At 41.6% G+C, this 72,089-nt stretch overlaps 3 protein-coding genes across 3 annotated transcripts; all 3 read right to left on the reverse strand.

The window, feature by feature from the left end:
- Positions 1 to 6,615: 6,615 nt before the first annotated feature.
- Positions 6,616 to 8,126, reverse strand: rgs16 (regulator of G protein signaling 16). Its single transcript, XM_012834149.2, has 5 exons — positions 8,022 to 8,126; positions 7,689 to 7,778; positions 7,509 to 7,570; positions 7,082 to 7,248; positions 6,616 to 6,939 (listed from the first exon to the last, which is right to left on the reverse strand). The coding sequence occupies exons 1-5, from the start codon at positions 8,063 to 8,065 to the stop codon at positions 6,733 to 6,735; spliced, it is 570 nt and encodes a 189-aa protein (XP_012689603.1). The 5' UTR covers positions 8,066 to 8,126; the 3' UTR covers positions 6,616 to 6,732.
- An 8,676-nt stretch (positions 8,127 to 16,802) lies between these two features.
- Positions 16,803 to 27,656, reverse strand: rgs8 (regulator of G protein signaling 8). Its single transcript, XM_012834155.3, has 5 exons — positions 26,614 to 27,656; positions 22,372 to 22,482; positions 22,183 to 22,244; positions 18,872 to 19,038; positions 16,803 to 18,771 (listed from the first exon to the last, which is right to left on the reverse strand). Exons 2-5 carry the CDS (start codon positions 22,470 to 22,472, stop codon positions 18,577 to 18,579), a joined length of 525 nt encoding a protein of 174 aa, XP_012689609.1. The 5' UTR covers positions 22,473 to 22,482; positions 26,614 to 27,656; the 3' UTR covers positions 16,803 to 18,576.
- An 8,457-nt stretch (positions 27,657 to 36,113) lies between these two features.
- Positions 36,114 to 42,270, reverse strand: LOC105906051 (thiamine transporter 2-like). Its single transcript, XM_012834148.3, has 5 exons — positions 41,918 to 42,270; positions 40,899 to 41,646; positions 36,874 to 37,066; positions 36,439 to 36,580; positions 36,114 to 36,275 (listed from the first exon to the last, which is right to left on the reverse strand). The coding sequence occupies exons 1-5, from the start codon at positions 42,065 to 42,067 to the stop codon at positions 36,114 to 36,116; spliced, it is 1,395 nt and encodes a 464-aa protein (XP_012689602.1). The 5' UTR covers positions 42,068 to 42,270.
- Between the last annotated feature and the right edge of the window lie 29,819 nt (positions 42,271 to 72,089).

A 72,089-nucleotide genomic window follows, 5' to 3' on the forward strand; every position in this document is an offset into this window, starting at 1 on the left:
AGCCAAGGGCGTCAACTCATTTTGAGAGTGGGGGGGACATATTTTGGCAGGGGGTTTGGGGGTTTTCCCCCCGAAAATTTTGAAAGATGTAGATCAATTTCCCGCATTTTAGTATATTTACCATGTTTTTAGATAAAAAAATGATCTCTCTCTTTCATTGTTTTTCCTTGGAGTCGGCATGTTTTGCAATCACTGACTACTATTATGTTCTGGTAGACTGGGTTAACCCAGCCCGATCTGCAATCTTAAATAAGATTGAGCTTGGTCTGGTGATAGCCAGGATAATGTTTTGGTGTAATACACAGAGGACTGACACTGACAACTTTGGCACTTTATTCTCCATTTAATGAGAGCAAAATATTTAAAAGGAGGATTTAAAAAGTCGTTAGAAAAACTAGCATGTTAGCTAACGTTAACTCCAGATTAGCTCACGGTTGTTAAAAAATAAACCTTTTTTTTAGCTACTTGAAAAAAACATCCTGGTCATCCCTTTCTGCCTGAAACAGACGCCTAGGTCTGAACACGGCCAAAAGCACAACATATTTCAGTCCCAGAATAAAAAATCAACAAATGCTGTTCCACTTGTTAGGGGTAAATAAAGTATGGTATTGCCTAGTGCTAGTTGTAGGTAAATAGCTTGCGTATGTAGCTATAATCATAATGTTTGCAGAAGGATCTTTGTGACTTAATGCTATTATAGCCAGAGAATGTCTCATAAGGGTGCTTTGGCCACTAAAGGGAGAACTTGGGCAACTCTGACTTACTTTCCTCTTCCTCGAAAAAAACCTCCTTCCATCTAGTCTGTGGAACAGCTAGCGCAACACTTCAATCAAAGAGTATGGGAGTTGAATCTGGTGCGTGATGTGTAGGAAACCAGGAAAACGCGGAAAGGATTTCCATTGCTATGGGTATTCCCGCTACTGATAAAGTGGAACGGATTTGATTGTGAAGCAATGGAAAGAATGCTGGTCTAGTAGACCAGTCATGCACTAATATTTTGATGGCAAATGTGGGGGGGTCCAAACGAATTTTTTTTAAAAGTGAGGGGGACGTGACCCCCCCAAAGTTATATTGTGGCGATGCCCATGTACTTAGCTGCTCATAGTGATGCATAGTTGATTTGTTTTTTCTCTATATAAGCTAATTTTCATGTTTGCATTTAATGTTTGTATTGCGACCCACCCAGCCTAAATGAGATACCTGTTTCTGCACTTAAACAACTTGCCACACTACTGCACACTCACTAAAAAAATAAATACGCCAACTTCCTAACTGGTCCCAGATGAAGTTAGTTACCGTTATTCACTAACATCACAAAAATCCAGTTCCCATGAGCTGCGAGGGATTTTAGTTTTGAAAGGCACAGGGTAAAATGATAGTTTCAGCCTGGGCACTGTTCTTGTGAAATCTAGTTATTGTGAGATTATACATCTTGAAGTTCTGGTGTTTTCAGACATTGCAGTTGAAAATGGGTTCAGTTCATAAATGTTTGAGTGCCCACTGGTACATACGCTTGTTAAAAATAGAGCTGGCAAGGATTAGAGAAATGTTTGGGCCAGTGAAGGACACTGACTTGACTACTAGAAGTATCAACTATCACTATCAACTATCTTGACGGAGGTATTCTACACTTCATATCAGGAACCCAACTAGAATGTCTGGGGACCTGGCGGTCCTCCTGCAGATCGATACATACACCCATCATTCTTTCTGTATGGCATGACATACTGTTTCAGACCGTAGCAATCCAGTAACATTTGAAACATGTGACTCCTTTTTGTGGGCTCGAGCACGTGTCATGTGTGTCTAGACTCTAGATACAGATATATTGCCCCATTATCGTGATGCAATGCAAAAGAGAACAGACGTGCCGTTTAGCCATTTTTCTTTAGTTTGATGGTCCTCTTTCACCAGCATTGCCTCGAGGAGGAGTGATGTAGGCTGGGCTGGGTTGTTTGCCAGAAGCCCTGAAACCCAGATCCTCATCCAGAGACAATGGCTGGGAATCTATTATCATCAAATGTATTCACGCGGCATGATTTTTCTCTTGCAAGACTGGTAAATGTATGAGCATATGAAGATGTATTGTGATGATGGAGCAACGCAAAGACTCGTCTTTGGCGTCTTGCCGTTTATTAACCGCACACAGCATTCAGGACAGGACAGCATTCAGAATGGGCGGGATGACGGGGATCTTACACAGACACAACGCACAGGACAAGGGTAGAGAAAGACACTCATACGCAAGGAAAACAACACCAGGGCATTTCACATAACACACAGACTAAGAGGCAACAGAATTATGCACTAACACAGGCACTTTCTAAATACGAATATTAATCACAGGAGTAACATTGACATGGAACATGGAATCATGGGAACTACGGTGGCCCCCTGTTTCCACTAGGGCCCGACAGAGTTGATCATCAACCTGGCCGCTCAAATACAGTCCTTTAGAATGGCCCGTGCGTCCAACCCTCGTGCATCGGGTGTTTTATTTTTTATTTTGTAAATATGTTGAGTGAAGCACTTTAAAGTTAATTATTTATTGAGTGAACTAGAAGTTCAGGGTGGCCACATCTCGCATTATGTTTTGTTGTTCAGTACCAGAATGCTTTGCAGTTTTGAGAATGTTGCTTGTTTTAAAATTAAGTTATGATTCCATTATTTGTTGGCTAAGAAGATACAGACGGAACATCAGCCTTGGCGAAGAGGAACTGGGGACTAGTGCAGCGGTGGTCCCCTCCCTACACTGCTCCTCTGTCGGCTGTCTGCCAGGTTGGGTGGCTGTGGCTTTCGTGGTTGCCAGGTTGGGTGCTGGAGCTGGACTATCCTGTCACAGCGGGAGAAGCGGTTGGTCGACCGGGGTGGGCGTTATCTGGATGATGGAGATTGTTTCTGCTGGCACCCTGCTGGAGGCAGCACCAGTCCCCTTATCAGTTCAGCCCTTTCTTCCAGCCATGCCCACCTCTGGACAGCCTCCACTCTCCTCCACTCATGTGTTCACAGACGCACCGTCCTGCACCACTCCATCTCCATCACTATCTCCTGTCTGTTGCATACTCTAGGGCAGGGGTTTTCAACCAGGGGTCCGTGGCCCCCTGGTGGTCCGCGACGGCATTGCAGGGGGTCCGCGACATTATTTTTATAAATATACCTGGGCCCGTCGACATATTTATGTCTGAATAGCCAAGTCGCATTGCCCAAAATACTGATGTAGACCCATATTCAGCGAAGAAATTACACTGACAAGTATTATAGGCAGAATATGTGTGCGGGGGGAGGGGGCGTGGCGGCGGTTACAAACATGAAAAAGAAGGGTACGGGACTATAAAAATCAGTGGGCCGCGGATTACTTTCTGGTCAGAATGGTGGTTCCTGGGACAAAACCAGTTGAAAACCCCTGCTCAAGGGCTTCAAGCAGCGTGCATGGGTAAGCTAGCTGTGCTAGCTGAGCTCTCTGATGAATTGGTCGTGGGGCGGGAACACAGCCAGGTCTAACCCCATTCTGGCTCTTGGAATATTGCCTTTTGGCGGCGCCCCTCCCTGCTGCAGCTGGGTGATCATGTCCTCGATGTCTCTTGCCGTGGTCATCCTCTTCCCTTCCTCCTCATGGCGCTCCATCTGACTTCTGACACTAATGTAATGATGGAGCATCTCAAAGGCTTCTCTTTGCCATCTTGCCATTTATTAATCTCACACAGGAGTCAGGACTGATACAGAATGGGCGGGATGGCAGGGATCTTGTAGACAGACACTATGCGCAGGCAAGGGTAGACAAACACACTAATACACAAGCAAAAAAAAACTACACCAGGGCATTTCACATAACACACTGACTAGATAGCAACAGAATTCCCCACTAACACATTCTAAATTTGAATATTAATCACAAAAGTAACATTGATATGGAACAGACAGAATCACAGGAACTATATCAAATCGTGGCACACTCATGGAGGCACAACAACACTGTTATAATGGGCTGTAATAAGAGTGCTAGTGAGCTTGGCCTTAAGATCATTCCATAGGCGCACAGACAGGGTTCAGCATTTGGTTACACTTTACATGAACCACCCCTATTAGATTATACATCTCTTATTATGTAATGTTTCTAATGATATAGCAATATCATGCTCTCTTTTATCGTCAGTCGCTTCAAATAGTGTTAACCAGCGTTCTTCCTTTCGTCTTGTTACCTCTGGTCACTAAGACACTAAGACTATCAGTAAGTCTTGTTAAGTTTATCTATCTGAGAAACTGCTCAACTGCCTTACTCTGGTTAGTTTAGTGATGTGTCACAAATTGCAGTCGTCTGGGTGATACTGATGACAGCACGTTAGCTTTGGACAAAAGCGTCTGCTAAATGACTAAATGTTAATGTAGCACAACAATCGGCACTAAAGAAAATGTAATTGGCAAATGTAGTGCTATGTGTTGGTCAGATTTTATGCCAGTGCAATTTTCAGTTATATAGTTTAAGGGAGATATAAAGGGCTTGTGTGATGATGGTAAAATAATTCACCACTAGGTGGCAGTGCCTACAGAGGTTTTTCTTTGACGTTGGCCCACTGTTTCATGTGATTGCCTAAACCTCTTTGATAATGAGCATAAGTATATTCTAGTAAGGACCTGTTTGCATATTGCGGATGCACAGTAATATCCTTTCTCACTCAGATACAATCTTAAGTTAGTTAACAACCCCAAGTTAACAACCCCAAAGCCGTTTGTAACACAGTTCAACATGCACACACATGTAATACTGTTCATCTTTATGAACCTGATCTCATTATACAATATACACAGTGATACCTATAGGTGTACCTATAGACGTGAAGAGAATACAATCAGCCCATATTATATAGATTATATGTCTCCTGAAGATAATTGCACCATGCACTGTTGTTAAAATGGTTTTCCCGCAGCATTTACAGTGCACATAATATGGCTGTACATGACTTGCCCAGATTGTGCACAGATTCAGAAAAATCTTTGCCAACAGACTCTGGTGAGAGGAACTTTTACAACCACTCACAGGTGGCATCACAGGATACTGTTCCTATGTTGACCATGTAAATGGTTGGGTTGCCCTAATCTTAAAAAGAAAACATCCGAAATGGCCAGTTTTCAAGAGTACAGGATGTTTGCCTTTATACTACCGGTCTGTTATTTAATTTCATTGAATTGAATTATTAGCATGTAAGATCTCAAACACAGAAAAGTGCTCATGATTCTATGGTTGCATGTCGGTCTCTTCATGATAGAAACAGTGATTATAAAACCTGCTACATAACCACCAGAGGGATCAGGCTGATGAGTTGAGTGGTTTCATGTAAATCCTTAGTCCTGAGCGACGGAAAATACAAATGGTGATCTTAATATTTCAATCAGTTATTGGCTAATGCAGCTGCTTCAGTCTAAGCTTAGGGTACTGTAGAGTGCGATAAGAAACAGACTTTTCTTCTTACTGTAAATGTGGTGTGTTGTATTCTGCCACCTTTTAGGTATTCAACATGAACACATAACGGATACATGTAGGTAAGGCTTTAGTACTGTAAAACACAGAGGAGTTTAGGTATATGTATCTCGATGTAATTCTTATTATCATTTATGCATACCCCACCACTGTTTTGTGATGGCACTATACATATATTCTAAATGTTGGACATGCACCCTCAAATATAATCCTTGCTGTAAAGCTCAGTTCATCAGCTAACAGCGTGGCATATGGATCATGACAAGTGCCTTCATAAAAGAGGAAAAGGCCACTGTGTGCTCTGAGCTTTGGAGGGCAGCTCCAGTTGCCATGGTGGCTTTGTAAATCGACCCCATCTGCCAGAGCTCTTCCTGTGTTCAACAGGGCTTTGCTTAAAGTAGCAAACGCACGGGACAAAAAGCCATTGAATTATTATTGTGTAACCAAACCATGGTGTAGTGCAGTGTTGCGTTATTCAGATTCAATGCCTACATAAACCTCAGTGGATACTGGATGAGCTGTTGAAAGCTTGGAATGGGACGTTTAGGTATGTATTTTATGCAGATAAACCATGTGCAGGTTTTTTTTTTTGCAGATAACAATTATATATTTTTAGAATGCATGTATTTTTGATTAGTTTGTTTTGTCAAATAAAGACGGAAGCACATTGACATGGTTTTAGTATTTATTTTTCGTTTTCCAGTAGAAATAGAGATGAAAAAAGTATTGCACATCTTTCCCGATCTTCAAACACATTTTCAGTTTCAGTTTTCTTTCAAGGAGCTTCTCCATGGCATAATAAATACATCAATAAATAAATCAAACTGTATAAAAATAAATCAAAGGTATGTACGTGTACTCTGATCTACATGGAGTGCATCAAGCCTCCATCTCTTAGAGTCCTACATGTTGAGTCCCTTCGCCTCTGCAGCTTCTCTGGTTGCATAAGTGCTTTTCCTGCTTCAGAACATTCACTCTGTCTGCACACGCATGAGGCAGCAGTCCTCTGCTCGCTCCATCACAGCTGCTTCCTCTTTTGGCCCCGCTTTCCCGGGCGTGCCGCTACCTCCACCTCCACCTCCCCCATCTTTGGTTAGCCAATGTCTTTGAACCACCAAACGTCCCCCTTAGAGCCACCGTCTTCACATCCACTGGTGACCCTCTACCGTCCTTGTGGTCCTCACTTCTTTTCTCTGCTGGACTTTATAGACCTTTCTTGTGATTTCATATGGTGGTTGTGGTCATCTCCCATTTGTTCACGCCTTCTTCTGGCACATTGGATGCTGTTTGCCGAACGTGAGCTGACTGATGAGGTCTCTGTATCCGGCGGAGCGCAGATACCGTGGATAGCAGTCTTTCTCCATCAGGATGTAGATCAGGTGCTGTGCCTTTTCAAAGCAGGATGTTGTCGGATGAAGCAAGTTGGCTTTGGTGATATCCTGGGTCTCATGGTCAATATTAACCTGGCAAGAAAGGAGGAGAGGGAAAAGGTCTTTAGTACAACCTGTCAGTGGTCATTATAGATAAACACACACCACTCCACAGCACACCACACCTCTGGACCTGAAGTGCATTATTTGTAAGAGATTAAAGGTAGAAACGAACCTCTCTGGGTGCTTCAGTCCCGATGAACTCATTGAATATTCTCTCTGCCTTGGATGGTAGCTTGGCTGCTGATCTGGTCTTTTTGAAGTCTTCACATGCCAAGTAGAAGGCAATGTTCTCCTCACTGAACTCCGAAATCAAGAAGGCCCTGAAGGCGTACAATCCATCTGAAGAAAATAAGAGATAGGAAAAGAGGTTTGGTTATAGGCACAGTCAGATCCGTTTAAGCTACCTCTTCAGATCTCCTCAGAGATTGTATGAACCTCTGATGGTAAGAATCAGTGTTCACACAGACTGAGGATTACAGTTACTGTCATTTTTCTTTAAAAGCTATGATGTATTCTTTTTCTATGTAGTGATCATCTACTCATGCTGATCTGTTGAACACATCTGTGCATGCTTGTTTGTTCAATGAAGGTTTACTTACGTTTACTTGACAGAAGCTTTTCAAATGATTCTTTCCACTGCAAACATTCCTCCAAGGTAGGTCTGTAGATAAAAGAGAAGGAACTGGTTAATTTTTTGCTACCTCCATTTTCTCTGGAGAATCTTCATGGTGAGAATTAAAGGATGTCTATGACAGCAGCTTCAATGCATTCATATTTACCTGGGTTTTCCTTCTTTGTAGGGCAGGAAGGGCAGACTCCAGTCTTGTCTTTGGAGGAAGCTTCCAAAGCGAGCCTTAAATTCCTTCACTCTGTGACAAACAGAAGTAAACACATGCTTATTTCAATCCTATCATATTACTAGGATAAAAGTAAAAACACATCATGAGATTTGTTATTTGCTATCAGAAGTCACAAAAAACCCTTAATACCTGTTCACCAGTGTTAATGGATCAATGCATTTCAAGTTAAATGTCATTAACACTATTTTAAAAAACATACTTTTACTCTGGACATCTTAATCCAGGAAAACTGTGCAATGAAGAAATATGTACCTTTCAAGGTATGAGGCAGGCAGCGCAGCTAGTCCTTTGCACATTGTGAGTTCACAAAAAGACAGTGGTTATAATCCTTTCAGTTGTGGCTGGCAGACAGCTCAGTAATGTGCCTTTAGACAGAACACTCAGAGCTTATATACAGCAGGCAGCAAGGCGTCACCAATCCTCAGCCAATCACTGCTGAGCTCTGCTGTGTGTGTGTGTTTGTGTGCGAGAGTGAGTTTATGCTTGTGTGTGTGTGTGTGTGTGTGTGTGTGTGTGTGTGTGTGTGTGTGTGTGTGTGAGAGAGAGACGGGGGAGAGACGTGGGAGTGTGGGGAAATTACTGAGACCAAAAGATACACCTTGGTTATTTTCCCCTGATCATTTCTATGTCCCCACATTTGTCCCTCATGTTGTTTGTTTTTCAGGTGAAAACATTGCACTCGAAGGAAGAATAACAAACTGCTCCCCCACAGTCATGAGAGAAGTGGTGCTTATGTTGTGTTGCAGTATGGCTGCAATCAACACTCAGCCAATCTAAAAATTTAATTAATCATAAGGATTATATTTTATATGAGGACATTTCTTTAGATGGTGAAGATTTGCAACAACTGATATATTTGTACTTTAATAACTGATTTAACAGAATCCCTATATTAGTGATTTATTACATTTGATATAATAAAGAAATGTTTCCTTCCCACAAACATGATAACTTCCTGCAAATGTAATAATTATTACGTTTGTGGGAAATTAGTTATTATGTTTGTGGTAGGCAAGGTTATTACGTTTGTGCGAAGTTATTACGTTTGTGGGATTCTTATGTTTAAAAAGTGCAGATTTGTTACGTTTATGGTTTATTACATTTGTGGGAAGTTATTACGTTCGTGGGTGAAACAATTATCTTTACCTCGGTGGCCTAGAGAGGCCACAACACTTTCAAATGAAGACAACAGTCGTAAAAGCAAAAACTGCAAATACAGAAACCACACACGTGAATTTGACAACACGTAGTTGCATCAAGAAATTAGAGAAAAATTGAGCAACCTGAGAAAACACAGAGACAACAAACAAATGTGGCCAATAGCACATGCATTATTTGATTTGATAACAACACTGGAGGCCCGGAGGACCCGGAGGAAGGGAATAATTCTATACACACTTAAATGATCTTCAATATTTGACTGACATATGAAGTATTGTATGATATGATATAATGAAGAAACTTCAGCATCAGCATCATGTACTCTTTGGCAATGCAAAGACTTTTGAATCTTTGAGTTGGGACTCCAAATACCATATCAATTGTTTGCTGTTTTAGGGTCTTGCCACAAATCAAGACATATTCTTGAAAATATTATTGGTGTTGGTGATGGCTTTTGGTCAGTGATATTAGTGAGGGGTAAATGTACACATATCTATACCAAAGTATTTGGTTCAGAACCTTGGGACAGTATGTGCCATGAACTGAATTATTAGAAAGGATCTGATGTGTTTCCTTCTGCAGTGAAAGCCAAACCACAAATTGTGCATGCCTTTACACCCTTAGACAAGAGTCCTATCATCTGAGAAGTTGTGAGTGCATCAATGTTTTTAGTTAGAGGAAATATACAGAAACATCAAGGCATGTCAGACTACCTTTGTCCCCAGGGGGTTAAACTGGTTTAGCGTGCAGGCTCAACAGTCATTGGTGTAAAGTATAAACAATGGTAGTCTGATGACGAATACTATGATGCCCCTAACGTATTAATGATGCAGAACGATAGTGTCATATTTACGTCCTGAGATTCCTTATGCCTTATGCCTTAAACAGGCCAAGAATAGCATTGAATTTTCCAAGAACGTCAGAGCATAGAGGTTGCTACAGCAATACACACCCATTATTTTAGGAAAATCAGATGTGGTTTATTTTCACATTTGGAGAAATCTCTACACCTTGTAATAAGGTAGCAGTGACTAAAAAGAAGGTAGGTAGGTAAGTACTAGTATAGTATAGAAAAACATGTGATTCATGGACATGCAAATTGAAAAAAAAAAACACTATGTTTCAAGTGACCCCAGTGTTTTCTCATGTGGGAACATTATTTGTTTACTCAAAGGAGAAAAAAGGAACACGCTTACCTAATGTGCTGTGAGTGTACTGAAGACATAGAACATTTGATTATAGGTGTAATATGATAAATGAAAGTGGCCTGAGGGGTTCCTGCCACCCAAATGAATGTTGATGATAAGGAACATCTAGTGAGACCAGTGGCAGCTGGAGGTTGAAACAGAGTATGAAGCTTCAAATTGTGAACCCAAGAAAGCTAGGGGGATTCAGGAAAGAGCCACGGCACAAGAACATTTAGAAAAAAAAAGCCCTTTCAATTGTGACTACTGATGAATGTAAACAAATGGACAAAATGAGACTTTAAAATGGTGAGACTAACCTTCAACAGATTCAATGTATCGCATACTACTGTACTAATGTATCGCATGTACTGCATTCAAGCATTAGATGCCCATGCTCCTACTGATAATTGTCAAATGGCTGTAGAAAATACTGGAATTTTCACCTAGGCCAGGGGTTTTCAACTGGTTTTGTCCCAGGGACCACCATTCTGACCAGAAAGTAATCCGCGGCCCACTGATGTGCCAGTGATTATCAAAACATTTTACAGTCCCGTACCCTTCTTTTTCATGTTTGTAACCGCCGCCACGCCTCCTCCCCCCGCACACATATTCTGCCTATAGCCTACAACTTGTCAGTGTAATTTCTTCGCTGAATATGGGTCTACATCAGTATTTTGGGCAATGGGACTTTGCTATTCAGACATAAATATGTCGACGGGCCCAGGTATATTTATAAAAAAAAAAAGTCAATGGTGAACTGATCAACATAGGCTCATGTCGCGGACCCCCTGCAATGCCGTCGCGGACCACCAGGGGGCCACGGACCCCTGGTTGAAAACCCCTGACCTAGGCTAAATGTGTTGCCAATAGAGTGTGGGAGTTTTCAGTGTTAGCATTTGATCACTTTGCCTAGGTTTTCTACTTGTGTTGTTTCGCTCACCTTATTTTCATCGATTTTGCGAAAACCCAAAACCAGGAAGGGTTAAAATGCTAATACTACAAACTTCCGGTAGACTCCGATACTCTATAGTTATATCCCTGTCAGTGATTCGGGCTGGTAGACAAACAAACGGTAGACAAAGATTTAATGAAATAAATTATATTTAAATAAATAAAACAAAATTTAAAAACATGAACAAGCCCGTTAACTCAATTAAAAGGGAATTCAATATTAACAACAATAACAAGACAGCATTAGACCGTGGGAGCCAACGACGGGGAAACACCTGCTCTCTTACTTTGCTAGCTGACGCTAGCTATCCTAGCAAACTTATTCACAAACCACTGCTTTAATATGTGATGCTGCTGTTCTCTCCTATGCTTTCTAGTTTCCCATAGCGTAAAAAAAAGAAAAAACCTGTAGATTCCAACACTTCTTCAGTGTTGAATCAGATGTCACATGTTAGATGAGCTAGCTAGTTAGAAACAAATCCTAAACTCCAGCTAAAACTAAGTAGCACATCAGCAGTTTTTTGAGGGTTGTGTAGGAAACCCAGTTTTCTGGTACAGGTGTTGGTCTAACTTCACTCTTAAAGGTACAGTGTGTAGTTTTCAGTGGCATCTATTAGCAGAAATGGAATATTGCTGAAAGCAAGGATCTCTTTATTGTTGTGGTGTTGTCTGTGATCTCTCGTATTGTTTGAATGTGAGGAATAACTTAGCATAACTGAAGCGCTTACAGGTACCAACAGAATGTTGTGATAGTGATGCACACAATTGATTCAAAAACGCCCACCGGTGCTTCAAAACCTGCTTCAAAACCTGGGAGACAAGGTCAGCTGACCAATGAAAGAACAGATTGCAGCTGTTGAAATCTATGCGTTCCATGTCCATGTTCCATGCCAATGACACTTAATGTCATTTCAAATTTGGCCTGTGGGCCCTGTGTTTTTACAGCTTATGTTGTCAGTTTGTCTGTATACGCAGCAACACAAGCAAGTAATCAATCATGAAATATAACGATGAGTGTTGTTTTTTGCTTTTGTGCATTTTTTATTAATCAATGTTTCATCTGTTTAAACGGATTAGCCACCCCTGAGTGGGACCTATTAACCTTTGGGTGTATTAATCATCGTTGAAGGATTCCCGTCTATATGGTTGTGTAAGGTTGTGTGAGTGAAAGGGACAACTATCCTAGCCTTGAGGTATCAGTGACTCATCTCTGATGTAAGCTCTCTGCAGTCTATCCTCTCCCAGGAAATCATTTATCAAAAGATGGAGCATAGCAGAGCATGTGATGTGAGAAAAATAGCCTTGTTGTTCACTCTCTGTCTCTCTTCCTGAACTGAAGACAACATCTTTGCACCCACGCTGAGAGGGGTAACATGTTTCAGATCGGGGGCCATTAAATCCTGAGAGAGGAGTCTCGGCGGGGAGCGCCCCTTTTCATACATCTGTTTCTCCCCGCTTGTGCTGACAGGGGACAAAGCATCCCGCCGCTTCCTCCAGGAACAGGAAATAGGGAATCATGCTGAGAGAACATCTCACCTGGTTCTAGCCGGGAACCACCTCAGTCGACCTGATCTGAGGTCAGCACCTCAGTTTTCTCAGAAACCCGTGGTTATGGTTAACTTGGAAACACCCAAACTGAGCTGATTGTGCACTGAAGCAGCGTTATTAAAGATAAAGATTGATTTCAACCATTGAACAAAACATTCATGCATTCAATGACGAAGGCCTGATTTGTTTGAAGAGGGTGACCAAAGACTAGACATTCTCATTCTTCAATAAAGAATCTTCTCATCAGTTTCCCCATGAATTATTAACATTGATAGCCAGCTATTTATCTATGTATCCCTAACTATATGCAGTCCAACCCTACTATCCCTAACTATATGCAGTCTTATTATACGGCTCTTCAGAATGTTCCAAAAAGTTCCGTTGATTTGAATTGGCCACCCCAACGTTTGCAGGTCTGTAATGTCTTGATATTCACCGCTGCGAAAAGTTAATGACCGCTATCATTTGCAACGGGTTTTATGCTTCTAATTCACATCTTTCATATCATTCCGCAAGTAGTCCGGTCATTTAACGTAATGGAAAGTCAATGTAACTTGAAGTCAGCAAGTAATGGGTTGCTACGCAACACCTGAAACTTTAAAGTTCTATTTGCTTGAAGAACTATTTTTTCTTAGCGGAAATCACGAAACGGCAACAAAATCATTAAAAATAGGTATTTTGGAGGAATGCCTTCTATCGTTTTGGCAAGTAACCGTATAATAAGCAGGATAATGTATTGTCCGGCAGTCATTATCGAAAAATAAATCCCTTCAGGACGAAACAAGACCTGTCAGGGATTTATTTTTGGATAATGACCGCCGGACATATTATCATGTTCAGGTCATCTGCCTTTTTCATGCCACACTTGAAAATCCAAATACATGACAGAGGTGACTTAGTTGGGCGTCATTTTGCTTATTGTATATCTAGTTGTGCAAGGATGTTTTGCACCCATGGAAATAGGGCCCAAAGACTGTTATCTTTCCATCACAGATGACATGAAAATCAACAGAAACCCATGAATTGGTGAAAATCAATTATATTTGCAAGTCCTCTCTGGCTTAGGGCATACACAGACCCGCACTCTTGGAAGAGTATTCCATGAACTGATGTTGGTGTTGACTTCCAAGAACAGCCACAAAGAAGTCTTTCAGCTATTTCTTTTTTAAGTATCCGTATGAAGAAGACTCTTACCAAGAATAATATGAGAGCCATCTCTGACGTGGACAGTGAATTTTACACGTTTCAGTCCAAATCTGAATTGATGTTCAGACTCGTCACACACTGTGACCCTTTTCTCTAGTTACCATTCCATACTGCAGTACATCGTACATCTCTTACTCGATTATTTCATCAAATGTTTTGCAAGTCACTTTGGAAATGAGGATCTTCTAAATACCTAAACTAAAACTATAACCATCTATTTGTCATTTCAACATGAATCGTGTCTGTTTGCAGATGTTTCATTAGTAAATTACATTAAAAAAAATATTCAAATTAATTCCTGATAAGAAATAGTTAATAAAGAAATGTGGTTAGAGGCTCAAAGCTCTCACATAAACAATGTTTAATGCCCAAAAGACTTAAATTATCTGAAACTCCAAAAGGGTGTGTGTGTGTGTGTGTGTGTGTGTGCATGTGTCTGTTTGTGAAAAGCATGGTGAGTTGTTGATTCTTATTAGCTGCTCGCAACAATATATTGGCAAGGGAGAGAATTTTCCAGATCATTTCTTTTTCCCTGTCTCTCAGTCTCTCAGAGTTCCCTAGCAACATGAGAAACGAGCTTAGTGTGAGTGCTGAGCCCCTCACCAAGGTCGGTGTCGGCTGTAAAGCCTGCAAAAATACTGTAAAATTAGCACCCAGCCAGGGCAGAGGCAGCGCCATATCCGGGAAAAAACAGCTAAAGGACAAGCCGAAGGTGCTTCCCGGCATGACTCAATGGTCTCTCTGTTTTGCAAAGGCCTTGATAAACATGTTTGTCACGGAAGGAAAACAACCAAAGGTTCATAAACAAGGCTTTCATTCTCTTTCATGAGATGCCGATTTTTACACTAAGTTAACTAAAATGTCCAGTAGATTAGGCCCAATCGATATCTGTTATCCAACTAAACCCTGTTAACAAAACTTGAAATTAATTTAATTTAAAAAAAAAATAATTCAGCGAAATGATTTATCTGTGATTTGTTTCACCTGAAGAATGAAAGCTGTAGAGATATTAAACAATATGGGTTATTCTTACAAAAATACATGTCACAGTACCAACCATGATCAGGATCAGGTAGGTTAGCATGTTGCCCCCTGTAAGCCTGCCTGTTAACTCCACTCCTGGTTTCCTGTGGAAAACACCAGGGTAGAATTGAATGAAAGAATGAAAACATTCTTAAACTGCTCTGGGGTGCAGTCTTCTACACATGTTTAAATGACAGACCTCATGTTGTCTAGCTGTGCCTCATCTCAGGGGAAAGCCTCGCCGGGAGGCTGCAGATGTTACTCATGTTCTGAGCAGTACTCACCTGCCTGATCTCCAGAGGCTGCTAGCGGCTCAAAACTCACACTCCGAGGCTCAGAATAAATCCCACTCAATTCCTCTGTTCAGCCATCATCTTGTTGTGTCTGATTTTGTTGTTCTATTAAGTGTTCATATCATGTCTTAATGTCCTTTTAAGTTATATCTGATAGTTTTCATTCAGCTTAATGTCATCATAAATACATATTTATGAGATGCATAATTCATAAAGACTGAATTATCTGGGAGACTGTGTGTCTGTCAACTGCCTTTCAAAGACATGACTGTATACAACATCTGAGTACTTTCAACATATCTATACATTTCTTCTGGGTTTGTGTGTTTCATGTTGTGACAGCAGAAGTGTATAGTCTAAGAAGAGTCTCAAATTCCCAGTCATAAATGCCCACTTGGGCACAGACAGTTTCATCTGCCTAATCGGTCATGTTAGCATGTGAGAACATTTATTAGTCACAGTACAATGAATATTGGTCTTACACCGTGAATGAACAACTTTGATGTTAAAATGCAAAATGGTAGGGTACAGGTGGTAGCTGAAAGAAACGATGTGATGCTGTAAAAGAGCGAATAGGTCTGATGTGGAGTGACCCAGATATGGCCACATGCGGTTAGAAAAATGGCCCACATTTGTTCTGCTCTTTTTCTCTCTTAAAAGAGTAGATTGTGAACGTAAGGGAGGTAAAGTGGTAGAATCATGGATTGATACAGCCTTGTCCTAGTTATTCATATATCAGCAATGGTACAAGAGAGTTCACTCACACAGTACATTTCGGGGAGGGAGAGTTTCAGCAGCCTGCTCTAAAATATCAAATCTAACAGCCCATGCAGGCAAGCTAAAATTGGGAAATTGGGAAAGGTGTTTAAAGATAGGTAATGGTTTGCAATAGTCAGCAACCCTTTTATATGTCCAAGAGGATTGGCAGTGCACATTTTGAGGATTTCAAGTTGCTTTTTTGCCTGGTTCTCTGAATAATTAATTCTGACAGCATCTATTATTGACAGTGTTATTAACTGAAGAGGCAGTTGTACTTCAACATGAATTGGTTTAGTCAGAGCTGTCTTCATAGGGGACCAAAACCCTCTTTCTATAGAAATACAACATGCTGCTGAGACTGCTCCACCATGCAACTATACTGGACAGGCAGCTGATAGTAATTCGATGAAGCACCCTGAAGCTCAGCTGCTGGAGGTGCACATTATGTTCTGCTCCCAGGGAGCACAGATGCTGATACAATGTATGTCCATTGCCAAAACTGCTTGCTATATTTTGCTCTGTATGACCACACACTGTAAAGGTGCTGCTATCTTAATGAACAGTGAATGAAAGGCTTTAGTGGCCTCCAAACGGAATTGTACAACAGTGTGGTTAAGAAGGTCAATGGGACCAGCTAAACATTGTTTGCACTGTCAAATAGCAGTATCTCCAGAGAGAATGTCAAGTGTCCATTCAGTTAAGTGGCTAAACTAATAGCCAGTTACTCATCGGTTTCAGAGAGTGGGTGACTACTTTCTTCTAAAAATGATCATTGTTGTGTGAGTGTAGAACTAGTAATATATGCTTCATGTTTCATGAGAATTGATATACATTCAAATTTTATCATTTAAAAAAAAATTGTTTCTGAAGACTTACTGTACATGTTGAAATAATTCCAAACCTCATAAATGTCTCCAAAGTCTTTATTAGTAATAATTTTAAAGCAATGATATTTACATCTGACTAGCATTTAAACATACCACCAAGAACCCACATGGACATACACACCAGATGATAATATCTACATTCATGGACCTGAATGCACCTTAGTCAAGTCCTTCATCGGATACCATTGCACATAACCCATGCATGTACATATATGCTTGTCAAGATGCTCTATTAACATTAATATCCTAAATCGTCCCATACATTTGCACTGATTGGTCAGATTACTGTGCAAAATGATTGATTTACAAGAATTCTGACAAGATGAAGTCATGGCTGTGAATAGGAATGATAATGACATCAAAACTAAATACAATATTAAAAAAACTTTTGCCATTATGATAATTAAGCAATTTAAATAATGTTAGTCTTATAAAATGAATCTGATTGATCAACATTGTACCCCTCAGTGATTGTGTTTGTACAAGATCCCATGGTCAGGCGCAGTGCAGATTCCATTGAGGATTGAGAAAGAGGTGTACGTGTTGCAGAGCGGTTGCAGGTTCACAGAGCTCCTCAGTGCCTTTTCATAGTTAAGCTCTCAGTTCTGACATTAGTGTGTGACTATGCTAACCAACACAGGTGACATTACATTTAGATAATGTACTTGACAATGAACTAGCAGCTGTACTGGGTGGGTATACACAAAAGTGAATGATTGTGAACTGCAACATTAAAAATTGTAAATATTCTGTGACTTGTGTAAAATGTGATGGTAAAGGGTTTTAATGAGGCCATAGTTTCTCATTTTACGTTTGATCAAAATACACCTATGTAACAGGCTGACTGGTATGCAATAGGTGGATTGTTGCCTATCCTACTTGCTTACTTTGCTGATTCGTGGCTGATTATACCATTTTTATAGGCTTATGGTTCTGAAGGCCGTTAAGCCACACAAACAAATACGTAAACAAAGAACTAAGCAGTCACATGTAACCCTGAAAAACGGAAGTGCTCAATATGTCGTTTTAGATCTCCAGATAAGTGGGAAAATAACAGGGAAACCAACTAGAGTACTGGAACATAAACAAGCTACCCCCAGTTCCCGAATGAGCTTGTTTTCCCCATTTATCATAATGAGAAATTAGCCTTCCCGCTATCAGTGATAAAATAACCTGCAGAGGTTGTGTTTTGTATTATTCATTTATCAAGCAAGAGTAGGCTAGACAATGTACAATGTAGGTGTGAATATGAAGACGGTAGTATGTAATTAAATTTTGTTTTTTTGGTAACGCAAAGAATAAGGTAAGGTCCACAAAAAGCTAGGTCCACATCACCTCACCAGAGTTCAGGTGTGTCATTCACTGAAATCTGTGCGTACCAGTTTGAAGGGAATGACAAAAATTCTGTCCAGTCACCCTCTTCCAAGCTCTTTCATTGTGCTCGGAGCTACTTAAAAATATAAGGCAAAACCATCATTACATTTGACTATACTGTGAAAAGCTAACCAATATAAGCTACTAATTTAACAAAAACCACAGATTTTGGTCACACTTAACCTTTAACATAAACAGTTAGATCTAATGGAGCTGGTCTACTCTACATGTGAAACCATCCAAACATTCATGTGTTGTTCACATAAGGATCGCTAAAGGGTACAGTGTAAAGTTGTAATGTTTCTTCTCTAAACCAGACTTGACAGGGTTCCAGTATGGTGAACCAAAAACGTAACGTGGTATGTGAATGCTGAAGGTTGTCGTTCAATGATATCCAAGATAACCTTGTAGCGCTTCCTCAAACTGACTTCCTTTGACAGTGTAGATGAGTCTTGTTAAGCAAGTCCTGATAGAATTTGGATCTTAGAAAGCGGGGATAGGAGTCTTTCTCCATCAGGCTGTACACTCTGGCTTGCACGAGATTGAGGCTGGTGGGAGTTGGCTCTTGAAGACCTTGCTTGGTCTCCTCTCTGGTCCTGAAGTCAATATTTATCTACAAAAGTCAAAACAATGAAATGTAATATTAAGTTGAATTATCTCTCAACATACTGTGCAGTAAGTGCCATTCTGCTAATGTATGCATAATAATGTACCTCTCTCGGTGCCTGGACATCAATGTACTCCTTGTAAATCTTCTCAGCTTTTGACATCAGTTTTGCAGGTGATTTGATCTTTTTGTAGTCTTCACATGCCATCCAGAACTCAATGTTCTCATCGCTGAACTCCGATTTAAGAAATGTTCTGAAGGCCGTTAAGCCACCTAAAGCAAAACAAACAAATACGTAAACAAAGAACTAAGCAGTCACATGTAACCCTGAAAAACGGAAGTGCTCAATATGTCGTTTTAGATCTCCAGATAAGTGGAGATTCCAGTGGGATGTTTGGGCTTTTTAAAATAACAGGGAACCCAACTAGAGTACTGGAACATAAACAAGCTACCCCCAGTTCCCGAATGAGCTTGTTTTCCCCATTTATCATAATGAGAAATTAGCCTGCCCGCTATCAGTGATAAAATAACCTGCGGAGGTTGTGTTTTGGTTGAGATAGGAGGTCAACATGTTTTCTCCCCACACCATATTGACATAGTGACATCATAATACTCTGTGGTTTACTCATCATTTCCGACGGAAGGGTTTCCATGGAATGGCACTTTATTATGAAAACAATTCCAAGAGCATACAGCCAGAAATTGAAATGACACTGATTTACCTTTTCCATTTTATTTTGAAGGACTGGGTTCTGGTTCTATTTAGGATTTCATATACAATAAGTCAAAACCAAAGCAACAAATCATTTTAGTACAGCATAATAGATAGACGGGTACATCTGGGTTTTTTCTTTCATCGAGATATGGATGTCTTGGAATACTACTAAACCCTTGTTGTTGCTCGCTGAGGCCCTCTGTGTAGCATGCTCACAGACCTTTGCAGAGAGTACTTGAAACAGTACATGTATCTCACGTCAGTGGCAGTGTTGGCCGAGCAGCCTGATCCAATATGATTAAATCACACACAAATGGGTTGTGCTTGAGGGAAGGGCAGTTAAATGTGAGGATGTAGCTCATCAGGGGAATTCAATAAGGGACCCATTGAGAGGCGAGAACAAAGGCTGCGTGTCCCAGCGGTGCCACTGGAACAAACAGTTCTACTTTTATCCAATGGCACCTATATGCAATAATAGGATTTACCTTTCCTACTGTTGAAGTGTGTCGCCTGTAGGTGCTTCATTGAATCCTCTTTTTATCTTAAAATTCAGAACCGTTTTGCATCCATGTGTTATATTTGGCATATTTTATCAACAAAGAATGTTATATCTGCATGTATTTCTTAGATTGTAGCCACATTAGCGTTATAAGCTATTGTTTGTTTAGTAGAGATAACTCTCACCATCACATTATGGAGGGGTTGTGCTTTTAATTTGCAGTGCTAGTTATGCAATTACACTGGTCAGGATGGCAATCAAACCTGAAAACAGATCATTTAAACTCCATATTTGAAATCCACATTTAGAATAACACAAACACAGTGGTGACCTTCCCTTCTAAGATTACCCCTTCAGTCAGTGCTTGACGTTCCCTGAACCATGCAGCGGGGTTATTTTTGGTGATTCATAATAGACCTCCAGTGTAATTTTGATCGAGGGGACTGTCAAAGGGTGAAGCGTTGAGAGTCTTTAGGGTAGACACAAAAAGGCAGCAGGGAGACAGAAATTCCGTGGCTTGTCATTTATTGACCCTCTACCAGGGGTTTATAGAATGTCCAGGTGCAAAAAAACAAAGAAGAAAAAAGAAACAAAAAGACTGATAATATATATTGAGAAAAATAAGATATTTACAAAACAGCTGAATACGCACAGCTACTACAATAGCTTAGGACAAATGTCCCTAAATACAGACAGCACAAATATAACAGGCATCTCACTTCTGAGTAGTGGTGTTACCCTTGACACTGAGCCTTCAAAGATTGTGTCGAGAACATCAAGCACTTCCAGACAGAGCTCCGTATCGAGGCTTGTATTGATTCGGCAAAATTATGTCACTGATAACGTTGGAAGCCTTGTTTCAGTCCACTGATTTCAGAAGGGGTTCACTTTTAGTGTGATGGTTCGACTATAAAATGTCCCAATTCCAATCTCAAACTTGTGGGTTTAATTAAAAGGGTTACATTAAATAGGGTTTCCCACTCATTGTCAGATAAGCACATCCACTGCCCTCTGTCCAGTTCAACAAATCACTTTCACCCCCTTTTCTCCAATCTGAAAAACCCCATCACTGCCCTGCTGACCTTTTTACCAGGTAGTTGAACCCATCCCTAATTGGCACATTCCATTACAGGCCCACAACACAGGGGTGATATCTCGTGTCAGGAGGAAATTCACTCTAAACAAAGTGAAAATGGTACCAGTTGTAATACTAATAAGGTCAGGACTTCACAACAAAGTAAACAAACAGTTACAGGTCACATTCTTCATCGAAAACCTTACGAATTAATTCATGGATTTTGCGAGGGCGCAACCATGATTCTCATGAACCGGCCCAAACCATATAGCCAGCCCTGGACGGGAGCGCATTTCCTAAGAACACTGGAAAGATTCAATGGCGGCAAGAAGTCCAATATTGTTTGTTGAACAAACACGGTATGGACACCAAGTCATTATTTTTATCCAAGCTGCATACAAAAAGAACTCGATACCACAGCGATTTGTCAGAATAACTATACAATAGAACGAGGATTTCCAACAATGGCAAATTAATGAACGTGAGTGAAATGTTTGGCACGGTTTCAGCAATATGTGTGCACCCATATGCTTCTACACACACCAGCCAAGATAAACCAGCTCAGATTGATATGTAGTGATGTACATTAATGAATGTAGAAGTTACTGTTAAAAGTACAACAAAAGTCTGTTGCGTCCGCCAGTAGGACGTGGTGAAAACGCGCCTATGAAACGCGCCATCACAGGGACCAATGCAAGCTGTTCCCATAGATGCCAATGACCGACCTCGCCAATGAAACCATTTTGTGTGTGATCTGGAGGGGAGGTCGTTGCCAATGACTGACTCACATTACTGTAAAGAGTCCTCCACATCAATAACCAAGGCAAAGGGTGCTACATAACAGGCTGGAGAGATGCTTTTATGAAAACAGTTGTGTTTTCTTTTCTCTGCCTTCTTAAAGGCCATAAGGCCCAATCAGCAGTGTTCCTGGACAATATGCATTCTCAAGGTAGAAGAAGAAGACCACTCATGGGCCTTGAGAGCTACATCTGTTATGAGACATATTGTTAGTATTTGTATGTCAACACATGTTGTGAAACTTTTTTCTCATTATTTCAATCAGTCTCTATATTTTCCCAATGGGAAAAACTAGACAGTCACATTTATTCCGATTTAACGAGAACTCACACTTGTCGGACAGGAGAATGTCAAATGAATCAGCCCATCGCGTGACTTCCTCCGTTGATAACCTAAGAGAAAATCAGACACTGAAGATGAATCTTTGCTCAAAAGCACGTCAAATTATAGAATCAAATGATAAAATGTTATATAACATTCAGAGACTGATAATCGTGTCTGATCACACCACACACTCACTTTATGCATTTAGCAGGCCCGGCCTGTGCAGGTGGCAGGAATTCAGAGAAGTCATTATAGGAGTCAGACTTAATGGATAGGCAGCCTAGCCTGGTTTTCATGGTGAGTACTCTGAAAGGAGACAAAACAGAGATTTGAGTGTTGAAAGTATGAAAGTTCAGCTGTGACTGGAGTGGCATCTAGCTTCAGATGAGCACACATGACCACATCCAGGGGACTCTGAAATGTGATCATTGCCCATCTGGCTCATCTGGTCTGCATCTTTTACTTCAGGTAACGATTTCATTCAAACCCCAGCTACTATAAACTGAATATAGTATTTCATTGAATGTATCTTCCATTCAACTTAAGCATGAAAATGTTACGACGTATATAAACCGCTCTGATTATCCCATAAATTCAATCATTGAACTGTTAGAGACTTATTCGGTTCTTGTCGGTCAGATCCAGTTTTATCATGGCAGGTAATGCATGCCTTCTTTTGACAATCACTTTGAGTATAAAGGGCTGAAATACTCAGCGACTATTTCAAGCTTCAAAGAGGGTACATTGTATGAAATGAGCAGAGTTCTGATAGGGTGACATTGCAGCACTGAAAAGGTGCTCACCGCAGACTGGAGAGCTATTCATTTGTATGAAATAAAGGCTTTAATTTGTATGAATAGGTGACACTTTAATATCACGGAGGAGGGGGAACCTTTGGAGATCACACTGTTTGCTTATGATGGATAACTGTCAGGAATTCAAACGAGGACCCAAGTGCAGATCGGTAGATGAAGGATTTATTCCACAAAAAAAAAAAAAAAAAACAAGCTGGCAGGCAGACCAACAGGCAGGCAAAAGCAGATTAAAAAAGCAAACTCAAAAAACTTCTCTTAAGTTATCCTTCAAAAAGCAAACAACTCAAAAAACAGGCTAACTCACCAGTTGAGGCAATCTGACAGGGAACATGAGGCAAGACAGGGCTTAAACAGGCAGGGTAATCATTGGGAACAGGTGAGGAGCAGAACAGGCGAGAAACAGAACAAGACAGAGTCCAAGTACTGACAGATAACTGTTTATTTATGTTTGTTTTGCTCTTCATTGTGTGTTTGTCATGCTTCGATCCGACCAAGGGACACACACAGTGCTTGAATCTAGATCCATGAATATTCTAACCTTTGTAAAGAGTGTAACTGGGATTTCAGTATAAATTGTGCTGCATGTATTAAGAGAGATTCTATGGCTCAATTAGCAGGCCATCCAAACATCCAACGTCTAAATTCAGTTGATGTAAATGTAACCCATAATCATAACAAATGATAATATATTATACTGGACTTTCTCTTAATCGTTCATGGTGCAGCACAAAGAGAAGGCTATGGAGAAAATCTAACACTCATGACACTATGACATGAAATCAATTTTAGTTTTGTATTCTGCATATAGACTTAAAATTATATTCAGGTCAAATCCAACTGAACGTTGTTAAAGGCTTTATTGATGCCATCTGGATGTTGTTATTGTGATGCTCTCAAGGATGGGGCTTCTACATGTTTCTACATGAAGCAAGAGTCATCACATATACATGCACAAATAATTCTAATGATTATATCCCATTATGGAACATCTTTGTGTCTAGGACAGTCTCCACAAAAACTAGAGCAAGATTTAAGCGGTAAAAATACATTCACCCAACGTTCTGCGTATTTTGATGGTGTTTTGCTTTCAGAACTGCAGGCTGCACCCAGCACAGACACGTGCCATACTATTTATAAAGTCCTCTGACAAATCCTTCTAGTCAGGAAGCTGTCAGCTCATGTACAAGGCAGCCATGCAGAAAACAAGTCCTGGAGGGGATGCTAAAAAAAGACCCTGAAAAATTTCACCCAATAAAAGCTGGGATGACTCATGAAAAATGCAGAATACTCCAACATTCCCCCCCCTTTTTTCAATTTTTTTTTAATGTCTGGCACGTGGTTGTCTGCAAGCGGGTAATTGTGAATTCTCTTTAATGTGGTGTTGCGCATTGCGGATCTTTTACATCCAGCTGATGCTCACTTACTGATCTTGCTCTAGTTTTTGTGGAGAGTGTCCTAGACACAAAGATGTTCCATAATGGAATATAATCATTAGAATTCTTTGTGCATTATAGCAATCATTTGGATGGATCTTGTGTATGATCCTATGAAATGGCAAACTGATCTAATGCCTTATTCATCTGTGTGACTAAAACCTTGGTATCAGAGAAAGCAAGTGTTGTGTTTCATAGTGACCCAAATTCATGTTGTGTTAATCTTAAATTAAAGGCAATACTACACATCAGTAATTATATGGTTTAAATCAGCCATTAGAGACAACCATTGTAATAACACCCCCCCCCGTGCATGAAGGCCTAATTGTCACATCCATGCATCTGGGAATATGAATTAATGTAACGGGACAGGAAAGTGCACTGCGCTCTTTCATTGGAGTGCAGCTCCCCACCATCACCACCACGTCTCTACTTCCCACACACAGTCAATGTGTCCAGCCACCTGATCTCCAGTCTTATGCCGTGGTTCTTTTGACATGTCAGCCTGCCACTGTACCAGCTCTTCTCCCTTAGCAGGCTGCACTGTGACTTCCGCTCTCCTCAGAAAAAACATGCACAGAGAGTAAAAAGGCTCCAATACCAATACCCACGGCGGAACTTTTCCCATGTTTATTTCATGGTTGCCATGTGCAGCGGTCCACACTCAACTCACAGCCTTCCCCCGTAGCTGGTTGTGACAGCGTAAGAGGTAAAGTCTGGCCATGTTCTCCCCCCGTGGGCTTCACGGCACTCTATATTTAACTTGACCTCTGTGCAGTGAGGTGTCTGGAGCAGCAGTCTACTGCACCTTTATCTACAATAATATTTGCCTCATGCTCACATTATCACAGCAAAAGGTCAGCTTGTTTCATTTAGCCGCTCAGGACTTGAAAGGATTATTGTTTCATGATGCCCTGATTCTGTATATTGTGTAGAGCAGTTTAGACAACATATCTGGCATATTCACACAACCTGCGGCATTCTATCAGCATCCAGACTGGTCAGTGTGAGTGCTTCACACGGATGTTTTACACAAGGGTGGATTGCGTTCACGCTGAATTTTAAAGACATGCAGATGGAATTATTATTCTTTTTTCATTTCCAAAATCACACAACCCTGATAATGCTATTGCTATGGCAACATGAAAAATCGAGGTATTGGGCTAAAGAAAAGCAGTGTTTTTCATACCAATGTGAAACTGCAAGGATGCAAGTTAATTCTGCAGGTTACCTCAATGCATTTAACAAAATGATAAAAGTCAACAGAGATTTGATTTTAGAGTGTGTGTGTGTGTGTGTGTGTGTGTGTGTGTGTGTGTGGAGAAGAGGGGTGATGGCTATCGACTGAAAGTGGAGGTTGAGGGATTCGACCTGACTGGCAATGATACAAAGCAGTGGTAGGTGTCATGTGTGGGGGCTTCAAAGTCACCTCACATCTCTCTTCACTTCCTCATGATGACATTTAGTACCCCAAAACCCCTCCGGGTGATTACTGGGGGGAGTTTACAGGAAGTGAGACATTCAACAATTCAAGTATACACACACACACACACACACACACACACACACACACACACACATACACACACACACACACACACACACACACACACACATACACACACACAGACACACACACACACACACACACAGTGCAGTGCAGTGCAGTACAGTTTAGGGTATACACACGTGTGCACAAGTACACCACTGGTCGTGCACACATGTAAATGGTGCACAAGCACACATGCGCAACCACATGTTTAGATGCATGTAAACATGTGCACACATGCTTGTGCCTGTGCACACACGCAATGTACATACACATAACATGCAGAGCAAACATACACAAACACGAAAACACTGCATATATTTGTTCACAGATGGTGTACAGTGATGCTGTTGTTTTTGCACACAACACGTATACGAAATATGAAGGATGGAAGATAAAAAAAAGTATGACATCTCTCTGCATTACCCTGTTACTGCCCAAAGCATTCAATCTCAAGGCTGATATCGCAAGCCTGTCATACATCAGAGAAAAGATCCTGCAAGGCAGATGGTGAGAGCTGCTCTGAATAATGAACAACAAGGCGCCAGTGAAACTAAGCAAATGAGGGAGTGAGCAGCGCTAGCCTGCCCGTTGAGAGCTTACGCAACACAATCAGGGTATATACGAACGCAGACTTTACCTTCAGCGCGTACAGCCCGGGGACCAGGTGCAAGCGGCTCTCGGGGAAGATGTTTCTGGGAGCAGGAGGCAGAGGCTGCTGTTCTACCGGCGGCGCGGCGGCTTAGACGGCTCTCCTCCCAGTGTGGAGCTATCTACTGTTGCCCAGGACTAGGAATCACACGTCGCTTACATCGGTGTGATGGTGTGAGGGAGCGTGGGATAGAGAGGGAGCGAGAGAGAGAGAGGGAGAGAGGGGGGCGAGCAGCAGGGAAGCGGAGATGCTTAACCAGCACGCGATTTCTCTCGCCGCGTCCCAAAAGCAGCGGCTAATATGGAAATGCTACGGCTCGCATTGTGTGAAATCACCTGCAAAAGGGGATGACAATGGGGCTGCTTTGCAGGTGTGCTTGGGGTGAATGTAGGGAGAGGTGGGTTGGTGAAGGGGGACACAAATGAATGAGTGAATCACCAAAGCCTCTCTTTTATCCTGCTCTCCTCCAGCTGGTGCTGGGATGGCCCTTATCTCAGGGACACGGATAAGGACACGCTGGCCTCATTTGGGTCTTGGCATCAGTGCAGGAAGAGCCGTGGCTGGAGGAGGGAGCCCACTGCACGGCTTAACTGCGTCTCTGCCGAGCTCTAATTCCCCCCCCCGAGAACATGCTCTCTAATTCTGCGGCCACAACTCACACATGCTCACACGTGATTCAACTGTCCTCCTCAGTCTGACCATATGGAGCGGATGTTGCAGAATAAATCTTTTATCTTTTTTTTTTTTCTTTTTCTCTAGGAGTTTTACGCTTCCATCAATTGCTATGTTGCCCTTTGGCATTCACTGATTAAAAGTTGGTGTAGGCGAACCCTGACTCACCTTTCACACCAAAGGCATTTGCTGTGGCCTTAGTGAATTTCCCATCATGCCTTAGCATCAATTGTGTTGTCAAGAGGCTATTAAAAGGGAAAGGAACTGAGCACAATACAATATATTACTCACAGAATGGTAACCCACGTCAGTGTTTAGCAGGCGTATAAGGCTTCCCACTGAAGCAGCCCAATGCAAGAAGGCAGCCTCCGAGTTCCCCCAGGGTCTCCTTTTGTGCAAGGTCCATCTGAAAAGCCCATTGAACCAGTTCACATTGAACTAGTTCACATTGAGTGCCTAGCATTAAATAGTACCAGGTTTTTAGTGTATGATGAAAAATTAATTTGTTGTTGCCAACCATTTTTTTCAATTGTTTGTCTGTTTCAAAATCTAGTGTGATATAAGTCCCTAGATCTGGTTTGTTAAAACACATTCAAGGCCATGTTTTATTGTCTGAAGGCAAACCAGTAATGTTTCCATCACACAAATGTATTGTTGTTCATGTTGAAGTCCTCAAAACCTTTTCTTGTCAGAACAATTGCTCAATTACATGACTGGGTTTAATGTTTTTTTTTTTTTTTTACTCTGAATAGTTGGCTAATGTTAGCAGGCTAGGTTTTGCAGTTACTGTTACTTAGCAACAACCAACAAGCAGAATAGCTTTGTACTGCAGAGGTTTAAAGGAAAGACCTGTTGTTTATATGAGCTATTATGCAAATAATATAGTGTATTTGTTTCCTTAACCTTTATTATTGCATTATATTCTATACCTCACTGTCTGAAACAGGTTATATAATACACCTGTGAAATATGCTTTAAAACGAAACCTGCCTTCTTTAAGCAAGTCATGTGCTTCTAACCAAAATGGTACCCTTTCTGTCTCACTGCCACTGCACTGCATAAACATGCTGTACGCTGCACTCTGTACTTGAAATTGAAAGTACTTCTCATCTACTACTAGCCCTTCTTTTAGCACTTAAAGCAGTCATTCCTTTGATTATCCAAGTGTTTGAATTATATATATATATAACATAACTATTATAGACTTAAAATACATCTATAGAAACTTTTTGCATGTTTGACAAAAACGTGCAGTTTAGAAAAATCTTTGTTTTATCCTGCCATCAGCAAAGCCAACCCCAGAGTGTTACATTAATGTACTGTTAAGAGAGTAAATATGCCCTAGATACCTAGAATTTCAGAGGCACAGCTAAGACTGTTACACAGACACACACACACACACACACACACACACACACACAGAATAAAGCTCCACAAAAAAGTAAAATTAAGGCCTCTTGTCAGTACATCATTGTTGGCTTGTAGGTCACTCCTTAATCTCTTTGGAATTGAAACAACAAAATTGTGTGTGTGTGTGGGTGTGCGCGTGCAAGTACGCATGCGCATGCGCGTGCCTGAATATTCGTGTTACAACTTTAAGTGCATTGTAAAACTGTACATGGAACCATGGGCTTTAGAGCTTTGGAGAGGCACAGACAGTGTCTGCATATTTGAGCTTTGGTAAGCAGATCTGCACTTACACAGATGAAACTGCCCGGTTCTATCAGATAAGACAACCACACAGGCTCTTTCATTTAATCAACACTAAAGATGGATTGGCTTTCAAATTACTGATAGACGCATCAAGAGGATTCATAGTTTTTTTTTTTTTCAGTGTGGAACATTAAAAAATCAAAGCAGCACAATAATCGCCTTACAGGTGAATTGCTCTTGCTTCCCTGAGGTGTGCCCCATTCGCCAGTGTTAACGAAGACATTAGGCGATTAGTTTAGTCTGTGGTGCATCCAGGATCAAGACTCGTGATCAAGTCTGGTTTCCCAGTGTGCCAGGATCTGAGATGCGCCTGGAGTGTTTTGGAATTGTAGACATTCACAAAGCAGAGTTTCACTCCTAGTATCATTATGAAGTGTTCTGGACCGCAATACTGCACCTCAAACTGCTACTACAGCATCCAGAAATAAGTCCTTGTGCTGAAACCTGCACTTTTGGTGGGTAGATGTGAGTAACAAAATATCTCAGAATAGAGCAAAACAGTGCAAACAGTCCATTTATATAATCCAGCGCATCTGAATACATTTGCTGATTTATCTGACTCAGAACTTTTGAGGGAATTTGACTTGTTTTTCTGTCTTAGTTTGTGTCCAGTCAGAGCATAACAGCCAAAACCCCGCACGAGGTTTGGATTCAAATGCAGTGCAATTATCTGATGTCTGATGATGAGTTCGTGAGGGTACCTTTTATAAGCTATCAATTTAGAAATATTAGACCATAGTTTCGTCTCTTCAGTATGCTCTTATTTTTCTGTAAAGCTTGAAAAAAGGCTTAGCAAAGAGCTCCAGACCATTCATTTGTGCTTTTATTAAGCAATGCATCAGGAATGCACAGACACTACACCCACACCTCCTCCCCCAAGATATGAGTAATGCGGTGGACCAGGGGAGGCTCCTGTCCCTGCTCCCACACGCTGAGTCTTCCTGTGGGTAAAGCAAGCCCTGTTATGGCCCTGTCTAGAAACCCAGCAGGTTAACAATGTGTTATCTGTAATGAACTTACAAGTATGAAAATGTCTAATGGCTTCTCTAAATACAATAGAAGGTGCTGAATCTGCCCACTCCATCTGTATGGGCAGAGATTCATAGACATCCATCACTCCAATCCCTCCTATCAACTGGAACTACTGAATCCATGTGCACTCATCAACTAATGGATTATTGAATTTTCTGTACACGTGTGCATACTATAGTGTGAATATTGTTTTTGACAGGATGTGAAATATTTTTGTGACACCAGGAGATGCTTCACAACATTGATACACACACACACACACACACACACACACACACACACACACACACACAGGCCCTAAAACTGACTGATTAAAAGTACAGTGTGAAGGATTTAGGGAGATCGATTAGCAGGAAACGAAATATAGTATTTATCATTATGTTTTCATTAGTGTATAATCACCTGCTTTAGGGCTTAGAATGAGCCCTTCATATGTATAGGCAGCAGGTCCTCTTCCACGGAGATCGCCATATTTCTGGATCTCTATTTCTAGAGAGGGCCTTTCGTGTTTTTATGGCATTTGATGCCCACTGTAGGTTTCCCCACACGCTTGGAAAGGGAGGGGTATTCATTTGGTTGCAATGCAGCATCCTCACCACTAGATGTCTCTAAATCAAACACAATGCATCTTTAACACAAATAATCTGCCAATCATACTCCATTTTCCTCTCAGGAAAACGAGGCCTTTCCAAAATCTGGAGACTCCCCCTTGGTCCTGGCAAGCTATATCGTCATCTTAAGGTTTTTGGCTATACCTATGTAGAATTTGGGGAGTGTGAAATATGCTGCACCTTTGTGCTCAAGCAGGACAAGAGATTGCTGGTTAAAAACAAAGTTATTTACCGGTTCGAGTCATTTAAAAAAAAGAAATGATGAGGAAGCATGGTGACAGAAAAATCATAACATGATGCCAGGGATCGTGTTATTGACCCCCAGTCTGCCTGTCATGCCACCCCATGATGCCAGGGATCGTGTTATTACCCCCCAGTCTGCCTGTCATGCCACCCCAATCGTGAAAGCAGTGTAACGTGCTTGTGGAAAATAAAATGTTACGCAACCCACATGACTGTAGTGGAAGAAATACCATTCACAAAGTTATGCTCCCTAAAGACTATCGAGTCGTTGCTTGAAAATGCGGATCCACCCAATCCAAACCGGAGGGTGCACAAAATTAGCGATTTTGGAGTGGATGGTGCAAGCGTTAACATGGGTGCAACAGGGCGAATAGGGGCACATTTCAGAGGTGATGTGGGTGAACCTGTCCTGTCCTCCATCTGTCTATCTCATCATCTGGAATTGACAATGCTAAGCACTTAAAGGTCAGTGCCAATGATTTGAAAAAACCTATGACCTTTTGCGGCTTGCGTGGAAAACATATCACTTCAGTCCCAAAAGCAGGCGACAACTGAAGGCAATAGGTGCAGAATTAGGCTGTACACAGCACAATCCCTTGGCTGTTAAAACTCAGTGCTGGCTGCCACACATTTATCAAGCACTGTCAGTTTTCCTTCAGTCAAATGATGCAGCAGGGCAGGGCCAATACACTGCTGGCCATCATCACATGGAGCGCCTTGCAGCCACATTTAGCACTAACATGAAGGGCAGGGCCAAGCACATCGTATGGCAAATGGAAAGCCTGTCTTTTGTTGCCCTCTGTCACTTTTTGCATGATCTTTTTTCAGAGGTCTCAAAACTCAGCCTCCTCTGATCCTCCCATAAGCGGTTGCAGCTGTTGAGAGCTGTCTGGAGACGGTTAAGAAGTTGAAGGATAGGCCACTGAGAGAGGGGAAGCTCAAAGAACACAGGGGAAGCTCTTACAGTACAAAGGGCAAGACTCTGAAGGTACCGAGAAGCAAGGAGAACTGCCAGTAAGCAAGAGGTAGTGAGATGTAAGTAAACCCACTGTCATAACCTTCCAAAATGTCAAACTTAAGGGCCCTGTTGTGGAAACCTCTCGCAATGTATCTCAATCAGAAGTCAAAAACTTGGATGCGTTGATCTCAGTATTAAAGCCACAGAAGAGAAGAGATGGATAATCTCACTGTATGAATGGCGCACTGACCATTTTTAAAAGCGGGCCATGAACAAATTCATGTGAAGTTCCAGTTGTATCTAAAAATATTTGATCTTTCGTATGTGTCATAGCTAGCTGGTTAGCAGGCTCACTTTTGTAGATATCTTGTCTCTATTTGTCTCTGTGTTAGTGTCTTAAAAGGGAGCTGACTTATCCAGTTCTCTCTGAGTTAGTGTCTAAAAAGGGAGCTGACTTATCCAGTTCTCTTTGAGTTAGTGTCTTAAAAGGGAGCTGACTTATCCAGTTCTCTCTGAGTTAGTGTCTTAAAAGCGTTTCCTAGTCATGGTGTCTCTTAGTGTTTTACAAAGACTCAAAAGGTATACCTTTCTAAAGAAGTTTACTTTTCTATGGATGTTTCCCAAACCATCTCTTACGAATTGCCTAAAGAGAAACTTGTATGTATCTCATGTATACCGTAAGAGGCTGAATCCATGTTTCTGGAATCAATTACTGTCATTCATGAAGGGATTGAGTCAGTTTGGAGTGCAGGTGATCATTATTAGAAAGAACATCAACAAGAAATACTATACAAGCCAAAATAAATACATTCCATAATAAGAATGGTTGCAGGCTAGTAGTTTTTTAATTGAATGAATAACACATTTTGATCTTACATCACAGTCAATGCACGTTTTCGTCTCTAAAACCTTTAATGTAATGTATCTTAATTTGAAAACTGCGTTAAGGTATAGCTAACAGTGGTCCAGACTAACCTTACAAAAGTATTGATTATCTCTATAGAGATGGTATATCTTAGTATGCTTCAAAAAGATAAGGCACATCTTTAGGTACGCTCTGTGAAACACGCCCCAGATTCACAGTACAATGTACACCTTGTGTATGAAGGACATGAATAAAACTAAATTATAATAATAATGACTCCTAGCAAAGTTAAATACTGAAGTGGTAGCAGGTAAGTAGCCATTCGTAGAAAGACCATTAGTAAAACAGATATATTCAACTGTTAGGCTAACATAAGGAAATCCAGCTACCTATACTGTATATACTACAAAGAAAGCATAACAAATGTCTAGGGTCTTCTTTAATTTCTTTGTACGTGGGTTGCCAGCCTTATGTGTGATTCATCGGCTATTAATTCTATATATTTAATATTCGTGTTAGAATACAGGAAAGCATTTAAGGAACTATGGCAGGAATAAGGGCATGTAATAAGCTCTGTATTTTTCCAGCATCTCGGAGTCTGCTGGGGTTTGCGTCTCTCCTCTATAATGATCTGAGGTGCTTGCACACGCACACAACTCTTAATCAGGATGAACCCTGGAGTATATGTTGGTTATGACCGTGCATACATTTCTAACCTTTTATATCCCAATCCTCTGTTTACCACAGCAAGGAAAATTTTCCTTATGTAAATACAATAATGATTAATTGGCCTACAAATTACAATGACGTAGCCTACTTTAGCATCAATTGCAGCATCATATTTACTCATGTGCACATAATCGTTGTGCTGCTTCAGTTTTTGAATATATTACCATGAAAGGCATTATTTATGCTTGAAACCTGTGCGCTTATAATGAAAGTATAGCAGTTCACATTAGAAAGCTCACGAAAAAACTGCTTCTGTCATTGGGTGACACTGATGCTATGTCTTGCACTGATATTTTGTATTTATTTCTTTGTGTAAGACACAATAATTAATAAAAAACTGAACCTGCAGCAGTCAGAGTAAACCTACAGGAAGTGACTCTGAACAGGCACTGCCAAGTTTGCTGCAGTTCCTTTCTGTCTGAGTTAGTGTCTGAAGAGAGCCGACACATCCAGTTCTCTCTGAGTTAGTGTCTGAAAAGGGAGCTGACTTATCCAGTTCTCTCTGAGTTAGTGTCTTAAAAGGGAGCTGACTTATCCAGTTGTCTCTGTGAGAGTCCTCAGTGGAGGGCACATACCTCTCTGCCGAGTGATGCACCGCTAATGGAGAGCCTCAGGGCACCTGAACAGAAACGTATAAACATCCTCGTATTTTCCTCCTGTATAAATCAGAACCTACAATTTTGGTACTGGATCACACTGAGAGTTGGATTTAAAACTTGACAAAAGAACCATACACGTTTGCTGTTTTTTTTTTTAATGGTTTGTTTGTTTGAATATGTCACTTCTTTCAGCTCCATCCTCACAATGCCTTGGGGCTTTAGAACTTTCAAAAGCATAAAACATGCTAATCATTCCCAACCACACCTCGATGCCATATCTGTAATCAGCTGTTATGTTGTCGGTCACTAGAAAATCTGTTGTCAATCTCATCTTCACTTTTGTTCAGCTTGATTGGTCCACTGCGTCTGATGACACAGCACAGTGCAGCATCATTCCCTAAATAACATACACTTACAATGATGGAAATGATATGCTACATTATTATATATTCATCCTCAACCTTAATGTGTAGATGGCATAGTTTGAAGATCTGTCCATGTTCTCAACTGTTCATTCTAGCTGCCAGCTATTCATTCTATCACTGCTAACTGCTAGCACAGCAGAAAGCTTATCCCATGTTTGGATGCAGGGCTTTCAGTGTAACCATCTATGAGCTGCTTAATAATGCAGTAGTACTTGCACTGTATTAGCGGTTGCTAGATTTGTTCATGTTCATTATATTGTAGAGTTCCCATGACATCTAAAGAAATGATACTAGGTTTAGAATGTGCTTAATAGCATGTAAAACATCAACCGTGTTTATATTGCTGGCCCCAAAATGGATGTCACATTGCAAAGAGCATGATGTGGTGAGTGACAGATAGATTACTATATATACTGACAGTGTGCATTAAAGGACTTGAGCACACAATCAATGAAAGTGTAATTGGGGGTCAGTGAGTATTTTGCCTCAGCACTCTAACACCCTCTTCAAGGTGGTTCAGGCAAGGGTAATGAAGTCCCACTATGTGCTTATCTGACAACTGCCCTTATTCACATCCAGTCTTGGGTTCCTTTTGGCCTCTCTATCACGTTCATTCCTCTTGAACTGCCCTTATTCACATCCAGTCTTGGGTTTCCTTTTGGCCTCTCTAACACGTTCATTCCTCTTGAACTGCTCATGTGGTGTCATACTTTTGCTCTGCTCTACTTTACTCTTACAGCAAACATCTGGCAGCTTTTTCAATACACATTAGTGTCTATTGGTGTCTATTATTTGCTAAAATGTATATTCCTTGCTGATCTACATCATGTCCATGCTTCTATACGTGCATATACAGTATATATATATACTGTAAATTTTTTACACATTTACATTATAGGAAAATTGGGACCAGCAAAATCTCCAAAGTGCAACCATTAGGTATACTGATAATGACTGTAATGATTACAGGTATTACTGTCATGGTTGTCTGCTATGTACTTAGAATTCAATTACGTAAAAGCCTGTCTCATTATTTTGTGTTCATGCCAGCTCAGATTACACCAAGATGATGGGTATGTATGAAACGTGGGACCTCCTCGTCTGATGACCTATTATATTTTCATATTGATGGTCCAACAGAACATGACACCCATTTGTCGGCCACTTATCTGGTGCCCAATCTCAGTTTATATGCCTGTACTAAGTACAAGTGATATAAGTATAAGTTCATTTTGGATCATTGTGTATTCATTGAATTCATTGATTTTTTTTTTCATGTTTTCTTAATATTTGTTTGAGGTGTCACCTAGCCTCTTTCAACTGTATTGGGGTCCTTCCAAATGCACGTTTATTTAAACAAGTAGTTATTTAAACAAGTAGTACAAGATCAAAGTCAGAAAAAAAACATATGTACACAGCCCACAAATACAGTAGTGACTCACTGACACATTTTTATAGTCATAGCGCCCTCTTGTGGGTGCATGTAGACATTGCATGTTTAGAAGTCTGTTCTATACATTGCAGGCATTGGCTGTGTCTTATTATCACCATTACACTTGTATGTACAATTATGAAGTGTTAATGTATGGCATACAACATTTAGGTATGATGTTTCTGCATTGTGATGTGAGTGCAAAAGTGCTAAACCTGTGATGATTCTGGTAAGCCGGTCTGTCTCTCAGCTGTTAGGTCATCTTGGCCGTCACCTTCTAGCTGGGAGTGTTTGGTTGCATGCACACTGTACACTCCTCTGATCAGGAATATCAGTGCAATGGCTCCAAAGTATGTTGCATATATAAAGTACTGCAAGAGGAAAAAAATCACAATCATGGTACATTGCAGCTACGTGATGCAAGAGAGACCCTGAGTGCAATCACAAGAGTCTTTGAAATAGCAGGGCAGCAGGGGTATTGATCAAAGTTGACCCAAACATTGGGCATGCCTGTATAGTGCTAATGTAGCTCACCTGGGTGGCCACGGTTAATTGAAGGCTCTTGGTGTTCAGCACGACTGCAGTGAGAAGGGTCTGGAGAACACTCGCAGCAAAGGTGTTGATCCCGAAGACAAGCGCGTAGTGTTCCTTACTGAGGCTTCTGGCTATCTGGAAACTGGAAGGCAGAGGCAACATTTGTACACACTGTGCTGTTTATATAAAACAAACTTGTAATGAAACTAATTATTAAATGTTATCAGCATACTTTACGAGACAGAACTGAAAAATAACTTCCTCTTAAATGATTTGATGCACGTATTGTAAAGTGTTTTACAGTCTTTGAGGATCAGTATGCAAATGTCTTTCTTCCTTCATTCCGGTTTCATTGTGATAAGTATGCTTCGTGAAATCCACCTCATGTACTAGTGTACTGTGGAAGAAGCAGATGAGCATGGGGGGTGTTCTTACGTGCAGATGGTTATGAGTTGCATGTAGACAGACTTGAAGATGACGTAGCAGCCGTAGCAGACCCATATGTTACCCGTGAGGTCCATGAGATAGACAGCACCAGCGGCCAGGGCTGAGAAGGCCCCCAGGGTCAGTTCACCCCACACAGACCAGTTCAGTGATGTGTGACCCACAGCTACAGATGCTGCTGCGCCTGATCCCCCACAGAAAATAAACAAACAGAATAATTAGTGTGTACTGTATATAAATGAATAGCGCATAGGATAGGAGAGTAAGTTAAAAATATATTCTTCATACAGTATATATACATACAGTACCAGTCAAAAGTTTGGATATACCTTCTCATTCAATGGTTTTTCTCTGTTTTTATAATTTTTTACATTGTAGATGAATACTGTAGACATTAAAACTATGAAAGAACACATATGTAATTAAATAGTAAACAAAAAAGTTTTATGTTTTATGTTTTATATTTTAGATTCTTCAAGTAGCCACCTTTTGCTGTTAATGACAGCTTTAATGCACACTCTTGGCATTCTCTCAATCAGCTTCATGAGGTTGTCACCTGGAACAGTCTAGAAGAAATTCCCAGAGGTGTTGAGCACTTGTTGGCTGCTTTTCCTTCACTCTGCGGTCCAACTCATCCCAAACCATCTCAATTGGGTTTAGGTCGGGTGATTGTGGAGGCCAGAACATCTGATGCAGCACTCCATCACACTCCTTCTTGATCAAATTGCCATTACATAGCCTGGAGGTGTGTTGAAAAACAATTGATGGTCCCACTAAGTGCCAACCAGATGGGATGGCATGTCGCTGCAGAATGCTGTGGTGGCCATGCTGGTAAAGTGTGCCTTGAATTTGAATAAATCACCAACAGTGTCACCAGCAAAGCACCCCCACACTATCACACCTCCTCTTCCATGCTTCACGGTGGGAACCACACATGCAGAAACTATCCTCATCTTCTCTGTGTCTCACAAAGACACAGCGGTTGGAACCAAAAATCTCAAATTTGGAGTCATCAGACCAAAGTACAGATTTCCACTGGTCTAATGTCTTGAGTTTCTTGGCCCCAAGCAATTATCCTCTTCTTCTTGTTCTTCCTCAGTAGTGGCTTCTTTGCAACAATTCGACCATGAAGGCCTGATTCCTGCAGTCTCCTCTGAACAGTTGATGTTGAGATGTGTCTGCCACTTGAACTCTGTGAAGCATTTATGTGGGATCTAATCTGAGTTTCTGTTAATTGCCGGTTTCTGAGGCTGGTAACTGTAATGAACTTATCCTCTGCAGCAGAAGTAACTCTTGGTCTTCCTTTCCTGGGGCGGCCGTCGTGAGAGCCAGTTTCATCATAGCGCTTGATGGTTTTCGCGACTGCACTTGAGGATACCTTCAAAGTTCTTTAAATTAGTTTTGACTGACCTTCATGTCTTAAAGTACTGATGGACTGTCGTTACTCTTTACTAAGTTGAGTGGTTCTTGCCATAACATGGCTTAGTACAGTAGTCGTAGTAGTAGTAATAGGGTCATTCACTGTATACCAACCCTACCTCTGCACAACACAACTGATGGTCCCAATCACATAAAGAAGGCAAGACATTCCACAAATGAACTCTTGACAAGGCACACCTGTTACTTGAAAACCATTCCAGGTGACTACCTCATGAATCTGATTGAGAGAATTCCAAGAGTGTGCAAAACAAAAGGTGTTCTACTTTGCAGAATCTAAAATCTAAAACATATTCTGGGTTGTTCTGGGTTGTCCTTTTTGTTTGCTACATAATTCTATATGTGTCGTTTAACCGTTGTCTTCAATGTAGAAACTAATGAAAAACCATTGAATGAGAACACACTGAGTGTGTCCAAACATTTGACTGGTACTGTATATATATATTTCCCCCACACTTTTTATTAAACAACAAATATGCTTTTTTTTAAATAACATCAATTGTTATTGATGAACAGCTGCATTCCTGAAGGGGCTATATAAAATAATGGAGGATGATTGTGGTAAAATGAAACAAGTAGAATAAAGTCCAGATGAAATATCAAAGACCACCCATAGGAGTCACTCTAAACTAGCTAATAAATTCGGCCACTTATCGTGTCAGGCCGTGTTAAACATTTCTGTTTGGCATATCAGTGATAAATTGCAAAGGTTATACATTCAGAATATCCTTGCCTGTCCCTGCCCCACAGGATGAAATATCAGTCCTTCAACAACATGTGAAAACTGAGAGCAACACCCGTCCCCAACAAGACAAGGACATTAAATGATCTCCAAAGCCTCCTGATGGTAATGGAATATAGTCGGCCGTCCCTGACAAAGATTATAGCTCATCGCCCTGTGCCACCTCTCTGGATCAATACTAATTGCATGTGGTAAGTACTAATGACCACACACTGTATTAGGAATATATTTCATCAATTCTGATAGGGTGTCCTAATGGGAATTATCTCATTCACTGGCACAAGTGTCCCATGTTAAAAACTGGGTCAGGTTATGGAGCTGGTAATATCTCTCTGCTGGGCTTAATCTGTGAAGAAGACGACGATAATGACATAAATTGAAACAGAATGAGTATGGCCACATTCCTGGTAATTATTCAAGACATGCCTTAATCTTTATAGGATGTTAAGAGGTTGATTTATGTAACTGAGTTCACAATAAAAAAAGAGAGGGGACATTGCTAGAGGCCATTAAACCTCACATCATACCTTTCTCTCTTAACTCAATTAGGAGGAGGACCAGTGCAAGGTTTTCTGTGCCATATTGATGTGTGTTACCATCTCCTCATTAACATTGCCACTGCCAGACTGTACCAGGCGTATAGACTACATCTAGGTGGATGAAAGTTGCTTTCATACACCAGACTGAGGTACCCGACACACTCTTCTTGTATGTGTCCCTCTCGGGAGAGTCTGACAGAATATTTACCTTGAAAACTGATGAATTGATGAACTTATGAGGAGAACCCAGGCTTTTAGCATACTGAAATGACTTGTGGGTTATTTGCATGAGCGCGGTGTGAAATCTTTAGTGGTAATTGAACCCTGGTCTTGATGTTGTTTCCTCCCGCTCCAGGAGGGAGGGTTGAGACATACTCCTTGGAGACTCAAGGTTGAACTGAGCCAGTCATTTGGGTGTCAAGGTGTCAAAGCACTAGAAATGATATTTGAAAGGGAACAAGTTACTCCCTTTTCCCCTTCTTTCTCTCTGTGGACTACACTTGAAACTCTGTGAAGTGGAACTAAATGCAATATGAGAGGACTTGCCGTTCTCAAGGTGGATTTTATTGCTTCAGCGTTCAGTGAATTGAGTGGAAAATGTTAGGCTGCTCCGAGGAGAGACAGTCACGTCTGAGTAGAATATATACTGCTGTGAGAATAGTTGGAGATAGCCTGCATGTTATATAGTACTTTGTAACATAATTATACATACCTGTACTGTGGTTTTGTTGAAAACTCAACTTAATCTGAATCTGTATGAGGGCAATGATAACACCTAGGCATGCATTACTTTTCTAATAACAGAACTGCTTTCACACATTAGTCTTCTCATTGTGGTTATTGCACATCTGCTTGTAAGACTACCAAAGGCAATGTACAAGAGCTGGTAATCCACCAATGCATAATGCCATAATGCATATTTCTAATGCTGTGCAACCCAGTACAAAGTCCCCATAACAAACATACCCACTCATAAAGGTAAATCTAGACATGCAGATATTATTTATAATGCACACTGAAGCCCGCAATGCCAGTTCATTTACATTTTACAATTACACAAACTAGAACGCTCCATTAAAATGCATGTCTTCTGTTCTGCATCTGTTTTAGTGCTTGGTAGATGACACCATTGTTATGCCATGAGTAAGAAGCTCCGTAGAGATTTGAGGAACCTCTGCAGACAAACGGGCTCTTTGTGTAGTTACGTGTCTGCATTACTTTTCTCAGAAAAAATGTACAGAGGAAGTGCTCTGAATGCTGGGATTAAAAGAGTGCCCATGATGCAGTAGGAGTTTTACCTGAAAGAGTAGCCACGGCATCAACACCCCCATTGTAAGCCGTGAAGTTGTCTGATGGTTGCTTCAGTTTCCAGAGAATCTGCACATACCCTGTGATTTGGTAGAAGCCACACTTTCCCATTGCAAACCAAATGCAAAAGAACAGGAAGGCAGCGGAGGAGTAGTGCTCTTTGCAGTCCAACAGCATTTGTCTCAGCCCCTTCAAAGTCTTCAGGAACCTTCTCCGCCATGCTGCTTGAACTCCTCCAAAGGTGGCGTCGGTGGGCGAGTCTGTGTTTGATTCAGTGCCATGCAACTCACTTATCAAAACACCTCTTTGGGGCATGGGTAAAAACAGGGAGGACAACAGCGCCCCACACAGGCAGGTGATGGTAATGACATTGAGGCAGGACAAGGACACTCTCCAAATGGACACCAGAAGCTGGCTCAGTAGAGAGGCCACTGCGTAGCCCAGTAAAACGGCCGCCCTGGCGTAGCTGGTGACGCGCTGGTAGTGCTCCGGCCCCACCACACTGTAGATGTAGGTGAAGTAGCCCACGTCACACGCCGTAGCCACGCTGTACGCGAAGAGGGAAAGCTGTATGGATCGGACTCCGGATCCATACGAGTACAGGAGCCAGCAGACAACATAGGCCAGCGCTTGCAGCATAATAATGGGTTTGTACCTCAACATGTCTGTCAGTAGAAACATGGGGATCAGGAGGAATAGACTGGAGTATGCCCATATCGGATAGAACTCCCTTGAAACCTGGAGATGGAAATTAAGATTGTTGAAGGATCACCCTCAGACTTTTTTATTTAAGACTACATTCATGTATTATGGTCACAATAGTTAGTTATGTCATAATGCTGTCAGTCATACTTTGTGATATGTACATTACTGTAGAGGTAGAGCCAACAAAATGTATAACAATTGACAGAATGATAAATACTAGAACAAACTATTCTTTTTTTGAAGAATGAACTGAATTCTAACAATATTCTGTGCTATTTGTAGCCTATTGCTTCAGGGACTGTACCTGCTGGACAGTGAAGTTTTTCTGTGGTCCTGTAAGAAAGGAAACGAGAAAAGGCTCCGCCGGTCTCATCATTGAGAGAAATCCGTAGACACACAGCACCGCCGTCGGGTAGAGCCAGCCCTGGTCCTGCCTCGTGTTCCACCAGGCCATGGCCTCTGATGTGCGTATCCCGGGAACGGTCTCAGCTGGCAGGGTTATAACTCCCTTTCATTCCTGCCTGTTTGATCTTGGGCCGATATGCAGGCGCAGATAAGCTCAAGGTGACCGGTCACCTGCTCTCATTGTTTGCCTTGCAAGTTTTTTTTCCCCCCTCCCCTCGTCCTAAGGAGCCGCTGGGTTCTGAGTGCACATGAATTAAGATGACGAATGAGCTTCCGTGATCCCCATGAGTGCCCGGTAATGAATATATACCCATCTATCCTGCTGCCTACTCATTGCAAATATATCTCCAATTTAGAGGGGTGTTGCAGCGAGGTGAAGTTAAACAGGAGGACTGGAGGAGCCTCAGAAAAAAAAGCCTCAGACTTTGGTGAAATGCCACGTTAGATAAACATCTTGATGAAAAAGGGCTAGGAGTTTGTTCTTTGATGTGTTGCGATGGTGGTGCTTTTATGGATGCAGCCATTTTATGATGAGGATATGGCCTGATTATGATGACATCCTATGCTTTGTGGGTCTTCAGAGTAGGCAGAGACTAGCCAGGCTTTACGGCCTATAAATCGCTGAAAGAATAGCAATGAAAGTGCCCAGTGTTATACTTCATTTACAGGGGTATTTGGTCATCTTTACGAAACAGAGTACAATATAATCGCATTGTGTGTGGTGAATAATCTTTTAGGCTACATATATTGATGTATATGACCAAAATCTGTGCTGTTATTTGCGAAAGTGGATGCTAAATTATCTTCCAGGTACATTACATGTCTGAAGTAATTTTTTTGTACCTTTTACAAATCCTTTTAAAATTCTAGAAATCTGGAGCCAGAGTTCAATACAGACTCCTAATGTTTTTCTATTTTTGGTTTGTTCTACACCTTCGGAGTGGAAAGGGATGAGAATAGACTCTCATGATGGCTACCAAGGGAAAAGAGAGTGACAGATAACACCCTTGTTTTAACAGCTGGTGTGGGTTGAATTTAGTGTTAGAGTGAAGAGGTGTGTGTATGTGTCTGTGTGGGAGAGAGAGAGAAAAAGAAATAATGCAACCTAATTTGGAGGACTGTACCAAGGTGTTGAAGGAATGACAGCTCCCGCTGTTAAAAAAAATGGAGTGCTGACCTCGCTCAAACAACCTGATGAATCTGACGAAGGACCACATAGTTCGATGTGGATAAACTTGTTTCTGATGCCTTTCGACACGTAGAACAGGTTTACTGTAGCATGGATGATTGTCAGACAATTTAGCTGCTACATGTTTAATTCCATTGTGCTTTGTGTATGCAAAATTAAACATGGATTAAATTGCTCTTGGCACGATGAACCCGCTGTTTTCATTTTAATCATAAAAAGTGGGAAGAACACTGCGCGACAGGCTCGTATCTGACGTATCCCAATCACACTGTCTTATTTCTGCAACAAGGCTAGTGAAAAGTGCAAGAGTGGTGGTTGGTTGTGTGCAGCACACCCTGTCTCTGCCCCTTTGCCCCTAGCCTCAGGTTAGCCTCCCAGAGACAGGCCTCCGGCGAGGGCTCACACCCCCGACACTAACGGGCTCAGGAGGCAGGGAGCTGTCACTGTGCCATGTGTGACCCATTGCACCTCTGCAGCCAGCCTGTCGGCGGTGCCTGAGTGGCGACATATGCCATTCCCTCGCCAGAGCACGGCTGTGTGCCGCCCGAGGTAAGCTGTTACAGGAGGGTGAGAATCAGAGTGACGCGGTGGGAGGCAGGTGCTACAAAAAGCAGCCCTGCATCTGTCACATCAGAGTCTCTCACGGCGCACACATAGCATTGTGCAACTTATGCACGCCCCGCCCCCCCCCCTCCTCCCCTTCCACTCACACACACTTGCTCTTTTTTCTCTAACACACACATTAATACACACATACACAATGTAAGCTCACATTTATGGCACTCACACCTCATTTCAAATCAATGACATGTCCCTGAATAAGCCTACTAACCCAATCCGGTTAGCCCCACAGTGAGGGATGCTATTCCTTTGGTGCTCCAACACATTTGAAAACCTTCCCACCTCTCTGTGACCACAAATCCGTGGCTAACCGCCTATGACCCCCCCCCCTGCTGCAGAAGCTTGTTACTGTGGAGAATACACCTTGGGACAAACAGTGTGAAATTATATTTGGTGGCAGGGCAGGTGAGTTCAGTATGCTGACAGAAATTGGTCCATTTGCCTGCAAGCGGAATGGTTTATTTATTTATTTTTTCTTGGTTTGATAAGTGACACATCCAACAATTTTTTTATTTAATTCCATTTTCTGACATTCAGTGAAGACTTGTACTTTCTCGACAGGCGGACAGACTTTTTTTCCTCGAGCTAGCTGTGTAAAAGAGTTTGTAAGATGACATGCTTGTATTCAATTTCACTGTTATTTATTGATTCAATTATTGTGAAACTATCACTAAGCAATGTTACCAGAGGGGGTTGCGTTTAAAAGTGAAGCATTACCATCTACAAACATCATGATTCATGAGCACGCCCACAGGCCCTCCCATCAATCATTTGGACCTAAATATGGAGATGATAACATGGTGTTAACATACTGACAACACCTATGTCTTTTGGAGTTTCTCGGCTCAGTGATTCATTCCGATGAATATAGTGTGCTAGCTTGCAGGTCACATTACATTCTTGACATAATGGGTATGGGTGTGGTTATGGGTAGGCATCGACATGTTGGCTCATACTCTTTAAATCTCTTGTTAATTATAAAAAAATCAAATAAACGTACTAGTTTCTTTCAGGAACTTGAACACATTCATTATATCTCAAATACAAGTGCATTATATCTCACCTGTATATGGGACAAGCTTTTCTTTTTCATTCTACAAATCCATTAATGACTATAATATGTGCACCAAAACTAAATGTCCATTTATTATTGCTTCAACCACAACAATAGGAAGACAGGAATCAACAAGATAGTGTGATTGTGAATAAGGTAGTCTGTGCATCTAAGTCACATTTTCTCTGTAAGTACCTGTGTACTAACATTTTGAAGACATACTATACAAACCCTGCACAGACAATTCAAATGTGTGTTCATTTATGCTTTATAACACAACACAAGCTCAATGCAAGCAAGTCAATGCCTCTCCTGACAAAGTCTTGACAAAGTCAGACGGTGAGCATTTGTCAACATCTGATATCTGCAAGAACACAATGCGAAAAGCTTACCGTGTTGTGAGCTGGTGTATTGTTGATATGTACTGCCGTGCTTTGAATGTATTTCAGGCTCACACATGAACCGTTGAAAAAAAAAGAGAAGGGTGTGACATGACCACGAGTCCCTCAGTTTCACAGGGGGGTGCTGTTGGCACATATTACTAGTAGTCACACTGTGCCCTTGCTCCTCGCTTTGCAATGATTGCTCTATGAAAACACCATTGGCCGTGAATTTCAGGGGAAAAAAGGGTTTTAAACCTCTTTTCTCTCACTGACTCCGGAGGCTGTTCAAGAGTGCGTGCTGTGTAATAAAATAATAAGAACATTTCTGAACCAATCAATAAGAAGCCCTATTACATTTGGCAACAGCTGACTTGGAAACGGAGGAGCTGTTGTATGCTGCTATGACACCTATAGAACCGTACATTGTGCTGTGCATTGTGGATTGACAAGCCATTCATTTTGCTTTGCTTTCAAATAGGAGGCAAAAATCTTTAAAGATTAGAGGAGGGTGGAATATCGAACTACCAGAGCAAGGCATGTGAGCAAATAACAAATATAAGCAACAGCAACAAGGGAATCCAGTAAAGCTCTTTTGACATTTTATTTGATGTACCACCAGGTCAGTTAACATTTGCTGTGAGCTGCCGTTATTGACGAACACCTGGATATCTGAAGCTCTGGTTTACTCAAGGTATTTGTCTAATTCTAGGGGAGGTAAAGCTGACTACCAGCTGGCATGTGGAGGATAGGTCTTTTTCTGGAGCCACAGAGACTGCTGTCGTCAATATCCACAGCACCATGTGTGGGTATGTTGGGACCATCTGATTAATGTCACAGACATATCCATACAGGATTCATAGCTAAGGGAGTTTAGGTGTCCAAACACTGAATTGGAAAAAACAGGGCAATATAATGGGTTGGGTTTGTGTGTGAGATTCAGGCCATAACATTCCCTTTTTCATTTCCATGATGCCTTGATACACCTTGAGTATTTTTCTTCTGAGGAGACCATTTTGTGGCTGTTATTTACCTTCATAGGAAATGATTTAATCTCAGTGCAGAAGCTCGGTACAGAGGGATTTTCTAAAGTCATAAACTGCATGTGCATAAGCCTTGACTCTCACATTTCACTGCTGAAATATGAATAGTTCTCATAACTAGTTTCCAAATCTATTTATTATATTTTCAATGTTGTGAGGGACCAATAGAAATCGTGTTGCTTGTTTACAATCTTTGATCATCTCCAGCTCGGGCTGAGGACGCCAGTGCTGAATGGCTGCCCTGAGTGTCAACAGCTCCTTGGTATTATCAAATTATCAATCAAGAAAATGAATCGGAAAAATGGATTTGATATAGTGATATTCATGCCAATTAAAGCATATTCATTAGAAATGAAGCATTAAATACAATTAGAACTCATTAATGTGGCACTGAATGACCAAGCCTAATCAACCAAGGTCACAGCATTGGTTACACAGCACCAAAGGCTCATTGTGTGAGTGCTTTTGGACAGATTTGATTCTATGGACCGAAAGAAGGAGGTCAAAAAGTTGGCGGAGACTTGTTCTAAATCACGGACCGATTTCTCCTTGACATTATCGTACAACATGCTGACGCATTAAGGGCCATGTTCACTCTCTTACGACAGCGTTTGAAATCAGCTAATCAGTGCGGGTTAGACAAGGACCCGCTTTGGTCTCTCTGCTTGTTTGTTTACTGAGAGCTGGAGTGGGCTGAAGTATTTTAGTCCGTTCATGATTTGTTTTTGCCCCATTGCTCTGTGTTTTATTAAATGGCTGCTTTTGAGTAGTGGTAGGCCTGTGTGACCCATCATGGAACCATAACGCTCTCTTCTGTGGTTTTTATTTGTGAATGTGAGTATTTTAAAATGAATGAATGCGGTGGTCTTTTCTCAAGGGACCACTTAACTGTGACGAAGATAAATGTAAGATTTCTTTTAACTTTTTTTTTTACTTTACTGGGAGAATTTCATTGCAAAAAGGGCACCTACTGTGCCCTTTAGAATTTTAACAATGTATGGCTGCCTTTAGTCATCTTGAGGCAATGCAGCCTGGCATTAAAGTCAAAAGCAAATCAGTGGAAACATTCATGGGGAATATGTGCAAAGATGGAGAAAAGGCAATTGGTTTTTATATTCAGCATTAATGATTATAATTAAAATGGACTGCATTGTGAATCATTAAGGTCAAACTGAGCTTAAGGGGGATACATTTTGAATTCAAAATCATTAATTAATCATATCCCCCTCATTGGAAGCCAGTATCTGACCCGTCACTTTTTTCCTTATATAATCTTGATGCTAAAAGCTTTTAGCTACAATATTACTGTCCCATCAGTGGCCAGATGGACGGGGGGGTATAGATATTTAGATGAGGCCACTAAATGGCAATATTTTTCAATTCACTTTTGCTTCAGTCCAGGCCTCTTACATTTATATTCCAATGGATGCTAAAGATTGCCCTCATGCATTTTACATGACTAAGGCCGGTGCAGGCTAGTAGAAAGCCACCATATAAATGATCAGAGAAGTATATACAGTACTGTAAATACCCCACCCCCCTTGATTCAATTGCCACAAAGCCACATAATCATAACTGTGGGATTTTCCAGGGCTCTGTTGTGCATTCTTTTTTTTTTTTTTTTGTGGCCATGGAAACCACAAAAATCTATCCACTGTAATGGGTGCTGGTGTAGGCTACACATATTTAGAAGCTGATTCATTGTCCTCAGGGTGAGCGTAAAAGACCTGTAAATGGGGTTGGGATGCAGCCCCCTCTGCTCGACTGTAACCGCTGCCAGGCTGGGATGAAAGCTTCCCTTCACTCTCTTATCTTCCTGACAGAGAATTCCAGGGAAAGAGAGTATGTAATTGCTCCACAACATTGGTCACTGAAGGGTGCTTATTAGTTGGCTGTTCGGGTGGAACATAACATTTTCAGTTTCAATTAAACTATATGAGAGCTCATATAATGGATTTCAAGTCTTGGGGAGATTTTCAATTCATGGGAGGTTTGGTTTGTTGATACTGTACTCGAATTAGTCATTCAGTTGAAGCGTTCGTCAGAGGCTCCACTTCTGAGTTATGGCAATTAAGTGTGTGGCATACACCCCCATGCAGATGCATTATTTTTCAGGATTATAGAGGAAAGCCACATGCAGATAGTTTCCCTCTCCCTCATAAGAGATAAGACTGGGATTTTTTTTCTTTTACTAGAAGTTCATCTGTAAGCATATATACTTGCTTTGAATTATTCAAGTCACAAATACTGGCAATGATTTTCAAAAATGTGTGTGTTAAACCTGCATGTGGTCCATTTATATTCCACCTGACGTGTCCATGCTGGAGTGTTCCCTTTAAAATAGAGGGAAATATCAACTTTAATGATATGCACCATTACTGATATAAAATCACTTCAATTACAGTAATAGCACCATACCCCCTGGAATGGGATATGAGAAACAACTTTGTCGGACTTTAAGAATGTGGAATTATTTCCATTTTTTGCACACAATGTTTCCTGGTTCCAAACACTACTGGATCAGAGTGTTTCCATGCCTATTATTTATACACAGTGAGTCGATTGGACATGGCCAGAAGACAGCACTGGGTCGGGTGAAACTGAAGTCATTTGTCTTCAGCGCCCCAAAGAGGCTGATGGAATCCCGCATCCTCATTATTTAACATAATTGTCATCATATAAACCATGGATCTGATAAATCTGATTATGCTAATATTGACAACGGGCAAAATACCCCTGCTAGCTAACTCTGCAGGCAATAACAGCTTTGCAATACTTCATTACTGAGGTGGAAAACATAATCTTTGCAACAAAGGGCAAGACTGCACTGCAGGCCCCTGTCACTGGAGAAGAAAGATGATTTTTCTGAATGCAGCTGCATCTTGAAATGTAAATGTCTGTGCCGCTGAAAAATAATGCAGCCATATTCTTTTTCTTGCCCCATGATTAAAAGGATGAAGTACTGAGGAAGATGATGTAACAACTGTAAACGTAAATCACTGGTTTCAGACGACAGAAAAAATGTAATGCTTTCGCTGTTAATTTAATCTTTGCTGCTTCCACCATTTTTAGTGAATGTTTCAAAAAAATTAAAGTGCTGCACAGGTATAAAATAGAGAGGCTAGCATAAAATGTAATGGACTTATCTCACGGTCTACTGATTAGATCTAGGACTGCTTCCCTGTGCCCTGCAAGAATCAGTGGACTCTCTGTTGGCGGCCGTCACGCCGTTGCTGCCAACCCCCATATCTCTGCCATCATGTCAACCTACAAGCTAACTAACTTTACTCCTTGGCTGCTCTCCTCCCCTTTGATGTCCATCCCTCTCAGCCAAAGCCATTTGCTGCCTCCTCTTAGGGTTTCTGATAGTGCCTTCCTCTGTGCAACCTCCAGCCCTTTTTTTCCCCTCTTCTTCCTTGCCAGTTTCTCCTCCTCCTCCTCCTCCTCCTCTCTCTGGCCATATCTCTCTTTATGTGTCTATCTCTCTCTCTAGCCCCTAGTGTGTGTGTGTGTGTGTGTGTGTGTGTGTGTGTGTGTGTATGTGTCTATCTCTCTCTCTAGCCCCCCCACCAGCCCCTGCCTCCTGCTTTATCTCCACACTCCTCACTTTATCTTTTCTTCCGTCTTTGAATCTCTTCGCTCGCTCCATTTCTCTACCCCGCCGCACACTCCCCCTCTCCACCTTGTCTGAGATTTTGAACAGCTCGGTCATAGATCACGCATATCCACTGCACTTGGCCTCCCCTCAGCCACTGGTTTCAGCAGAAGCACACGCTCTTCATCCGTTTCGCCTTTTGCCAAGAAGGCACATTTCTCCTGCACCACTCCACTGCCAGTAGTACGGCTTGGCACTGCTGTTTCAGTTTGTGTTTGTGTGTGTGTGTGTGTGTGTGTGTGTGTGTGTGTGTGTGTGTGTGTGTGTGCGTGCGCTCAAGAGAGTTATCTGTTATGTCGTGCTGTGTTCTATTCTGCTTAACTCTCTGTTTATTTTTGTTTGTTTGCATTCTTCTCTGTTTTCTTTTCTATTACTCTGTTTTGCGATGTGGTGTCAGAATGTGTTACGAAACCAAAACACACAACTACACTACACTGTTACTTGATAAGAAGGATTGGACTCCAGAATAAAGGACCTGGAACAAGCTCATCACTTCTCTAATAGGATTTGTAATCCAAACAACCCACAATACACATCATTAGAGTACATTCCAACCTGTGACCTTTCTTTCAAAAGATCCCACTAATGGCTCCAGTCATAGTGGGCACTAGCATACATCCACACACTCCTGTAAAATCAGATATTAGGCTGAGATAAGAACCGATGTGAAAATAACCCACCACTGTGCGCTAGCTGTAAGGCTGGATGGGTTATTGTAATGAGGAGGCTGGGCAAATGTGTTGTTTGAGTAAAAGTTGCTGTATTTGATGTATTTTAGTGTTTTTCTTTTGGTGGCAGTGTTTAAAAAAATCTATCAATAAAAGGTGGAATCTTAGTTATGTCCAAACGTCTCTGTTTTAAACTCAGCAGTCAAATGAAGTGGACATTTGAAAACTTCATGTTAGTGTTCTACTCATGTTAGTGTTCTACTCATGTTAGTGTTCTACTCATGTTAGTGAACACTTATGTTAGTGTTCTACTCATGTTAGTGAACACTCATGTTAGTGAACACTTATGTTAGTGAACACTTCATGTTAGTGAACACTTATGTTAGTGATAAGTGAACACTCATGTTAGTGAACACTCATGTTAGTGTTCTGCTCATACTGTCCCTCACCATGCGCTGCCTTGTGTAGGATACGCCACTGTCCTGATTGGTTGAGTGCCTGCATGTCTGTGTTGGAGGGATCTTGGTTCACATCCTTGTATGACCCCCCTGCAGACCTTTGTATTCATAGCTGTCAAATTGGTCAGAGAATTTCAGCTAATAGAGAGAAATAGTTTTCAATGAACACTGATGGCCAAGTCTTTAGGTAACTTATGTGCACAGCATGGCTCTGCTGCAATTTGAATTCACTTAGTCCCTAGTCTAGTCTAGTCTAAGAACATTCCTTAGAGTCCAGCGCTCTACTGATAAATTCATTATGAGCTTATAGTTGGCCCCTTTTGAACATTCTGATTTAGGAGTAATGCCATGGTTCAATATCCAGAGTTAGGATTGAGATGACCTATGTTTGATACCATGGCACTGCTTTGGGTTATGTGAGTTTTAAGCTGTATTCTTCCTCAACTCTGTTATCTTTGTTTGCTTCCCTTCATCTTTGTAGTGTGGTCTGTTCAGTAGTGTTTCCGCTATGCTGCCCCACAGTGTGTTGTTTTACTGAGTGGCACTGTGCTCTGTGCTAGTCTGTCTTTTCAAACCCAAAACCATAGTGGGCATCAGACAGTTAAAGGATGAGCCCAGATGGACACAGTCATGTAGCATCCAGCGTTTTCCATAATTATGCTACTCGACATTGACTCGCCTGAAGGACCCATCTGCCTGATGGTATGTCGTCCTCTTGGAGCCAAAAAGCTGTCTTCATGACAGACTTTGTTGTCATTGTTTTTGTTTGCTTGGTCTGCTTTTATTTGTAAGACTGTTTTTTGGAGTGGCTAGTCCTGCAGCCACGGTCACTGTTAAACAAGACATGCATGTATTACTGCAGAGTCCACAGATATATCCCCAACATGGCTAAAAGGTAGAGTTTCATGTGCTGGCATCAGAGGAAATCAACCACTATTTTCTCTTGTACTAAGAGATTAGATCAGAGTATATATATATACACGTGTGTGTGTGTGTGTGTGTGTGTGTGTGTGTGTGTGTTGCTGTGGTCAAACTACTTCCCTGATTCATTCATTCAGAGGTATGCTCAGACTTGGCCATGGACAGGGCCCAAAGTATTTCCTCAGGGCACTGTTGGGGGCAGCCTATGAAACTTTGCCATGGCAGATCAGTAAAACCACCACAATTAGCAAGACGGCTCATTAATATAATTATTAATATAAACGTTGCTTCGGCAGAGTTTCATGCACATATTATACCTTGGGAAGCATGAAGAAAGGTTAAACACTTGAGTTTGGCCATATCCGTATGACCTTAAAACAACCAACTAAAAACTAAATGAGCTAGGACAATTCAGTTTTTCAATTTACCAATAAACCCTTACGTTGATGAGTAGGCCCGGGGTTGAGTTTTTACTGTTTCATTTTATTGGTGGATTTTACAATGTTATTATTGCTACTACCACACCAGTGAGTAAAGAAATGATGTCTCTTCTTTTCCTTGAATTTAAACATTGCTTCAGGCAACTTCACCACTGAGAAAGGCCTGTGTGCCAAACTAACACACGCTTAATGATCTTCATCCGGATTCATATATTCTTATACAGTATTTACACATCCAATGGGATGCTGTACTGAGTGTGAAATCTGACTGTGAAAAGTAGATATGTTGCAGCATGTACCCTCCCCAATAGATGTTTTTGATAGTTTAAGGCTCATTTTACACATTTAGCATAACATAACCTTGTGAAATGGAGATACAAAAATCTGAGTTAAAGTACAGGAATTCACTAACTGCCTCTTTTATTTCAAACTGCAGACTGGATAATTTTCATACTTTCAGGCAAGTCTGTGTCCATCACCTGCCAGTGGAGTCTGCTGGATTGAAGGACATCGCCACACTCATTTCACTCAGGATTTAATGAGCTGTTTGCTGATAGATAGGCTATTTGCAAACGAGATAATTATGAGTGGCGAGCCCGTTGGTGCCTTCAGGGGTTAACACTGATTGATGCGTTTGACTGCTCCTTTGTTCCCGTCTCTCTTGCGGCTCCCGCAGACATCAGAGCCTCAAGTTGCAATCCTTTCAGTAGAAATTAAGATGGAGGGGATGTTTAATCTCATCTCGGTGCATGTCAGGATGCTAAGACAATGTGTGGCGTTGGAGTAGAGTGGAGACTGTGTTCTGCTTAATGACGACAGAAGCACATCAGAAAGAGTCCGTCAGAATGCCATGGTTCATTTTTCTCCTTGCTTCGCCTGCCATGTCACAAACTTACTGGGTAATGGCGTGATGTTAATTGCTCTGTTGGATCGATGTTGTGAAGTGAAATCAACTTGTGCTTTGCTAATGTACGCTAATGTAATAAGAACGACTTTGTTAACGTACTCGCATACACCTGAGATAGACAGGTTACGTAAACACACAAAATACTCTGGTAGTCTGTTAGACACTCATACAGAGACGTACTCCTACCCAACAAGGGTCTTGACTGTGTTTTGTTAATCTCTAATCCCTCATTTACAGATGTTGCAAGCCCGCTGAGGGAAACAGCAATTTATTTTTTGCAGCTTAAGTCTGCTAATTGATTTATTTCTTTCCTCTAGAGAGAGGTGATGTATAGCACAGCCCTCTTGCTATGGCAGTTCCTTCACTTCATTGACACTTCTGGTTAGACTGATATTCATGCTCTTTCTAGTTCACATTGTGCTCATTACTTTCACATAGCAAATGTATTTTACATTGAACAGGATGTAAAAACCTCCAGTAATAATGTGTCCACGTGTTCAGCTATATGCTAGTGGGGGATTTTTGCACAGAATTGCATGTGCCATTACTTCGAGGTAATCCCCGGCCTTAATTACTATGGCTCTGTGATAATGAACATACTGTGCAAATGTTTCATCATATCAGAGAATAACAAAGCCACTCATTTAATATCAGGCAATGGCACACTGTAGACTAAATTATACAATGATGAGCTGTTTTCTGTGGAAGAGAAGGTGAGGTTTATTTGCACACTAATTGAAGCGAGTATGCCCAGAACCTGTGGTGTACTCAGAAGCTCTCTGTGACTGACTCAGAGGAGTAGACTTTGGCAGCTGCTGAACTGACTTCTCGGGGGTTCCTCCTGATAGTGCGCCCTGACAGGCCTGCCGAGTGGACACGCTGAGCCACGGGTTAACCTCTCACTGATTTTCTCATTATGGCAATTAGGTACATCATTTCGACTGAAGGTGGGGAGTTCTTAACCTTTAGATCCCTCCTGCCCCACTTAGTTACTATTACCCGGAGTCAGGATCTTATTCCACTGGCTCTATTTCCCATGCCCTCAAGGCAATCTGTGACCAGAAAAGGAGACCATTAATTTCCAAAACGAGGGCACTGCCAACCTGTTTTAAGCAAGTCTTTACTGAGTGGCTTGGAGCATGACAATAATGCTGTGTTGTCTTTGTAAGCCTCTTTTCAAAATGTGGAGTCAATTGCAGACCTCCAGGTTAATTTGATGTCTTCAAAGATGTTTTGGCCTTGTGGAATGAAGTATGTGTACTCGCAACTGCCAATCACACACACACACACACACACACACACACACACACACACACACAATCCTCTTACACACACACCCGTCAGGATGCAGCAGACTAGACCTGCTGACATCAATTTCTTGGTAGCCTACACTCACAGGATGTGCCAAAGTGTTTTTCAATCCATTAATCACACTTTTATTAAACAAAATAAGCACTGCAGTTCTGCCTAAAAGCCACATAGATTACCTGGATTTGAAGACAAAGTGGGTATTGAGTCTGCCTCCAAATGGTCATTTTTCTCCATTAATAATAGGAGATGTTTACAAAGCCAGTGAAGACTGATTAAAAATATGCTTGCTGAAAAAAAGGTTTTGGAGGTCTGTGACTCCCTTTTCCCCTTTCTATGCTCAAAAATACGAAGAATGAAATCGTTTATTAGTATGGTGCTAAAATTAAATTAACAGCGTATGGCTTTTACTTGCATTGCATGATGAGCAAACTTTGATTTTCTAGGTTATGCATGGAGAGAAATGAGGAGGGGGGGGGTGGGGGGAGGGATGGAGAGAGAGAGACAGAGAAAGGGAGGGAGAGCAATGAAAAAAAATAATTGCAAAAATTGTGGATGATGGCGGAGCATCATGCAGAAAAAAAAAGATCCTTTAATGGTGGTTGTGTTTGCTCCTCGGGGGAGCTTGCTTGGGGTTTTGGCCATCCATTCTCAAGACAGCAGAGCATTCTTGCCATGGCCAATCAGCCAATTAAAGCTCTATAACGGGTGGCTGTTCAGGAGAGGTGGTTTTATACTAGATCTTTTCAGTGGCAGCAAAGCCTGGTCTGACAGCCCATCATAACAATGATAAATACGGTCATGCATTTATGACTCTGTAGCTGTTAGCTAATGCGAGGGTACGAGGTATTTAAGCATTTATTTCTTCCAAGGTGGCATAAAATGACCATGACGGGTGAAGAGGAGAGCAGATGAGAGGCGAACAGCCTCGTCATGACGACAAGGGGTTTTATTGGAAGATGGAACAATAAGAATGGAAGAACTGGCAATCCTAGGACAAATCCACACAATTAAACCCTGAAGGATTTCAAAGAAACACCATGTGAAGAAAATGTGTGATTAATATGTGTATGGTGATATTGTTATCCCCAAATTAGGCATCAATGTAAATCAATATCCTTTGCATTACAAGTTACATTAAAAGCAGGAATGCAATATAAAGCATGAAAATGTGAGCATTACCTTGTCCCTGCATGAAATATATCATTGTGTTAAACCGCAGACAATGTTAATAGTCAAGGTGTGAAAGGTAAGTGTAAGTGTAAGTGTAAGAGCAGTATTTCTGCTATGATGGAGTGGCATCCATTGCTCCACATGTTTCTCCACATTTACACAAATTACTCACAGATAGCTATCACCAGACACTTATCTTGCTTAAAAAAGGTTTCTCTGGACGCGCACGCACGCACGCACGCACGCACGCACGCACGCACGCACGCACGCACGCACGCACGCACGCACGCACGCACGCACGCACGCACACACTGACTGCCTAACCATCAATCCACACAGACACCAACCCTTAATCATAACTATTCATTTACCCTAACCCAAACTGCATGTATGAGTCTGTTAGCTCTGTCACCAGGGGAATGCTATCTATGTAATGATCTGGTTCTCATATTAAAACAGTTCATCTTTTATAAAGTGATGTATGTTGTAATTACACTGTTCAGTATCTTATCTGAAGTTCATATCTGCTATCTTTGGAAGTTACAGGACTTCTTCTATTGGTTTAAAAAAAAATGCATTTTTTGTCCCCGCATCCTTTTGCAAACATATATTTAAACATGCCTTTATAGGTGCAATGCAATAAGGGTACTTGGTAATTATAGAAATGCATTTCCCTCCCTCAGTCAACCACCTCACTTGTCAGTTTTCAACAGAGTCTACTTCACCATGCTACCTGCTGTGGTGACTGCGGATGTCAAAGACCATGGTAATGACCATGACTTCACCTGTACCTGGTTTAATTGGAGCAGTGAAAGTGTTTGAACTACATAGATTCCCCAGAGTGTGTTATCCTTTCAGTAAACCCATGCTAATGACGTTAACCTGCATCTTTGCTTTTGACCTAAAAACTAAATCTTACACGCTGTATGAAATGCTTGTGGAGTGCGGTGGAGTGGTGATGCATCCGACTTCTCTTTAAACTGAAATAAGCCATCCATAGATTTAATCAAAATTGAAGAGGAATGCTGTGACGGAGTGATGTCACTACGGTTCAGTTTGCACTCTGACTGCCATACCAACGATCCTGGCTTTCTGGCGTTGCGGTCGGGGTGCAGGTTTGGTTCCCCACAGACCTAGGTTTGAGGCCGGATGGGGTGACTCCTCTCTCCCTTTGCTACATGGGAATTTTAGCATGCATGCTTCATAGCAACACAGATTGCGATGTTAGGTCATGCTTTAATTGACATTCCTCTATGCCAGTATGTGTGTATGTCATTGAAGGGACAATGCGGCACCATGCTTTGCTAGTGCTCTTGTTTTACCTACATTTTCTTCTTCTATTTTTGCCGACAAACTCAATATTTCATTCAGGGTGTTGTTGTGCAGGTTCTGGTCTGGCAACCACAATTCAACAGAGAGAGAGATGTGGGTCCTTGATTTTAGCATATCTTCAGCCGAAGCTGCTGTCCACTGTGATTAAAGGACGCATGTGAGATAGCAGGGGCCCATGTGTGCTTTTATCTTTTTAGGTTGAAGGTGCAACAGATAGTTATGCATACGCCCCTATCTTATGAGCACAGACTACTCAAGGAGAGCCTTACAAAGTCATCGCAGAATTGTGCAGAAGGAAGTTTTGAGGTGTTTAGAGGGGAGAGAGAGAGAAAGAAAGAAAGAAAGAGAGAGAGAAAGAGATAAAGAAAGAAAGAGAGAGAGAGAGAAAGAAAAAAATAGATAGAGAGAGAGTGTGTGTTTAAAGAGTAAGCCATTGCCAAGTGTATATTTTTCACCAGTAGTGCAAAATGTTATTTAGGATACGTTTTCTACCCATTTATTGTCCAAATGAAAGATTTCCTTCCTTGGCTTTTGAATGGAGGTAGAACCCCACCAAAATGAATGAGGTCCTCATGCACCTTTTAATGAGCCTTTGGTAAAATGTGTACATTTGTACATTAAAATGTAATGTGCAATATACTGTACATCTGCAAACGTATAAGCCAGACACAAGTGCATTTTACTGTGCCGATAGCAGGAAATGAAAAAGCTTTCATACTCAACCTGTCCCATCTGCTGGGGGTAATTATAAAACATGCATGAACACCTATGGAGAATCTAGAGCCTGTGAAATCCCAGAGAAGTACCTCTCACCACAGAACCCTGCAACAATGATGACTTCTTGCCATATATTTCTGCTCTTTCATGTGTGTGTGTATGTTTTGAAAGAGTGAAGGGGGGAGGGAGAGGGAAAGAGAGAGAGAGAGGGAGGCATGAACCTGTCGAATATCATACAAAGCCGAGACTCTTTAATGTGCCATGTCTATTCATGGGTGTGCATGTGCTTGCAGCTATACTATACATTCTCAATTTTCTGATAAAAGGGACCTGAGTTTGTCAAGAGATACTTCTTCTAGATGTGAGCCGATAGGGAAGTGCTAACTCCTAAGAACTGCTTAACACCCTCACCCCTTTGTGAGGAGTAACAGGCTCAGGCTGCTTCCAGCGATAAAAGAATGCTAAGGTGACAGATTTAAAGAGCCGTCGGATTGCTTTTATTTGCCAGTGTATCAAGCCCCCACCCGTGCAGAGGTCATGCCACGGTGCCTCCATACTCAAAGCAACTGAAAACGGTAACCATTGCTTGCCGAGTGACAGTCGAGGTAGTTCTAGGTACCGTCATTTGGGGATAGAATCATTGTTATGCCAAAAATCAATAGTGTTAAAAAAAAAAAAAATCAAAATTCAAACAATCCAGGAGAATCCTCAAGGAGAATTCTTATGAGTATGAGGAACATCACTCTAAGATTTAGCACATTGTGATTTTTAAAGTTAACAAGCTTTTCTGTCTGTTTCAGTCTAAAATCTTTTGCCAAACACCGACTCTTAGGAGGTTTGCATCTAATTTGTGCAGTCTGCTCCGTTTTGATCCAGGGGGCCTCTGCATTTTATGATTGCTTTACCACATGGCACTCGCAGTGATTGAGCAGCACTGCGGCAGAAACAGGGCTTCAGCAGTTTCGGCTTCCTCCAGGAGAGCCCAAAAAGCGTGTTCTTTTCACCTGAGCTGCTCTTGCGACTGCCTGATACTGCTGTTGGTGCCTGTGGAGATTGACTTGAAACCTCCCCCCCACCCTCCCTCTCACCTCTCCTCTCCCCGTTCACTGCTCACCGCTCACCGCTTTCAAACAGGACTGGGGAGATGTGTGCTTCCAAAGGTTGAGTTGGGATTTTGGCCCTGGGAAGGATTTGCTGTGGATAGAGGGATTTGGAGGGATAAAATCCGGTCTCAGTTTTTTAAAGGAAAACACACGGGGAGAGGGGGTCGCCACCAGAGGATGGGCACTGGACTAGCTGTACGTTATTTTCCTTCACACTGCACAGGCAGCCCAGTCTGGCAGCCCCCGACAGCCCCTTCCTTCACACATGGTGTTTTAGAGCAATTATGATGTGCGAGAAACACATTGCACCCTTTTTCAATTTGCCTGTGAACCAAAAAGAATTTTTCTCTTGCTGTGCGAATTGACCTGGAAATGTCAACTGACTGTCTGGATGCCTTCGAACATACAGAGTGGGGGGGGGGGGGGGGACATTATGCAGAGGACAAATCAGGTGACATGACTGATCAGGCCCAAATGAATCCTTTCAGAGTCAGCACACAACTGCTAATTTGAGGCACTGACACCAATTTCTCACAGGCCATGCAGCACTCTTTGACGAAAGCCAGTTCTGCTGCTGCTGCTGCTGCTGCCTTATTTACTCTTATATGCCAGTGAATCATCGCTTCCTTGTTCTCAGTGTTGGGAGAGGGACAGGATTTTAATGAGATTTTTTTTTTCTCTCTCCCCCACCTCGTCCTGCTACCTCTTCCGCAGCTTTTGAACTGGCAGTTAGAAGCATGCTGGAGGATGACACGTAGCGAGAGGAAGCTGCACACGGGCCCCTTCTTGGCATCTCATGCTTCCCTTTTCCGTCTCAAGTGTGTGGGGAGGGAGGGAGGTTTATATAAATCTACTTGATGTAAACCACAATGTTTTCTGCATCTTGATGGTCCTCGTTGGTGGCGATATCTGAATCCGATCAAAATGCTACCGTTAACAGTCCTCTGACAGTCCTCCTCTATTTTAGTTGTTATATGCTACTGTATGAATTATACACCAATATCAATATAAACTATTTATTCATATTTTGTTGATTTTGCAGAGTGACGTGTGACCTGTGATTCTGGCATTATTTCTTTCTGTTTTCAAATATTAGGTTTGAATAACATACACTTATTGCTGACGACCACATATACTTGAACCTGTTTCAAAGAATACTCTCTCAGGAATTTTTTTTTTTAATTAGCATGCTATTCATTCATTTACCTCCACAAAATTGCATTGTTGTACGGTGGTTTGTTGTCAAACTTACTGTAAAACGTCATCATTTTGCTCCAAAATTGGAACTGAGAATTAAACCATGGATTCCCAGGTGTACTAAATTGCACCAAATGGCCTCTTCTTCAGACGCTGGGCACAGTAAATCCTCCAAGTAGCGTTCAAGTGGAAAAGCTGCTATAAATGCTCTATCGCAAGGGTGTTGGAAGGATATGATGTTTGGAATTCACTAATTGTGGTCACAATATGGCATGGTAAGATTCCATTTGTTTTGGGGGGGATTTGCATGGTAGACCAGCTTAGCAGGTTAGCAAGTAAGTTGGAGGCGATCCCGGCTTAAAACTCTTTAATGAGCTCCCTGTGATGAAACCAACGTGGTCCCTGCAATGTTGCGATTTCATTGTCATGTGTTATTAGTCCCCACCGCTTAAAATTGGAGTCATTTATCCACTTTCATTTTATTCAAATGAGAATAAAAATGACAGGCCGATTGCATACCAGTGCAGAACAATCCATTAGGCATTAATGCATTGAAGTGTCCCCGGTGGCCCGTATGCCTAAATGAGGTCCAGTAGGCTCCTGCATTTCATCTTCACAGAACACGTAAGGAGATTGTCATACCCAACCGTGCGAAAGGTTATTAAAGCATCTTAGAAATATTTCAAATGTGTTTAATATGTTTCTGCAGAGAATTGAACTTTAAATGCACTAGCTCTGTGCTTCTGAGGTACCCTGTATTGTACTTTCAGAAGGAATCACACACACACACACACACAGACACACACACACACACACACACACACACACACACACATACACACACACACACACACACACACATACACACACACATACACACACCTTCAACTTTTGACATTTTGTCACCGTTGTTCTCTATTCCAGTGCTCCCACCAAGAGGTGGCACTGTACACTTGCGGGCCTCATGGATGGCAAGAACCCTAAACCGAATCCAGCTCAGCTGAGCGCATACTAAACACCAACATGTAGAGAGGAGGGGTGGAGAGTGAGAGCGAGAAAGAGAGAGAGAGAGAGAGAGAGAGAGAGAGAGAGAGTGTGTGTGTGTGATAGAGAGAGAGAGAGAGAGAGTGGAGGGCGGGGAGCTGTCCGCGAGCTGTCCACATGCGTTACAAGCCTCAGTAAGGCGACGCACCACTGAGCACCTGCCGGAGCTACTGTCCGAGCCGCGCGCGCCGGCCCTCGGGCACTTGACACCGGTGGCGTCCAGGTGGGGACCGCACACCGCTCACACCCCACTTTGAGTCGGCGGATAATCTATTTAGAGGAAAGGTTAAAGGCAAGGACACACGGCCACACCATGTTGTGTGTGGTCTCTCATTATGAGGGCAGCGCCACAGCGAAACCCCCGCTTCCACCTTGCCTCTCACTCCCCCCCATCCCCATCCCCATCCCCATCCCCTCCTCTCCCCTCCCTCCACCTTCACCCCTGGGGGCTCTCGGGAGAGTGGAACTGTTGATTGCTTATTTTACAGAGGCCACGGTCGGGGCTGCGCAGTGTGTTGGCACGCCATGCCGTGCACTTAATCAGGTACAGGCGAGTGGTGGAAAACTGTGCCAGTCACTCAGGTGCCTTAGATTCCCCACGCGAGGTGCCATCCCCCACATTAGCACAGTGGAGATGGCATTGCTTTGTGCATGTTTGCAAATGCCTCTGCCTGTGTGAAGTTACCATAGGGGAGAGGAGGGAATGGTGCAAGGACAAAATCAGGAGGTAGTATCGAGGTAGTCGAGGTATTGGGAGGAATGATTATTACCTTCATGTCTATTTAACGTGAAATTACATATCTTAATGCTATGAAAGCCACTGCATTGTATTTTTATATTGAGTGATACTTCAACATTTGAATGGGAGCCACTATAATGAATTGCATTGTGTTGCCATTCTTACAAGCATTGCTTTAAATGCTCTCAATTCAAAGTCTACACACACTGACAAAAGCCGTCGTGTTCTCAGTGCACCTATGAGACACCGTCCATGTAAAGTCATAAATAAAATACTAGGATAACACACTTACTTGAGATATGTTGTTGCGGTTGCCGTGACAGCCTCTGAATATTGCAAGATAAAGAGTTTGTGCTCAATCCGTGGAACTGTTGTCAAAACATATATAGGGCCTCTGGTGTAGCAATAGCAGCCGTGGCTTTATTCTGACTATTGAAAAGAAACTAGCACCCTGCCTATTGGCCACGATTTATAAACAGTTTGACCCTCAGTACTCCCCTGTATCCACAACATCGTCAAGGTTACATTTATTCATATTTAGAAGCAACATTTTCTAAACTCACATACATTAAGATTCTGTATAACATTAACGTATTGATGGTAAGCCAACAAAATGCTAATAGTTATATATATTTTGTTGATATGATATTGATGTAGGGCAAGTACATCAACTTTAGGAGTGGGAGGTTTTGGAGGAAGCTGCTGTGAAAGTTTGCACTTGTGTAGAATTATGACTGTCCAGGATATCAAACTCTGTTGCCTTCAGCAGAACAGACTTTCCCCCTCCCTCATATCTGACACTTCAGAGAAGGCAGCTTTATCCTCTGCCATGAAGCAAAGGCAACTTTATCTCTCACCCCAGTGAAAGTGAGCCACTCCATTTTTATTTAAGCAGGAATACATCACAGTGGAAATGTCACAAGCCAAAGAACAACCTCATAAAACCCGGGCAGTAAAACCTGGAAGCCATAATAGTGATGAATGGAGTATTACTGTTTGAGGCATGCTTTCTGAAAAGTACAATGCCAAACTCAAGACCACAAATAAAATTGTTTACGCAACAAATCTTACGCAACACCACTGGCCACCTTTGACCTGCTGAGTTTAAGACAATCTAGTTGATCATAATCTCGTGAAATTATTCCTAAATGTGGAATATCAGATATTACAAACACTATACTTTAGTTTCTACTCACATTGGGATCTTCTCCTGTGAGAAGAGTTGATAGAAAGGTCATTGCATTGACTGCTGTTGCAGTTACTCAGTTCAGTGCAACTCTGTGCAAGAACGTCAGAGGATGGCATCTGTGTGGGTTTCTGTCCCCTTCAAATGCAAATTCAGTGCAGTCTTTTGCCATTTTCAATTTACAATGTAGTCCCTTGCCAGTTATGTCATGACAATACACATTTGACAAAACACATTTAACCTAGACAGATGAAAGTATCGCCATACTACAAAGACTGCTGAAGTGTTCCAACATTCCCTCAGTCCATCACCTGAAATGTGTGATCTTTTCCACCAGCAAATTGCAAAATATGAAATTGTTAAAGTTTGTGAAAGATTTGTCTGACTGTAATTCAGGTCACGTTTTTTAAAGGGACTTCTGGATGATGGGATACCATGTGACAGTTTTGTGGTGAATCTAAGGCAAAAAGCCAAAGGTTTTTCCCCCCCCTCCAACAGATGTGAATCTTTTGGGCATGAAGATCATTTTGAGGTGATCTAAATACCGAAACTCTATGGACTAACCCTGGGCTCTCTCTGAGCTTACGGCACATAGTCCAACATAAACCCTGTCAGGCTAACAGAAGATCACGCGGTAGCCAACCTTTTTATTGCATATTTAAGAAAAGGTATGTGGATATTTCGTATATTAAGGCACTTGTGGACTTGGCTATGGACTACATGAACAATAGGAATTCCATCTAATCAATTCTGTCAAAAAGGCACAACAGCCTACCTTATATATAATATATATATTTGACTAAATATTGAGCTTATAACACAACATTAAACACCACCTAGATTTGGGTATTTCATTTTCTTTTGTTATAATAATTTGAATTACATAACACATTGGCTAGATATGCAAACCATATTTCTTTGGTGATAAAAACAACAGTATTTTCCCCATTTCTGATCAATACATGGAATATAAAACACACAATTGTAGAGTTAACTCATTAGATCGGGCCTACATACTAAGCAGTCACAAAGACAGGCTACTATAATCTATTTATAGGGAAAGCCAGGTATTGAATGCTCAACTTGATATGTTCAGGATCATTTCTAGAGGGTCATGATCAATTTTATTTGACTCATCGGTCTGTCAGTGTCTTTAGGGGCCTGGCAAGCCAATTATCAATGCACGAGGAGGCAAACCAGTGTGACGTTCAATCTGAAAACTTCGTGTACCGTTTTGATACAGTTTCTGGGTTGAAAGACAAAAAGAGTCTCTTCAAAACAGTGTATGATGGTGTGCAACGGGCTTCGAGGTACGTTTTCGCTCATTTGGTGGGTGTGTTAGAGGTGTCACCCAATCAGCAGTGACGTGTATATCAATGTTATGATTATTATGACGTTATGGTATAAGGTTTAGCTTGCTACAAACAGTCATTGACAACAGTTCTATAATGAGTCAGTTTGTGATATTTACATTAGTTAGCTGGAAATAGCAAAAGCTAGGAATTTAGTTTTAGTCTACGACACAACGCAACTCTCACTTCAACCCTATTTTGTGCCTTTTATTCAGGTTTGCTTAAATATTTAAACTTACTAAGGCTTTTCTTCTCTGCCTATGTAGGTGCGCCACCACTGCTTCCTATCGAATGTTAGCCATTTGTTTTCCCCCCAAAAAGGGGCATTAGCGTTACCCCGGTAATCTCTGGCCTTCTCAGCTGAGGGTGGATACCACGTTTGTGCTTTGAAATGTTCATTGTTTGAGAAGTCTGCATCTCTCAATACACATTGTATTGTTAACTAGCAGATCTTGACCACTCCAATATGGCGGACGTGCAGATGCATAGCAACGACATACAACAGCGGCTAATGAGGTATATACCTTTGGTTCGGCACACCACTGTTTCTGTTTAAATAAACATTTAGCAAGGTTTTGTTCTGAACACAGCCCAGGAGGCGTTCATTTGAACTGGACTGCCTGACATACACTGCTGGTGGCGTTAAGCAAGCATACGTTGTTAACATAGTTGTATTTTTGGCCGATAGATAGAACCTAAATGAAATGGTGGGATGAATTTGATGCTCCTCAGGAAAAAGAAAAAGTGACTAAAATAAGGACTTCTTTGGTCCCAGAGTGCCAGATAGTGGTGGTGCTGGAGATGAAGAGGAGAGCAGTGAGGCGGCATGTGCAGTTCAATGCCATGCTTTGAATCGTCACTTTACTATTAATATAGTCTTTTATGTTGTGTATTTGAAATCTTGTTTTCTTCTCGACTTTTGTGGTGTAGCCTACAATGAGTTTCTCACTTCACTGTGTAGGCTATAGCTTGAGGAGAGGTCATTTCTCTGTAGATAGCTAATGTAATGTCATGGTAGCCAGCTGGTACCCATCTGTTTTAGCCTCCATGCTAGCCTTGCCGCCTCCCATGTCCGAGGCTGAGAGTTAAAACTCGGGTCACAGCACCAGTGTAACAGGAGTGTGCGTTGTGCTTGATGGGAAATTGACGTGGTGCCACAACTATAGTGTGGGTCTTGCTGCTTTTATTACTCTGAGCTGGCATCAAAGAAAATAAAATAAAAGTCAGTCCGGGAGCAAGCCTGAGACATACAGGTCCTCTGTCGCAGGATAGTAGCAAAAGAGGATATTTAACAGAAAATACACAGCACAACAAGAAATATACATAGAGCACTAACTGAACTAACAACTGAAGAGTAAACACAGAAAACGTGGCACACCTGGCATACCTCAAGCATCACCCAGTGCCACAGAAAACCACAACTCAGAATGAAAAGGGTTCTAGCACATAATAAAAAAAAGACTTAAGAACATACCTCTGTTGTGAGCTAGTAGCAAAAGTGCTAGAACATGTAGAGGATCCCTAGGCATGGGAACAACTCATGCTACACCCCCTGCCCCCTACTACAGAACCCTAGAGGTGTGGGGAAAACATGTACACACAAGTTGCATGAACTTGGGAGGGGAAACACTACTTTAGTCTGGAAATTCATGGAAACATACCCAACCCTGCTACGCTAACTGGTCAGGAAAATTGCTTGTAGCTTAGCTTAACATTATCATAGCTTATTTAGTTAAACGAATGTGCATTTGTTATTCGCTTAAAGCTTTAGATTCTTGCTTTTTTTGTTTGCTTATGTCAGGGTTACTTGGTATTTGCTTGGTATTTGTGAACAGGAGAGGCAGTGGCTAGCGTGAAAAGGAAGGACAAAGCATCTAGTGAATCACATAGGGCATTCTGTCCAAATGCACAACAATGATCCAGCCCCCTTGAGATCTTGGGGAGCAAAGTATTGTCTGTTCCCACTTAATCCTTTGGTCAAATCACATATTTTCATCTGAAGTTTAGTATCTGCTGTATCCAATGAATCATTTTGAAACCTTCCTGTGGAACCAACACTGTGTGCAAGCAAAGAATGCAAACAATTCAAGAGTATCTTTTTTCTGACTCTGCATATTTTCATGCTCTGCAACTTTCATTTAAATGTTCCCGAAGGCTCAGTAACTCATATTTCTTGAGATACCCTGCTCATCTTAAATCAAAGCATAGTGTCTGATGTTAAGGTGTTATATACTCCCTGAGACGTGACCGTGTTCTCAACAAGTCTGGCCAACAACCTCTTCATGGCACACTCATAGCGATTAACATATTAGCTGGACCATTTTCAGCCTACAAGCATGCATGTCCTGGGGCCAATGGGAATTTCTGCTAAGCAACATTTACCTTTGAAGGAGTTGCATTTTCCCACATAAAGACAGACCGTGCTAGCTATCCTCTGTCCCCACTTGACCACCTGCAAACCAGAGGTATTAATCTAAACTGTTCCTTAAGTGAGACGGTTTGGGTGGTGGGGTGCGCTCGAAATATGAATGCAAATGAGTCAGTAATTGCTGGTTCCTCAAATTGGCTGACACGAGCACACATCTGCTGCAAGTGTGTAGTACGCAAAGTGCTTGCTAATTAAAATGTTTGAAAGTCAATTTAGGAAATTGAAATTATTAAATGTTAATTTATGTAATTCAGTCACGTTGGGATTGAGTGGTGAAAATGCTGTGTGTGGAGTGCTGTAGAGTGCTGTTGGCACGCTACAACAAGGGGAGGTAAAGCACCATATTTACGGTCCACTGTCAGGTTGATGATGCTGCATTTATTGATGCAGTAATGTTTAATTTAGCTGCTATTACAGTGATAAGCTATTAGTAGCTGTGCTTCAGAGTAAACTTTTATGGCGTTATAACAATAAACAGATGCCCTTGAATATCATACAAATGCACTAAAACTTTTGTGTGTAGCTGAAATGGTGAAGAATTTCTACATGCATAATGTGACAGGTATGTGAATTGCAGCTGACGTAGGGATTTTTTGGGTGTGATTTTATGCAATTTTGCCCCAATAATGTGATTATATTAGCTTAGATAATGGGCGCCATAAAAAGTGGAAGCACTCTTTTAATAAAACTGTCATAATGCCAAAAGGGGGTAATTTTTGTAAGTATCTCAAAAGGTGATTGAAGCCAACCCCTAAAAGTGAATTATAACAACATCACTCAGATTTAATTGAGACATGTTCATCTAGAAGCATATCTGATCCGAAATTAACTTTAATAAAAATCTGGAGGGACTGTCTGAAAACTCTGCTTTTGAACAGCACTAATGTCTTTCCCTTTGTATGTGAAGGCAAGGGGGAAAGACACTGAAGAGAAACAGAAGGATCAGACTCTGTGTTTGTGACCTCTAATGGCCTGCTTCTGCAGCTCTTCCCATGGAGAGTGATTGAGGGTCCTTTGGTTTTTATGATTAATATCCCCAATTTACTTTTGTCACTTCATATGGATTATGCGTGATTTTGGCCTCTGTTCATGTGATAAGCCCATTTCTATCAGAAGGACTCCAGAAACTGAGAAGAATCTAAGAGACTTTTTTTTTTACAACTCCAACAATAATGAGAGTCTATAGAGTTGGCTCTGTCCAACAGTTCAACATGAGATAGTGGAGGAAGGTTTACATGACCATGACCTTTCATAAGAGTACATTTAAAGATTGATTTAAAACAGTGACTGAATCCATTTCACAATTTAGTCTACAGATCTTCCTGGTGAAACAGTCATAATGACGGTTGAATATTTTGACCTCAGCATTTGACACAGACTAGCTGAAAAAGAGGATGAGTTCTCAGTTTTGGCAGCATAGTGTGTTATTGTTGACCACTGACATAAAAATATTAAAATGAATACCGTATGTAGGTGTGCATAGTATGAATGGCAAGATTGAAGCTGCTTACAAGTTTACTGAAGCTGTTGAAGATATTGTTGAGTTACTGTCAAAAATGAAGAGGTGTTGCAACTCCACGTCAGAGTTGCGCAGGTGTGCAGTGAGAAATGCTTGCGGGCGGGAATGGTACCTTTATGGGCTTCATGTCTGCTCCAGTGCAGATCTATGATATCACCACAACCGCAAAGCAAAATTACACTACAAAGCAGCAGTCAGTCATTGCACAGGTGCTCGGCTTTATTAGGCTGTATTCCTCTCCCTCCTCTCAATCACTCAAGTCCCAGATCTCATCGAGCTTCGTTGTTTTTCCCTAATAAGCACCTTAACGGAGCACTAGCAAACAGACGACGCTCTCGTAATGGCGCTGAGGTGCTGCGGCAAATTCATCATTACAATGGATCATTATACATCTGCCACATTGTAATGGCGGTGAGCTCAAAAAAAAAAATCCTGCATGATTTAGCTCACTGACATACCTCATCAGATTTTAGTTTGGAGAATTATCATACCGGAGCATTCATGCCGCCAGGACTGCAAACGAGCTGGAGAAATGGCTTTGGCAATTTAGCAGCACCAAGTTGTAAAACCTGCCTCTAAGGACAGTGCATCAACAGCAACCCCCAAGGACTTTACGAGCTAAGGGACAGAACGGGTGAGACCTTGTCCTTCCTCTTAACAGGGTGTACCTTTATGTCGGTGGAGATTAAGGGAGGAAGAATGCAGTTCAAAACACGGTTGCTTCGCATCGTAGATACTAGATAGAGAGCCAGCTATTGGCCCAATGCCCCCAATTTGTCACAGGTTTTAAGAGCTAGTAGAGGCTAATTCTGTGGGACAGTAAATCAGGCTTGAGGTATGGACCAACTCTGATTATAACAAGGCCTTGACTATTCATTTGTAATTGTGAGATGCCAATTTGTGCATACTGAGCCAAGGCATGCATCTAGGCATTATGATTATGTGGAGAAAAAAAGAATGTTAATTTCAGGTCCGTTCACACTGTCAATACCTCCTAGTTTGCAGCTGTACCCGTCACTCAGCAAATTAAAACTCATTTCAGTGGAACTAGTCAACTATTTATTGGCATCTAATTGCATCAGGATTTAGTTGGTAGGCTCATCGGTTGCTGTACACTTAAATCAATATTGCCTTCAGACTTTGGTTTTGCCATTGTGCTGATGTGAAACACTTTCTTTCAGGTGAATGTTATTGTGAGTCTCTATCGGTAATCACCCACATCGTGCCTAACCATGGCAAATGATGCCCTTTTTTCAATTGGATGTCAGAATAGTTTGCTATGCACATGGTATATTGAGTTGCTATTGTTTTTTTCGGCCCTTGCCTTTGTGTGTGAGTTGCCCACATTCAGACGATAACATAAGGGCACTGTACACAATGCAACAGCAGTCGTTTGCTAAAAATTTGCGACAGTGGTACAGTGGTAGAGAAGTCGTTTAGTAATCGGAAGGTTGCTAGTTCGATTCCCTGTCGAAGCGTCCTTGAGCAAGACACTGAACCCCTAATTGCTCCTGATGTGCAGTGTGCCATCAGTGTAAATGTAAAATGTAAAATGTGTATACATTGTAAGTCGCACATATGTAAGTCGCTTTGGATAAAAGCGTCTGCTAAATGACTAAATGTAAATGTAAGGCTGCGTTTTAGTCCTCCTTTCTCTTCGTCATTCCACTTGTCACAGACAGGGATTTTTTGGGTGCAAGTGTGGAGTGAAAGTCTGGGGGTGTTTGGATATTCCGGAGACTAATGGACCCTAAGGGATTTTCAAACCCAGTCGTTATTTTGGGAAGGCTATCCTCATTTAACAATACCAAACACGACAGTTGTCCCAGTAGCGGGGGAAGTGCATAAAAAAAAGAAAGTTGGATTTAGCATTTCTATCTCAGCGCATTCACTTACAAATGTATATATATATGAATGAAATGCTAGCTATATTAATTCATTTTTTTAAATAAATTATATACTGCACGCTTTGTTATGACATCAGTGTGGTGTGCATTTTAGTATAGCTGGCGCACTGTGGGCAATTAAAAGACTCTGCGTGAGCGTCATCGATTGCTTGTGTGTCCAATGAATCTGCAGTCGAAGTTAGAGATCTAATGAGATACATGACAGATACTAACGAGCAACACTAGGAACACTAGGAACCTCTTAGCTCGCTCGTTGTGAACAAAATGATCATTATGGAGAAAATGCAACCTGGAAAAACACAACAGGACTATCATGTAGATGCAAAAATCTATTTCGATAACAGCCTCATCAGTCTCCTAGCATGATTTTATGCCCCGTACCACCCAACTCTCAAAAGATGTGTGTGTTTGTGTGTGCGTGTGTGTGTGTGTGTGTGCCCCGTACCACCCAACTCTCAAAAGATGCTAATTAATCTCACACAGAACCAAATGCCCCCTGATATCTTTATGTAACATTTCATGATGTGTTGTGGTGGCGAGAGAAAAGATCACACAATCCCTTTTGACAGCATGGAAACCGGCTTTAGTGGCACCCTGGAGTAGAGAGACCGAGAGAGAAGGGGAGAGAAGGCGAGAGAGAGAGAGAGAGAGAGAAGGGGAAAGAAGGCGAGAGAGAGAGAGAGAGAGAGAGAGAGAGAGAGAGAGAGAGAGAGAGAGAGAGAGAGAGAGAGAGAGAGAGAGAGAGAAAGAGAAAGAGAGAGAGAGAGAGAGAGAGAGAGAGAGAGAGAGAGAGAGAGAAGTTTCTCCCTTCTGGTGGCTTCCAATGGCACTCACCGTGACTGGCAGTTGCGTTTCACAAGGTCGTCTGAAACACAGCTATGTAAAAGGTTATGGTGTACAACAGGCTCAAGGCCCTTTCTGCACTTCTGTCCCTTTGGATTTGTTCTAACTCAGTAATGGTTCACAGAGCCGCAGTTGGTGCCACGATGTAGTTTTCACGTGGATGTAAATGAATCACGCTAACTGATGTCAGTCTGCTTCCCCCGCTGCTAAGTAAACGCAAAAAAAGAAAAAAGAAAACCGGGGATCATGCCAGACCATTTATTATACAGTACCTTACCACTCAAATGCCATCAGCTCATTGGTTTAAGTGCACATGGAACTGGTATTTCAGTGGTGACTAGAGCGCTTAAGAGAGAGGCAGACAGTGTCATCAGCTAACAGGTCAGTTCCCCTGGCAGCGATCAAGAGACAGGATGACAGACTCCACCATGCACATTTCAGGGTTGGAGTGGATAATAGTTTTTGTCAGCATAAACAGTTTTTGTGAAGCCATGGAGATAATCTGACTCAGCACACTCATAGATATCCTCTCCCTTATCCCTGTGAGGAGACGGGGCAGAAGCTTACCACCCATCCACCCGCCCCTGCCCCTTCATGGCCAACACAGTCACAGATCGAGATATTGGGGAAGGGGAGAGTTGCCACACGTACAATTTATTTGAGCGAATCCTTTTCCGAGTTTATGATACATCACACCATGCAATGTCAATTTAGAGGAGGCCTTCTTGCTTTTCTTTTTTATTCTGTGTCTGTGCCTGTGGAGTAATTTCATCAAGGGCAGAATATAATCAAGGCAGCACTTTGAAGTAAGAAAAAAAAATGGGAAATAATCAGTAATGTCACTCTCACAGAAATCACTCTTTTTTTTTAGTCTTCTTATTTTTAAA

This window comes from Clupea harengus, chromosome 10 (assembly GCF_900700415.2).
Source record: "Clupea harengus chromosome 10, Ch_v2.0.2, whole genome shotgun sequence".
Taxonomy (NCBI): domain Eukaryota; kingdom Metazoa; phylum Chordata; class Actinopteri; order Clupeiformes; family Clupeidae; genus Clupea; species Clupea harengus.

Excerpts from the sequence above, each read along its gene's own strand:
- rgs16 (XM_012834149.2), bottom strand. The coding sequence starts at position 8,065 with ATGTGCAAAGGACTAGCTGCGCTGCCTGCCTCATACCTTGAAAG. Across the intron at positions 7,779-8,021 it reads CCTGCCTCATACCTTGAAAG|AGTGAAGGAATTTAAGGCTC; the intron begins GTACATATTTCT and ends TGTTTGTCACAG. Across the intron at positions 7,249-7,508 it reads AAAGCTTCTGTCAAGTAAAC|ATGGATTGTACGCCTTCAGG; the intron begins GTAAGTAAACCT and ends TATTTTCTTCAG.
- rgs8 (XM_012834155.3), bottom strand. The coding sequence starts at position 22,472 with ATGAAAACCAGGCTAGGCTGCCTATCCATTAAGTCTGACTCCTATAAT. Across the intron at positions 22,245-22,371 it reads GGGCCTGCTAAATGCATAAA|GTTATCAACGGAGGAAGTCA; the intron begins GTGAGTGTGTGG and ends ATTTTCTCTTAG. Across the intron at positions 18,772-18,871 it reads ATGTCCAGGCACCGAGAGAG|ATAAATATTGACTTCAGGAC; the intron begins GTACATTATTAT and ends TGACTTTTGTAG.
- LOC105906051 (XM_012834148.3), bottom strand. The coding sequence starts at position 42,067 with ATGGCCTGGTGGAACACGAGGCAGGACCAGGGCTGGCTCTACCCGACG. Across the intron at positions 37,067-40,898 it reads TGCCGTGGCTACTCTTTCAG|GCGCAGCAGCATCTGTAGCT; the intron begins GTAAAACTCCTA and ends GTGGGGGATCAG. Across the intron at positions 36,581-36,873 it reads CAACTCATAACCATCTGCAC|TTTCCAGATAGCCAGAAGCC; the intron begins GTAAGAACACCC and ends TCTGCCTTCCAG.